Consider the following 72,089-nt stretch of genomic DNA (forward strand, 5'->3'; position numbering starts at 1 on the left):
CTGGTCGGCATTCTATTTTCCTCTAACTTGTTGTAACAGTATTTACAAATACGCTGATCTTCACCCAATTCAAAACAATTTTCAAGAAATATATATGTGGCAAAATCCTTCCACTTATAATTATCTTCATTTTCACTTTTTCTGTAGAGATCAACATTCCTGGTTTGTTTTCTATAATGAGTTCTGCGGCAACAAATACAAGTAATATTTGGTCTTTCATTAGAGATTATTGCAAATTTTGTTATGTGATCATTAAATGTCTTACTTACAGAGTGTTCTACATTCTCTTCCACTTCTTCCTCATTTACTGTGTCCTTTTCTGCACTGTCTTGTTCAGGACCAAAGTAACAAAACTGAATTTCATCAGTAACCTTCTCTACATCTGTTACCGATCCACGGAACAGAGCCCTATTCAATTCATCTAACTTTATTGCTGGACTTTTAGCAAAATACAACCGTCTCACAAACTTTCTCATTTCAGTATGATGAACAGCCAGCATCCTAAAATGATGAAAAACACTTTTACACACTTTTCTAGATAGACAAGCCAGAGAATGTCCCTGCAAACCAGTATTCTCTCTCACTCTGCATGGATCTAGACTTTGAAGCACCTTAATCTTCTGTTTAACACTTTTTTTACTATATTCTCTTAGAAACTCACGAAATTTATCAATAGATTCCTGACGCACAGTGCAAATACTACTACAATTCCAAGTGTACACTGGGGCTTTAGGACGTCTCCCCATAGCCTCATCCGCCATCACTTGTACCTCATCTCTTGGAACCATTTTCTCCTTCTCCATTATACAACCATTTTTCACTTCATAAGCACGACCTCTGGTGTCAACTGCATGCAGCAAACTATTACTTTGAAAATAACTCTCTTCATTAAAAAAAGGTTCACTACTTGAACTATGCATCCATTCTCCTAAAAATACTTTACAAAAGTTTGTTCTTTTCACTACTCTTTTCCTTTTGCTTTGTGATTTCAGTACATTAACCATTGTATCTAATGTACGCATCCTGTTCAAAATTAAAATGAATAAATTCCTTTTTAATTCTAATGCCTTTGCTGCAATGGCTTCAATTTCTTTTTTTCTCTTATAAAATTTTGCCTTTTTCTTATATTTCTTCACATCCTTTATCAAATTGGACATAACTCTTCTCTGAAACATTTTTCTACGTATCTCTTTAAACTCTGTTTTTCTTTTTAAGTTATTCTTTATTGTTTCTGAAGGTATATTTGCATTAACTAAATGCTCAATTTTTTCCTGTTGTTTTCTATTTAAAACATTCTTTCCAGTACAGACATTTTGTACATTTTTCCTTTTTTTGAAGATGTTCTTTAAAAATTCTTTTGTTTGCTTACCAGAAGACTTTCTCTTTTTCCCAACATGAGCATCTCCAACTAACTTAGGTCCTCCAGTTGTCTTCAAATATAGTTTTTTTGTGTGGTTTTTCCTTAGTCTGGATTTTGTAGGCATCTTAAATTTTGTTCACTGCTCTTCAGCAATACCTGAAAAAAACTAAAAAAAAATTCCTTTATTTTATTTAAATATATTACTACATTTTTTATGATCTTTTCAAATCTTAAAATACTATGTACCCCTTTCCTACAAGTGAAAATCACAATAACACCTTCACAAATTAAATATCTAAAAACAATTCCTGTGTGCACACAGAGTCATGGTTTGAAATTAGGCAGAAAACGAAATTTCTTTGCCAATTGGAAAGCACACTTCCTACTGCTTTTTTGGCAAGTGATAAGTACTTTTACAGTCTGACAAATTTTGAATCCACTTTTCAGATTCTGAAAAAAGCACATGTCCCAACAGCTTTTTGAGACCAGCAACATCTGTAACCTGGGTGACTGACTACACTCCAGCAAGGGCAACCAGCCTTAGTGATGCTGAATGTATTTGCATTACTGACTGCAACCTCAAACCCCACTCAGTTGTGAATACTATGCATGATTCCACAGGCTAAGCAGCTGGGTGTGTGCTAAGAGTCTGCTTCTGCAGAAAAATAGCTCCCCCTTTCCTACTAATGCAACTGTAAAATTACCAGAGTAATACGCAATAAATCTCTGTCTATAATTCCTCTTTGCACACAGAGTCATGGTTTCATATTAGTCAGAAAACGAAATTTCTTTGCCAATTTGAAAGCACACTTACTACTCTTTTTTTGCAAGTGATAAGTACTTTTACAGTCTGACACATTTCTAATCCACTTTTCAGATTCATAAAAAAGCACATGTCCAAACAGCTTTTTCAGACCAGAAACATGTGTAACCTGGGTGACTGACTACACTCCAGCAAGGGCAACCAGCCTTAGTGATGCTGAATGTATTTGCATTACTGACTGCAACCTCAAACCCCACTCGCTTGTAAATACTATGCATGATTCCACAGGATAAGCAGCTGGGTGTGTGCTAAGAGTCTGCTTCTGCAGAAAAAAATAGCTCCCCCTTTCCTACTGATGCAAATGTAAAATTACCAGAGTAATACGCAATAAATCTCTGTCTATAATTCCTCTTTGCACACAGAGTCATGGTTTCATATTAGTCAGAAAACGAAATTTCTTTGCCAATTTGAAAGCACACTTACTACTCTTTTTTTTTGCAAGTGATAAGTACTTTTACAGTCTGACACATTTTGAATCCACTTTTCAGATTCTTAAAAAAGCACATGTCCAAACAGCTTTTTCAGACCAGAAACACGTGTAACCTGGGTGACTGACTAAACTCCAGCAAGGGCAACCAGCCTTAGTGATGCTGAATGTATTTGCATTACTGACTGCAACCTCAAACCCCACTCGGTTGTGAATACTATGCATGATTCCACAGGATAAGCAGCTGGGTGTGTGCTAAGAGTCTGCTTCTGCAGAAAAAATTGCTCCCCCTTTCCATCTAATGCAAATGTAAAATTACCAGAGTAATACGCAATAAATCTCTGTCTATAATTCCTCTTTGCACACCGAGTCATGGTTTCATATTAGTCAGAAAACGAAATTTCTTTGGCAATTTGAAAGCACACTTACTACTCTTTTTTTTTGCAAGTGATAAGTACTTTTACAGTCTGACACATTTCTAATCCACTTTTCAGATTCTTAAAAAAGCACATGTCCAAACAGCTTTTTCAGACCAGAAACATGTGTAACCTGGGTGACTGACTACACTCCAGCAAGGGCAACCAGCCTTAGTGATGCTGAATGTATTTGCATTACTGACTGCAACCTCAAACCCCACTCGGTTGTGAATACTATGCATGATTCCACAGGATAAGCAGCTGGGTGTGTGCTAAGAGTCTGCTTCTGCAGAAAAATAGCTCCCCCTTTCCATCTAATGCAACTGTAAAATTACCAGAGTAATACGCAATAAATCTCTGTCTATAATTCCTCTTTGCACACAGAGACATGGTTTCATATTAGTCAGAAAACGAAATTTCTTTGCCAATTTGAAAGCACACTTACTACTCTTTTTTTTTGCAAGTGATAAGTACTTTTACAGTCTGACACATTTTTAATCCACTTTTCAGATTTAGAAAAAAGCACATGTCCAAACAGCTTTTTCAGACCAGAAAAACGTGTAACCTGGGTGACTGACTACACTCCAGCAAGGGCAACCAGCCTTAGTGATGCTGAATGTATTTGCATTACTGACTGCAACCTCAAACCCGACTCGGTTGTAAATACTATGCATGATTCCACAGGATAAGCAGCTGGGTGTGTGCTAAGAGTCTGCTTCTGCAGAAAAAATACCTCCCCCTTTCCTACTAATGCAACTGTAAAATTACCAAAGTAATATGCAATAAATATCTGTCTATAATTCCTCTTTGCACACAGAGTCATGGTTTCATATTAGTCAGAAAACGAAATTTCTTTGCCAATTTGAAAGCACACTTACTACTCTTTTTTTTGGCAAGTGATAAGTACTTTTACAGTCTGACACATTTTGAATCCTCTTTTCAGATTCTGAAAAAATTACATGTCCAAACAGCTTTTTGATCCCAGAAACATGTGTAACCTAGGTGACTGACTACACTCCAGCAAAGGCAACCAGCCTTAGTGATGCTGAATGCATTTGCATTACTGACTGGAACCTCAAACCCTAAAAGTATTCCTCATTTATAACAATACACCTTATTTTATGGTGAAAACATAGTCCATATTATTTTACATGTTCCTCACATTTAAATTTCTCCCAAAACACAAAACGATAAACACAACTTCAACAAAAGGAATTCCAATTCTATTATTCATTTCTTAATTTACCATATACATCCCCTCTCAAACTCATAACTCACCTTTAAAATTAGTTAGTTGTGAAAGAAATGTGGCACTCAAACAGCAGATTATCAGAGCCAGGATCTCTGTTCTGTACACCTCTCTCCTCTCAGCAGAACCAGATAATGGCAATGTTTCCCTCTCTTTTTCCACACATATACATGTTAATTTCAAATCTCAGTGCTTCCCCCTTTTTTCAAATGTAATCACACATTTCTATTGGTTGAAAACCAACCCTTTTCCAAAAGTACCCTTCCCCCAACTTGACTTCAGCCTAGTACCCTTCCCCCAACTTGACTTCTGCCTGCTACCATAGCAACAGCTCTTGAAACACTGCTGTGTAGAGTTAGGTCAGAAGTTCACCACACAATGTTTCATTTCCAATGAGCAGGAGTGCTTGACTTTTCAAACCTAACAGCAAATCCATAGTACTGTTCTTTGGTAACACATTTTTCTGTACCAATACAAAACATGCTTCTATAAATTTATACATACAGCCTAGTTTTTATTGTAGAATGGTATCAAACAGCCAATCAGTTCTTTTTATTTAAAAAAAATATGTATGCCTCCATTTCCAAACTGTCTTTCATTTCTTTTTCCCATTCTACTGAAAGACACCTCCTGAGTGCATCCAGATCTCCTTTGAAGATGTTCACAGTGTGGATTGTAGGGCACAGCTATGTCTTCTGGAGTGAAAAGTATGCGGAAAAAAGAGGTATGGTGAGAGACCTTGCTTTGCCAAATGTAGACATTAAATGGATTGGTCAGAGAGGGTTAAAGTGGCACCAATTGATGCCATTGGTGAAATCCTTCATGCAAATCCAACACCCTGACCTCATAATAGTGCACTGTGGTGGCAATGACCTAGGCACTTTGACTGGGGTAGGTCTGGAAATGCTTATGAAGGAGACCTTTGCACAACTGTTTTCACTTTTCCCTAAAACTGCCTTTGCGTATTCTAACATATGCCAAAGGCAAAAATGGAACTGGTCCAATCATTTTTGTCCGCAGATTGACAAAGCAAGAAAGCACGTCAACAAATCTGTTTCTGCTTTCCTCCGAGACTATGGTATGGGTTCCATTTACAACTTGCGTTACGACATGCAAGACATTTATAGAGGAGATGGTGTACACTTCATTGATGAAGGGAACAGAGTCTTCCTCTTGAACCTTAGACTCTGCATCGGTACTTACTTGTAGGTACCACTAAAAAATCAAATCACTTCATAAACACAACGGCTCTTTTTAGAGCCCCCTAATATTTAAACACTTAAATCTGAATTTTATTTCTCTTTTTTATTTTTTTTTCAACCGTACGCGTACGGTAAGCTTACCGTAAGCTTACCGTACGTGTACCCCGCGATTTTTTTTAAAAATTAATAAATGTTTTTTTTGTGTTTTTTTCTGTCCTTCTTTGACCCCCTTTCAAATGTTAGGGGGTCTGTAACTCTCTTCCTTGCCCCCTTTTCAAGTTATCACCCTTTTTTTTTCTGTGTGAAACACACAAAATGGCGGACGCCGCTTCCTGGTTTCGACCGATTCGAATGTTTACTAAGATCTAACAGCCAATCAGAATCACGCTCGCGCACGTCACCGTACGCGTACGGTAAGCTTACCGTAAGCGCACGGTAAGCTGGCTCAGATATATATATTGATTTAAATGCTATTTTCTCAGGAACTACTGAACAGATTTACACCAGACCTACAAAAGGCACTTCCTTGACCTGAGGACTACCTCTCTGCCAAATTTCAAGTAACTCTGTTCAGCCGTTCGGGCTATAGCTGTGTCTAAAGGTCCTATGGAAAAATGCATGGGAAAAACGCGTTTTGGGACCCCCCTTTTTTCTCAGCCCCCGCTTGACGAATCCCCCCGAGACTTTCTGGGTAGGAGCGGAGCGTAGCGCCCCACCTATTTTGAAAATTTCGCGAGGATTCGTCAACCGGCGCCAAAGTTATTCCAAATAGAATGTTGCGGATTTCCTATGGAAACAGGGTCCTAACTATAACTACCTACTGGCGACCGCCAGTAGGTAATATATATATATATATATATATATATATATATATATATATATATATATATTCACTGAAAAAACCATAGGTTTCACACACGTTATAGTTAGGAATTGGCATTTAAAAAACCTTGCAAATTCACTTAAAAAACCATAGGTTTCACACATGTTATAGTTAGGTGGACATTTCACTCATAACAAACCAATGAAATTCCCCCGTTATAGTTAGTTCAGATAACTATAACACGCGTGCCCGTAATCCACTGCTCATGACGTCACATATTACATCACTCATGACTTGGTCAGTGGCATCACTCATGACATCACTGATGACATCATCCTTGTGATAGAGTGGCGGTCGCGCGAGTTATAGTTATCTGAACTAACTATAACGGGGGAATTTCATTGGTTTTTTATGAGTGAAATGTCCACCTAACTATAACATGTGTGAAACCTATGGTTTTTTAAGTGAATTTGCAAGGTTTTTTAAATGCTAATTCCTAACTATAACGTGTGCGAAACCTATGGTTTTTTCAGTGAATTTGTACGGTTTTTTTAAATGCTAAGTTATGTATGTATTATTATATTTTTTATATATTTATTTTACAATAAACTACGTATTAAAAAGTTTATTTTTTTTTAGGGTTTTTCATGGTGTGCGCACTGTGCGCGCACCCTGCGAATTTTTGAAAAAAATTAAAATGTTTTTTTCTGCCTTCGGGGTCCTTAAGGGACCCCCTGACAAAGGCTAGGGGGTCTGGAACTCTCTACCCTGCCCCCTTTTCACGTTTGCCACCTTCCTTTTTCACTCTCGCACTCAAAACAAACAAAATGGCTGCCGACACTTCCTGATTTCGACCGATTCGAACGTTGGCTGACATTTAACCACCAATCAGAATTACGCTCGCGCACGTTAGGATGCGCGCACGGTGCGCAGCTGTAGATATTTATGTGCTTTTAACTCAATTTTCTCAGGAACTACTGAACAGATTGACTCCATATATGCAAAAGGCACTTCCCTGACCTGAGGACTACCTCTTTGCCAAATTTCAAGTAATTCTGTTCAGCCGTTCAGGCTGTACCTCCGACTAAAGGTCCTATGGGAAAATGCATGGGGAAAACGCGTTTTGGGACCCCCCTTTTTTCTCGGCCCCCGCTTGACGAATCCCCCCGAGACTTTCAGGGTAGAAGCTGAGCAGAGCGCCCCATTAGTTTTGAAAATTTCGCGATGATTCGTTAACCGGCGCCAAAGTTATTCAAAATAGAATTTTGAGATTTCCTATGGAAACACGGTCCTAACTATAACTATCTACTGGCGGCCGCCAGTAGATAATATATATATATATATATATATATATATATATATATATATATTATATATAGGGCATATTTACTATTCTAACTGGTGTTTAACAGGCAACTACATATATACATTTTAAATCCTCTAATAATACAACAAACAAAAGCTTTGAATGAACCCTGATAAAAGCTTTTAAATCTTACTGTCAAATGATACTTATTTAAGTAAATAGTTCTATACATTTTAAAAAATATGATATCATAAGTCACTTAAATTTTAAAATAATGAATTTGAGGAAGCAAAATACTATAAAATGTACTATACTTTATAAAAAATATTGGCCAATACAACACCAAAAAATTGAGCTCTACACAATTTAAATATATTAAATGATTTTAAAAAGCTATATTTTAATTTAATGTTGAATGTTTTAATAAATCCTTCAATTATGTAAAATGTACAATTATGATCAAAAGTAATAAAATCTATCATGATTGAAATATTTACACAATTCATAAAATTAATAAATTAAAGAAATTACGTATTTCAATGATTAATCAATAATGAATATGTTTTTAAAACTCCCTAATCAATCACCTAGTAAACCGTCAACCCATTTTGAAAAATACAAAGACATTTAGGAATTAATTATTCCGATATAAAACATGAAAAAGTGATGTTTTTTTAAATTTAATAAAAATATGTGATTGACAATTTATATATTTTCTAAAACACTAACCATCCATACTTCAATAAACCTAACATCTCAAAAAAATATAAATAACTTAAAAATAATTAACTATGTACACAAATAATTACCAATTACCAATGTATTGTTAATTAGTACATAATATTAACACCCTATCTGGTCAACCACCTACTAAAAGTCAAAAACTGGTAAAAAGAAATATGTATCCCAGATATTCTCAAAGGATGGATCAGCTGAAAAATATACATTATTTTAAGTGTTGTCATTTAAAAAGTAGAGTTTGATGGAAGGCATACTCTGTTACAAACATGGGGGATATCTTTTCCACCATATTACAAGTGCAAGATAGCCAATGGCACTTGTAATACGGCAGGCAGCATATCTGCCAGTTTTGATGGAGTATCCCATCCACCATACTCTATATAACGCACAATGTTCCTAGCATACAATGGGATGTGACTTATACTCCATACATGAGAACGTCATCTTATGATAAATGATTTTCAATACATCACAGGAGGTTCTAGAGGACCATTGATAAGATGAAGTAAAGGATCCACAGACCCACTGAAAAAAAAGTCTTCATGGACAACAAATTAGACGATCCAGTGGTGAGGTATTCATATATGTCTTCATCATGTAGTGGCCCAGCTGGATGAGGAGAAGATTTAAGGACTATATACAGAGATTGACTGAAATCTATTCCCTATTTCCATTGCTGCTTTAGGCATGACCGGGACCATGCCCTGCAAATACAGCATACTGGGGTGGGGCCTCATCAAAGCGCTTTAATGTGCTTTATGGTAATGCACTATGGTTACAGAAAAATATTACATTTTCCGCAAGTCTGATATCACTAATACTTATTGACTAGATGGAGATTTGTCTGTATACAGCTAGACAATGAAAAGTGCATTGGTTATTAATAGTCCATACATCACACCACAGTTGCAGACTTGTGTCTGCCAAATGTCAGAGTGGACACATGTTTACAAGAGCTGCAGTGGAAGTGAAGGGTGAACAACTTCAAAGTGAATGTATAGGGTACATATCATGTTCAGCAGGCATCGCTGCAGTACAATGCTGAGACAATTCCCTCTGCACATTATGATCTGTGTGACACAACAGTGTTTATATCTTTATTATGCATGAATATGAGAACCACTGTAACAATGTGAAAGAAATACATATTTTGACTGGACAGCTCTAGGCTGTGCAATGGAAAGCTGTAATTACTTAGTCATTGTCATGCACATTGTGGAGAAGTGTGGCTCAATGGTTAGAGTGGCAGACCCTGAGGCAGAGGTCTCGCCTGGGACCAGGGTTCAATTCCCACCTTGGCGGGTATTGGGCTCAATTTCCTCTGACCTATTAATTCTCACCTCTGTGCCTATTCCAATCATGGGTCCCACTCTGCAACTCTGGGCAATAGCTTGCTTAATCTCCACAACAGCCCCAACAGCGCTGGGATGCCTGGCTTCACCTTGGGGGTGCCCAGGAGTGGACATTTCACAGGGAAAAGCCAGGAAGGGTTCCACAGCGGTATGAGTACAGCGCCAGAACACCCTAGGGTAACAGTGCGCTATACAAGTACAATACATTTACATAAAAAACTAAATAAATTAAAAAACAAAATAAAAAGAAGTTTCTGTTCTTTTTATAATAATTGTAAACGACAGCAAATAGAAAATACCTCACAATTTTTTAGTGCTATAGCTGCTTCAGAGATACATCATTCCACTACAAACTCACTGTGGATTGTCACCAAGACAAAACATGACAGATCACAAAATAATGTTATTTTATAACCTTGTGTGTTATCTTTTTCAAAAAGCAAAGTCACTGTTGAATAGCAATATCTTTGAGATTTGTGCTCCAGTAAACAACCCGGTCTGTAACTATGAGGAAATAGCTGAGGCACAAATACCATTACTGGCAGGGCAGCCAATTCTCCAGTGTTTAGAACCATGTCTAGTTTTTAACAAAATAAACCATTGTACAAAGGCAAGGGAAAGGCAGTGTGGACCAGGGTGTGCAGTGTTTTACCACTATTTGTAGAGGGGGAATGTATCCTTTAGCTTTAGGCTGCCAAAGGAGGTTGAGAAGTGTTTTTTGTGTCACGTTGATACACACCACAGCACCTGCTCACATTTTTTAAAAGTGTAAGGCACATAGGGACCACATGTATCAAACAAGCATTGAAAATGCAATAGGTCTTGCCCTCGTTTAAGTTAAAGCAATTCTGTTTGTAATTAGGTGGCTTTTTAGCTTTGCTTTTATTAGTGTTTTTCAAAATTTCATGTACATGACATGCATATGTATGCATATATGTATATGTATGCATGCATTTATATTTGTATTTAAAATAGATATGCAGATTTGTATATATGTTTATATATGTATGTATATATATCCACATACATATATATAAATGCATAAGCATATATATACACATATACATATATATATATGTGCATATGTGTGCGCGTAGAGAGGTAGAGAGAGGTAGAGAGAGGTAGAAAGAGGTAGAGGTAGAGAGGTAGAGAGGTAGAGAGGTAGAGAGGTAGAGATGGAGAAGTAGAGGTGGAGAGGTAGAGGTAGAGAGGTAGAGGTAGGGAGGTAGAGAGGTAGCGAGGTAGAGAGAGAGGTAGAGAGTAGAGAGTGAGTAGTAGAGAGTGAGTAGTAGAGAGTAGTAGAGAGTGCGTAGTAGAGAGTGAGTAGTAGACAGTGAGTAGTAGAGAGTAAGAGTGAGTAGTACAGAGTGAGTAGAAGAGAGTAGTAGAGAGAGTAGTAGAGAGTAAGTAGTAGAGAGTAGTAGAGAGTAGTATGAGAGTGGTGATAGGATAGGTAAAATCTTGGCTTACAAAGTCGCTGATGACCGATCTAGAACCCTCATAAAAGAAATTAGGGGTCAAAATAATATGATATATAACCAGCCAGAACAGATTCTCGAGCAATTCGTAGTATTTTATAGTGCACTATATACCCCGGAAGATAATCCAGCTATAAATAAAATCCAAGAATATTTAGATTCTTACTTACCTGGTAATAAGAAAATGGAAGAAATTCAGTTGTTATCTGTAAATATCACTGAGGCAGAGATTAGACTGGCTGTTACTACGCTGCCAACAGGCAAAGCCGCTGGGGAGGACACCATCCCATTAGAAATCTATAAAGTATGTTTAGAAGAACTGTTACCACTATTATCTATGGTAATAGGTAATATAGGAACTACTGGCAAGACACCTAAATCCTGGAATACAACTAAGATGTTTTTTTTTCTTAAAAAAGACAAACCAGGAGATCAATGTGGATCATACAGACCCATCTCGCTTGTCAATGCCGACGCCAAAATCTTTGCCAAGATACTGGCTGCACGATTAGCTGCACTCCTGCCACATTTGGTTACCCCGCAACAACACGGCTTTATCATGGGGAGAGATACCACCGCCCACATTAATATGGCTATCTCTGCATTTGATTTGGCTAGGATAGGCTCCACCCCACTCGGTATGATACTTCTAGATGCTGAAAAGGCCTTCGACCGAGTGGGGTGGGACTATCTCTGGACTACATTGATTACTATGGGGTTCAGTGGCCAATATCTTAGATGGCTACAGGCTCTCTATGATCACCCAACTGCTAAACTCAGCTATGCCGGGATAACCTCAACTAGCTTCACTATTGCTCGCGGAACACGGCAAGGGTGTCCGCTATCACCTCTGTTATTCGCGCTATCTTTGGAACCCTTCCTACGAGCTCTTCAAGCTCATCCCAATATTACTCCACTCAGTCATGGTCCAAATTTGCTCAAAATCACGGCTTACACAGACGATATAGCGATTTACGCAACCAATATAACAGAGGCTATTTCGGGTATCATCGAGGAGGCAAATAAATTTGGGACTGTATCGGGCTACAAACTTAACACTCACAAAACACAAGTTATTACTAACTATAAACCACTAGTCCCGGTTCCAGGTCTGTGCAAAACAGTTAATTTTTTGGGCGTTAAAATCTCTCCCGATATTAATGAAATAATTACCCTCAACTATGAGGTACTTCTCAAAGAAACTGCCATTACCTTGAAAAAGTGCCATAAAGTCCCACTTAGCATTTCTGGACGGATAAATCTAATTAAAATGAGCATACTACCTACATTTTTGTATCTTTTTAGATCTATCCCACTCTTAGTTACTAATACTTATTTTAAACGATTAGATGGGATCTTTGGTAGCTATATTTGGGGATATAAGAAGGCACAAAGATCAATCACTTTGCTCAAACTACCGCTTAATCAAGGAGGGCTTCATTTTCCTGATTTTAGATTATATTTCTTTTCAGCTTTTCTTAGTCGCCTCCGCAGTTTGTTTATTCGGGACAGACAACAATATTTTTGCTATAAATTTATGTTAGGCGAGGACTCCAATATGTTCCTAGCTAAAACTAACGATCCTAATTATTTCAAACGAGTGAAATTTAAGACTATCAGAGACAGCGTTAAAATCTGGCAACTAATCTTAACTAAATGCAACACTACGCTCTACCATCCTCAATTATCCTTATGGGCGAATCCAGGCTTGCCAGAAATTTTTCATGACGCGACTTTTAAAGTTTGGAACAAGGCCGGAATAGAAACATTAGGTGATCTATATGGCAACGATGGCTTTATGACATTGGAGACATTAAAAACAATTTATAAATTACCTGAAACTTCATATTTCAAATATATCCAAATTTACGATTATCTTATACGCAAAATGAAGCTGGTAAATATTTTAGACTCTGACATCTGGAACTGCTTCTATGCTATCAAGGCTAGATCACTTATCAGTGTAGGATACCGAAGCTTAATTTCATATAAATTAGGTGATTGTGGGAAAATAGCGGCGAAATGGAGTGCAAGATTAGGTACAAACATTACTGCTAATCAGGTTTCTACCGTTATTTGCAACTTTAATCGTTCTATTCATTCTTCCAGCTTGAGAATTCAACAATACAAAACGATATGTCAGCTATATTACACTCCAGAAATAATCTCCAAGTGGTCCAATAACAATCTGAATAATGAACGGACAAGATGTCCTAAATGCGACTCTAGAGCCGCAGGTATAGAACATATGTTGTTTACATGCCCTGGACTAACTGAATTTTGGTCGAAAGTAAGGCAGGGTTTAGATCAGATACTGCTTGAGCCAATAACTCTCAATGTAACTAGTGTATTGTTTGGCACTCAGAACTTAAATAATCCACAAGCAGCCCTTATCAATATTCTAATTGGGTGTGCTAGATTGATAATAGCTAGAACTTGGATATCAAGTAATCCTCCCCATGTTATGGAATGGTGGATACTTGTCAAAGAAATATATACGATGGAATTATCTCTTGCCAAGATTAGAGGTATTAAATCTTTGCAGAAGATAGCAGGAATATGGGGACCATCTTGCATGTGAGGGCGCGGGGAGAGACTATCGCTTCTTTTTTTATTTTTTTTGATCTATAACAGGTACCTGCTATTCTGGAATAAGTATGATATTTACGATTTAAAAAGTCGATTTGTGCACTGCCGCCGTTCTTGATGTAATACTATATGATTTGGTATATTATTACTTTTTTCATGTATCTCAAATTGAATTGATGAAATGAATTCCTGTCCTGCCAACAATAAAAAAAATTTAAAAAATTTAAAAAAAAAAAAAGAAAATCTCAAAAAATAAAAGAGAGTAGTAGAGAGTGAGTAGTAGACAGTGAGTAGTAGAGAGTGAGTAGTAGAGAGTGAGTAGTAGAGAGTAGAGAGTAGCAGAGAGAGAGTAGTAGAGAGTGAGTAGTAGAGAGCAGTAGAGAGTGAGTAGTAGAGAGTGAGTAGTAGAGAGTATTAGAGAGTGAGTAGTAGAGAGCAGTAGAGAGTGAGTAGTAGAGAGTATAAAGTAGTAGAGAGTGAGTAGTAGAGAGTGAGTAGTAGAGAGAGAGTAGTAGAGAGTAGTAGAGAGTGAGTAGTAGAGAGCAGTAGAGAGTGAGTAGTAGAGAGCAGTAGAGAGTGAGTAGTAGAGAGTAGTAGGGAGCAGTAGAGAGTGAGTAGTAGAGAGTGATTAGTAGAGAGTAGTAGAGAGTGAGTAGTAGAGGGCAGTAGAGAGTGGGTAGTAGAGATTGAGTAGTAGAGAGTAGAAAGTAGTAGAGAGTGATTAGTAGAGAGTAGTAGAGAGTGAGTAGTAGAGGGCAGTAGAGAGTGGGTAGTAGAGATTGAGTAGTAGAGAGTAGAAAGTAGTAGAGAGTGAGTAGTAGAGAGTGAGTAGTAGAGAGTAGAAAGTAGTAGAGAGTGAGTAGTAGAGAGTGAATAGTAGAGAGAGAGTAGTAGAGAGTGAGTAGTAGAGAGTGAGTAGTAGAGTAGTAGAGAGTGAGTAGTAGAGAGTGAGTAGTAGAGAGTAGTAAAGAGTGAGGAGTAGAGAGTAGAGAGTGAGTAGTAGAGAGTGAGGGGTAGAGAGTAGTAGAGAGTAGTAGAGAGTGATTAGTAGAGAGGCGTCGCGCGCAGCAAACATGGCAGCCTGGGGTCATGCCACAGATAAAGAAAGCTTTCACGGTCTGATTCCACTTTGGTGAGTATTTTTGGGACGCTGGGTCACTGCATCGGATGTATATGAGGGCGCCAAGGCGCTAAAAGATGTTCCTTGAGTCATCAAAACATAAAAGACGACTCTGCAGCTATATCGTGCACTGTGAGATTTTCGCAATCTTTTATGAATGGGTGAGCTGCGTGGCCCTTGAAGTGGAAGAAAGCAAGCCACGTAAAAGTGAACCGTAAAAGTGTATAATATAACAGGATATAAGAACACAAGACATAACAGCACATGCCATATTACAGCAGTATAACGCGTACAAACTAAAATTACACATGTTAATAGTAAGACAACGTAGGGTCATGTGTCATAACGTAACAACTTCATATAGCAGTGTCAAATGGCATGTTAAAAATTATATAAGGTAGCAAAACATATTATGGCAACAGAAAAGAACCTGAATTTACATGCAATAGTATCACAATTTAGCAATAAGTAAACATAGTAGCATGTGACATAATAACGAGGTAACAACACACACATGCAAAATGACACTCCATAATAATAGATAATTAATTAAACAAGCCGTAATAATGCCCAACACAACATTGATCCCCATAGCCACACATATGCAGACAGTCATTTGAAATCAAATACAACTCGACTGAAATATGTATTTGCATCTATATATATCTTTAAATATCTACATATATATTTAAGTTAGCACTTTTATTATTGGATGTCTGGGAGTTCTTTTTCTGCGCGACTCTTTTGCCGTCTTTTGGATGTTTCCTCCTCCCCTACGCCTTTTTTGATCTAAAAAAGAAGTGCTTTTGTGCATTCTCCCATTCTGTTTTGCAACTTCCATTCTTCCCCTTCGCCCGAGATAACCGCGGCCTGGGAGTTGCCTTGAACCTTCTTGTCGGAAACCACAATAACAAGGGAATGGCTGGGGGAGGTGGAGCGAGTGGGAACTGCAGGGGGTTTTTGTGTGTTTTTTCAACATTAATTATCTCATTTAGTTGTAAGCGCCCTGAAAAACGGAGCGTCTCCTTCCAAATTTATGATCCTAAAATGATAGGGCACAGGAATTTATGGCTCTGATGGAATTTTATTTTGCTCATTTCTTCTGAGGAAGCAAAATATATTCCGGCTGTTATTGCTGCATGAATGGATCTGCTGAGTCGGAAAGAGTTTCACCTTCACTAGAACACGTGGGCACCTTGTGCCCCTCCGAAGCGCTCCACTGTTACTGCGCGCGCGAGGCACACCTCAGCATGTCAACTGCGTGTTTATTTTCGCATCGCGCTTTCACTTTAAGTGAAAGCGCGATGCGAAAATAAACACGTAGCTGACTTTGCTTAACCCCTTCGCTGCTGCGGACATTCCGCTGCAGCGCTGGGGGGGGCAGGGGGGCAGCGCGGCGGGCCTGTGCTCATGACGGAGCCGCTCCGTCATGAGCCACAGTTGAGCTGTGCTCATGACGGAACGGTTCCGTCATGACTCCGCGCATTTGCGTTGTCGCCCCGCACAGGCGGGGAAACAGCGCCGCGCAGGCGGAGCGGCCGCCGCCAGGATTGTCATGACGGAACCGTTCCGTCATGAGCACACGGCAACCGTGGCTCATGACGGAACGGTTCCGTCATGAGCAGGGAAGGGGTTAAGCTGAAAGCCAAATGCCAAGAAAAAAGTGTGTGGGAACGAATGCAGGGGAGAGTGTCACGCCGCCTGTAAAAGATCAAATCCCGGTGGGCATGGCCAAAAGGAGACAAGGCGGCAACAAGGAGGCAACAGCGTTTTGCATGGAAGCTGACACTAGCCAATTGAACAGATGGGCGGGGCTTCAACTCCGCCTCCGAGAGCTTCGGAATCTGTATTGATTCCAAGAAGCTCTCGAGTGCCAAGAGCAGCGCATGCGTGCTGCTGCTCTCCAGCCGAGACCTAAAAAGCATTTTGCGATTACCAAATAGCGATTTTTACCAAATCGCTATTTGGTAATCGCAAAATGCTATGCATGTAAGGAATCACCAAAGATTTTACGATTCCTTAATATTACCAAATAGTAATTCGGTAAATAGGTAATCGCCATTAGGTTATACTTCTCCATGCATTCCTATAGGCCTAAAGGCCAATAGGGGCGAATGGTTTTGCATTAGCTAATTTGCGTCATTGGTAATTATGCCCCCCTGAAGCATCCCCCCAAAAAAAGATGTGCACATGTAAAGCACACACGTGCTCTAGGGGCATGTGTGCGCTACATGGCACTTTGAAAAATGCATTTTTGTGTATTTTTTAAAATTTGCACATGGTTACCATCGCCTTGAAGTCTATGTTAATAGCATTTTCTGAAATGCACAGTTTGCATTTAGAAACTGCTTGGCACAGGTGCTAAGGGAATCAGAATTCGAGATTCCCTATTTACAGTCTCACTTTCAGATAATCTCAACTTTTGCGATTACCTAAAATTGCGACTACAAAGCCTTTCATACATCATGAAAGGCTATTTTGCATTCTCAAACGGGCGAATTTTCCGATTTTCACAGTTTGTGAACGCAAAATTGTTTCATACATGTGGCTCGTAAGCTTTTCGAACAACCAGAGGATGCCTTTAACTTCATACACCATCCCTGATATCTTATGCATTAGATTTAAACAAAGATGACAATATTAACCGATATATGCATTCATCAAGTTTTTATTAGTACATCAAGTATGTACTTCTGTCCACTAATTGGTACTATACAAACAATGAAATGTTTATAAATGCTTGGATTATGCTTTAGATGTTGACTCACTTATTGTCTAAAGCATTGACCGCTTTGTTTTCACAGAAATCAAGTTGAAGTAAGTGCATGACTGATTTAGATAGAAATACATACATGCATAGTATATATCTACTTATATTTTCATGTACAGCAAGGCTTGTGTCTGAGCTTTAATTGATAAATGGGCCAGTTTCTTTTTAAATCTATTACATGGGGAAGGAACATAATTGCATATGCACAGATAAAAGTGTAGTGGTCAATTCGACAAATCCATATGAAGGGGGTCATTACGATGGCGGACGGACTTCAGTCCGTCCGCCATCGTATCGGATTTGGGACTGGCTGCCCACGAGGTGGACTACCCACCATCCGAATTATGATGCGACCGCCACCGTGGCGGTTGCCTTACCTATATTTTGTATATTGGTGGGTATGCGGTCAGCAGCCCCCGCCGCAATACAAAAAATAGGGTGCAGATGTATCCCTGCACTATCTGGCAGGCACCATGCGTTGCCTGCCAAATGGTGCAGGGAAAAGTAGGGGGCGCCATAGGTGCCCCACAGGGTACATGTCCCTGCCCCAGGGATTAAGGGGGGCCGCTATGGGGCCCCAAATACGTTTCACTCAGCCGTTTTGTGGCGGGTTGACAACCGCAGAACGACAGATGAAAAGGAATATCATAATCCCTACGGCGGTGCCTGGCAGGCACTGCCGCAATGCAGGGATTAGCAGTTGGTCCGACGGGCGGTCGGATTTGATCAGCCCGTCTGGACTGTGGTGGTTGAGCTTTCCGACCGCCACGCTTCCCCCGCCATCATTATATGGCGGGGGTAAAACTGCATTGCGATGGCGGAGGGACCACCACCGACAGCATGTCGGTGGCAGTCCCTCCGCCATCGTAATGAGGCCCAAAATTTGGAAAACATTTAGCATGTTCGGTTTTCTGTAGGCATGTCACGCGTTATGCAGATTAATCATAGGGGAAGACATTTATTAAGGAGGAAGTCAAAATCATCTTAGATTTGCTAATAACTGGTGCATGTTCACAGATCTTCGTGAAATTTGACAGACCATTACGGGCTGATTACGTTGCCAGATGGACCCGAGTCCGTCTGGCATTGTTCTGAAACTGGAACCGAACGACCTCCTGTCGTCGGTTTCATTCCAGGAATTAGGATGCGACTGAACCCTGTTCGGTCGCAATTCTATACTTTGCTATTGAAGTATGTATTCCGAATGGATGCTCTCATACCACGATGCTAAGGTGCAGTTCATCCCTGCACCCTGAGGCAGGCACCTCAAGGTGTCTGCCACGGTGTGCAAGGGGATCAAAAGGCAGGCACCATAGGTGCCCCTAGGCTGCCATTCAGTGGCCTTGCACCCAATGCAGCCTTGCTGGGGGCCCCAAAAGCTGTTTCCCAATGCCTTTTTGTGCCGGAAAGGCCGGCACAAAAAGGCAGTGGGGAGCTGCCATCGTAATCCTGCGGCCGGAAATTGCCGGCCGTGGGATTTCTGCGGGCCTTCCAAATGGCGGACGGGCTCTCCGAGCCCATCGTAAACTATTCGGAAGACTGATCTGTATTCACTTCCGACCGAGCCCACCGAAATGGCTTGGTCAGAAGGGAATCTGAATCGGTGATTAAGATGCAGGCAGGAGGGCTCCAACTGACGGTCGGAGCACTTTCTGCCCTCTTTGTAATCATGCCCTTAGTATGTTTAGCTTACTATAGATAATTGAGTTTCATGCAAAGCCACCAATGAGGAGTACAGTTAAAACTGGGTGATTAAAAAAGTCTTCAGTTGCTAATAACTTTGGCGATAGTTAATCAATTGGATAATATTTGACAGGCTGCTAGCAATGTTAAGCCCAGTGCAAGAATCACTAATTTATGGCAGATCTGACAAGGCTAAACGGGGGTCAAAAATATAAATATTTGATTTGCAGATATCTTTGGTGGCATATTATGCACCTTTATGAAATTTGGCAGCCCTTTAGCATGTTTACCTTACTCTTAATGGTTTTTTGCAGATTTATATAATGCGTGCTATGCAAATCTGAGGGGTACAGTTACGGGAGGTGGGAAAGTGTTCATTTGCTACTACCTTTGGCACTGGTTAATGGCTCTGCATGGTATGTGACAAGCTATTGGCTAGTTAAGTCCAGTGCATGAGTCTCAGGCCCCAAGAAGATATAACAAGGGGAAAAAGGGGAAATGGGTGAGTGAAGATGAAGGTGCCATTTGTAGCCTGGGTTGGCCAGTCCATGTTGGGCACCTGTAGGGCTGATTGTTGTGCACAATAGGATTTGGCGATAGCGTCTGGCCATATGCCGGCCTTGCAGAAAAGCCTGCATGGACTGCCATCTCCTACTGTGCATGGCATGCTTAGTGGAAACTGGTTATTTGACATGGGCTATGATCTGATATTGGTTTTTATACATTTTACATTATACATTTTTAAGGGTTTGGTACCTTGGATCCAAAGCAGACTAAAGAAATAAAAAGCTTCCTTGTACAAATGATGGCATTTACTTTCAAATGTAGATTGGCTGACAGCTTGCGACCCTGTGATGACAGACTCATTAACTATCATTCCAGAAATCTCTAACTTTTAAACTTTTCAGGCCCACCTATAAATTGTTTAATTATTAATTTCTAAAAAGCTACTGGAGGCATCTAAACAAAAATAAGCACACACACACTGCACTAAGTTAGGGTTTCCTTTCTATTTCTTTTGAGCTGTGTGTGTCTTATAACTGTGCCTATTTGTTACAATAATTCAAAGCAAATTGTATTGTTTCTTCGTGCCAATAAGGATAACATGTTTCTCTGATGTGCATCAAAACTAAAAGTGGTTTCTACACCTGCTCTGTCTGTATGACCCAGTAGTTTTGAATTAAAAAGCTTTCACCCCCTTTCACCACCACTCTGCAAACACGCCTCCTGGTGCACTTCTAGTTGGGGGATGACGTCCTCTTGGCTCCTGAATAAAAAATATATGCAATGATGATTTTTTAAAAATATTAATACTTTATTGCATGCATATGCCCACCACATTTAGACAGTGGCAGATTTTCATTTTCATGTTGTTATTTTTTCTTATTTTTATGGCATATGCTTACAATATTTCTTAAATGTAACCTGCGCACATGCTGCATGTTTAGCAGCTCCCTCTGTGTCAAAGCAATGCTGGCTCCCGCAGGAGGCAGGGAGCAGGCAGGGTCCGTGGGGGCATGCAGGCTTCCCTCGCGGTCCTCAATGGAGGTGCTGGGCCACAGGGAATGGGGTTCCCAGGGCCAAAATAGGCCTGGGGAGGGGGGTTACGCAACTCCCCTCCTCTTTAAGAATTTTAAAAAGGAAAGGCTGAGCACTGGGGGATTGGTTCTCTGGGGCTGTAATTGTCCCGGGAAGGGGGGGGACAAAAAAATGGGCTGGCCTGGCCTTGGGGGATGGAGTCCCTGGGGCAAAATCCCCCATAAAACCAATAAATGTGACAAAAAAGAGACAGCTGGCAAGTTGCCGGAGGTCCCGCCCCCTTTCACCACCAATCTGCAAGTTCGCCTCCTGGTGCACTTCTAGTTGGGGGATGAACTTCTCTTGGCTCCTTATGGGCCTTGGAGGCCAACTACCCCTCCTGTTACCTCTAATAAGTCCCACACAGCAGGATTCCTGAAAGGTCATTGGAGGCCCCACTCCCTTTTTCCTCCACTCTGCAATTGTGCCTCCTGGCGCACTACTGGTTGGGGAATCAGGACCCCTTGGAGGGACCTTGGGGCCAACAAACCCTCCTGTTACCTCCAGTAAGTGACATCACTGAAGACATCATCCACAGAACCACTCACAACCCCATACATCCTCTGGTACACCCACTCACACACCCATTCACAGACCCATACTAGTACTCACACACCCACTCACTCCTCCATTGAGCTACTCACACACCCACTCACTTGTATAGCCACTCACCAAACCATTCACTCACCCTTACAGCCACTCATACCACCAGTCACTCACTCATATAGTCAGTCACATAGCCACACACTCTACCATACAGCTCATCACACACCCACTTATTTACCTATAGAGTCACTCACACATTCACTCACTTACCCATACAGCCTCTCAACACAGCCACTCACTCCCTATACAAGCACTCACACACTCACTTACACACCCACACTCTCCTGCCTTAGAATCCCTCCTCTATGTATCTCTAAGCCTTCAGAGTGTTTCTGTTCCTCCTGTGTACTTATGCCCCCCTTCCTGATCCGTCTCTCGTGTGCTCACATCTCCCCTCACGGACATCGAGTGACTCTTGTCTCCTCTTCTAACCACAGTGGACTTCTTGGTACAGGGTAAGTCTGAGTGTCACTACCTGCGCAGCTCTCAGCAGGTTTGGTACCTGTGGCGCTTGTCCTACAACTGGCAGCAGTTCATGCATTTCGATAGCCACCATGGCACTATGTCACCAACATGGAGTTCTGGGAACCAAACTCAAAGTATTGGAACAGCAATAAGGCATTCATAAAGCAGGATCAGGCTGCGGTGGGCAGGTTCTGCAGACACAACTACAGTGTGTTTGAAAACTTCATGGAACACAGGAGACATGAGTGACGGGGGAAGGGAGTGGGGCGCTGCTACTACAAACAATATACCATAGAATTTGGAAGGCTTCTGCTGCACCCCCAGCAAAGAGGATGTCACATCCTCTGGGCTCCAGGCCTCATAACCTCACAGTGAACAGCATCCATCCTAGAAATGAAGCATTATATTGTACAGTAGCAACTGCTTCAGTGTAGAGGAAAGGTGAGTGAGCCTGCAAGTTAACAGGGAGAGCTAAGCCACCGGCCTGTGCATGAGCCAAGTCACACAATCAACTTCATACATTAATATTAAGGTCTCTTAAAAATTCAAAAAAGGTTCATTCCTGAACATGTGCATTAGTTTCACCTTAATAACACTGTATTGAGACTTAATTATTAGACATGATAGTTTTAAAACATGAACTTAAAACATTCCTGCCCCCTCCCTGATGACAATGCCAGTGGGGAACCAATAGAAAAGTTAATTGTCATATATACCCTATATGTGACCTAGATTCATATAGGTGGAACAATATTAAATCAAACACAAGGTTTTTGAACAGCACACATCTTGAACCCGCATATTTCAAGCTGTTCGCATGTATGATAATGAAGAAAAAAATATTGTCCTAGGAACACACTTAGTCAAGCAGCAAAGCTGGTATCCTATCTCACCACTCAGTGTCATCCAAACTTAGAAACCTGCATTACCACCTCGCCCAGCATTCCTCGCCCCATTCCTTATTACTTGCAGTGGGAGGCACTGCCTCCCGATGACCATCCTTTAAAAGTGTCCTTTAATTTTAACTACACCTTGATTAATTAGTTATACATTACTACTAGAGTTAAGCGCAGCAAAGGATCGCTTTTTTATTTAATAGCGGTGCAGTGCTCCATGATTAGTGCAGGGACCTGCACATATTGCTACATGGATTTCAACTTGTGTTTTCTGGGCATTTTCTCTGATGCCAAATTAATGGAAACTTAGAGCATTGATCTGTGTGTGAACTTGGAATCAGTGGCCACTTGTTGCTTTGAAAGAGGTGATGTTGATTTTGTTCACTTAATATATATATATATATATATATATATATATATATATATATATATATATATATATATATATATATATATATATATATATATATATATAAAGTTTCACAAAAAACCAAAGTACCGATGCACTCCTTCCAAATAAATAGCACGATCACGGGGCTTCAACTCAGTTTATTTCAAATAACGAAGCCGCAAATACCCAACGCGTTTCGGCGGCAAGCGCCTTGGTCACGGGTAAATTACAATACAAACAATTTCGAAATTATACACAATGGCAATTATAACCCCTCTCTGAAAATCTCAAACTCATAGTGGCACACTCACGTTCAAAATCAATATCCGAGCTACAGTTCCTCCGAGCCCGGAGGAACTCTCCATAAGGGATGCTCTTGATTAAAGCTTTTGAGTGTCCTCTTTCCGCATGCAATAAAGTATTGCCTGCTGTTTTCTTTCGGTACAATCTGGTGGTCAATTTGTTTTCGATGACTTCAATTTGTAGATCTAGAAATTCAATGCACGAGCTGCTTATAGTGTTTTCAAATTTCAGATTAATATCATTCTTATTCAGTGCCCTGATAAAATCTTTGGCAAGTTCTTCACTACCTTCCCAGACAAAAAAGCACTTTGTAGGCACCTGACCTTAAGCCGGTCATACTGTGTATTGGAATGACATTCTCCCATGGGAGTTATATTTTCGTATAGGAGTGATGGTGTTATGATTATTTTTGCATAATGGCAGTGTATACAGGCATTGTGTGGCCCACTGGGGCATTATGATTTTCACAACCATGCTTTTGTTGGAATGTCTATGCTTATTTCTTGCATTTACAACATTTATCATTAATATTATTATATAGTATATATTTTATATTGGTGCATTATTCCCCTGTGTTTGCTAACGTGGATACGGGGATATTGTTATCTTTGTTGTTCCTTGACAACCAGCACTCACGGCGTAGAAAGAAATTAGTCCTTCCTTGATGATTATGATCTGGTTGGTAGCCGATGCTGAGTGCGTAGATATTCGACACACGAAGGAATCAATATTTGCATGCAATCTATGATATGCCATCCTTACGAAATTATTTTGGTTCATGTAACATGAAGTCGGGATGCAAAAATGTATACACACGTCTTTAAATGTAAAATATGGAGACAAGCTTAACTCATTGTTATTTCCATTTTTTGATGTACCAGGTGGCAACAACATTATTTTCTCACCTTTGTGATATAATATCGTATATTTTGACTAATCAAATGATTTATTGGTTACTAATCTTTGTTATTTTCACCATTGTGAAATGGCGGCACTACCAGGTTTGGAAGACAGGAGTATTCTTAGTCTTCTTTCTTTGTTGTTGAAATTTTCACGTGACGCACTGAGTGTATGTGTATAATTTCGAAATTGTTTGTATTGTAATTTACCCGTGACAAAGGCACTTGCCGCCGAAACGCGTTGGGTATTTGCGGCTTCGTTATTTGAAATAAACTGAGTTGAAGCCCCGTGATCGTGCTATTTATTTGGAAGGAGTGCATCGGTACTTTGGTACTTTGTGAAACTTTATTGAATTGACAGGGAGCCTTGGACCCTGGGATTGCACCGCTGACATGGTTCCGGCCACCTCTGAGGAAGAGTTCTCTCATATATATATATAGCGCGATTCTGATTGGTTGTTAGATCTTAGTAAACATTAGAATCGGTCGAAACCAGGAAGTGTCGGCCGCCATTTTGTCTTAGTGCAGGCAACTATAACTCACGCGACCGCAATCCTCTGCTGATGACGTCAGATATTACATCACTGATGACATATGTGTCTTTCTGAAAAAAAAATATTTGTAATATATGTATAGCTAAAAATGAATGGAAGAAGACATGGGTAAATAAGTGTCTAAATACAGTAGTAGCATCAGCAGAGGATTGCGGTCGCGTGAGTTATAGTTGCCTGCACTAACTATAACGGGGGAATTTCAATGGTTTTTCACGAGTGAAATGCCCAGCTAACTATAACATGTGTGAAACCTATGGTTTTTTAATATATATATATATATATATATTCAATGAAAAAAACCATAGGTTTCACACACGTTATAGTTAGCTGCACATTTTACTCATAAAAAACCAATGAAATTCCCCCGTTATAGTTAGTTCAGCTAACTATAACTCGCGCGCCCGCAATCCACTGCTGATGACATCACATATTACATCACTCATGACATGGTCAGTGACATCACTCATGACATCACTGATGACATCTGAAATGACATCACTGATGACATCACTGATGGCGTCATCTATTGAGTATGTGTTTGTGAACAATTTTAATATGTTCAATATATATAGAGAAAGGCCTGTTGAAGAATGACTGGGTGTACAAGTGTGTAAATGGATGATTTTCTGTGGTGCGTAACACGATTCTATAAGTGAGTCATTAAATGTATCTTACTGCATACTAGTGAATAAACTGTGTAAATGTCTGTATGTGTCTGTATAGTGGTGTAAAAGTGGCTGCATGGTTTTGTGAATAGCTATATGAGTGTCTATATGGGTTATTGATTAGTTGTCTGAGTATCTGTATGGGTGCCTGAGTGTTTGTGTGGGTAGGGTGTGTGTGACTCTATGCATAGATGTGTGAGTGGGTGATTCTATGAGTCCATGGTTTTAAGAGTGCATCTGTGATGGTTTGTATGGTTGGGTGACTGTATGTATGGGTGTGTTAGGGATTGAATGTATATCTCAGAGGTAAATTTGTGACTAACTACATATGTGAAAGGCAGTATATGTGCGTGTAAGAGTATATAAGTGAGTAGATGTGAGAGTGTGTGATTGTGAAAGTGACTGTATGGATGAGTGTGTGCTAAGAGTGTAAGAATGTGATATTATTTTTTGGAGTAAATGAACTTGAGTATGTTTTACTGCATAGGTGAGTACATTGGAGTGTGTTTATTTGCATGACTGAGTAGGTGTAAGAGTAGCTCCATGGATACTTGTTAGTGTGTGAGTGTCTATATAAGTGTATAAATGTATATGATAGTTTTGTACGGAGTGACTGTAAGTATGAGTGATTGTACAGGTGAGTGAGTGGAGGTATATGAAGACCTAAGAGTTAATAAGTGGGTATGTAATGATTGGTATTGCAGTATATATGGTTTTGAGAATGGAACTCTTAAATGTTTTGTCACTGTGTATCAAAGGTTATATTAGGGTGTAAGAAGATGTGGTAATTTTTTACATGGATGACGCCATCAGTGATGTCATCAGTGATGTCATTTCAGATGTCATCAGTGATGTCATGAGTGATGTCACTGACCATGTCATGAGTGATGTAATATGTGATGTCATCAGCAGTGGATTGCGGGCGCGCGAGTTATAGTTAGCTGAACTAACTATAACGGGGGAATTTCATTGGTTTTTTATGAGTAAAATGTGCAGCTAACTATAACGTGTGTGAAACCTATGGTTTTTTCATTGAATTTGCAAGGTTTTTTAAATGCTAATTCCTAACTATACCGTGTGTGAAACCTATGTTTTTTTCAGTGAATTTCAAAGGTTTTTTAAATGCTAATTCCTAACTATAACGTGTGTGAAACCTATGGTTTTTTCAGTGAATTTCAAAGGTTTTTTAAATGCTAATTTTATCATTTTTTTATATATTTTTTATATATTTTTTTGCAAAAATTTCCCTATGTATACATTTATAAATTATCTTTATCCTTTAATTTTGTGTGGGTTATTTTTTTTTACTTTGAATTTGAGTAAAGTTGAACAGTATAGTTAATATCTTCTATTAACTTATGTCCAATTTATTTATTTTTTTTTTCATTAAATTTATAGGGTACGCGCACTGAGCGCGAACCTAGTACGTTTGTGTACGTTTTTCATGTATGCCTGCGTACGTTATCTACGTACGCATACATACGTTTTAGTGTGCGCTCGAAGCGCGCACCTAGTACACATGCGTACGTACGTGGTGTGCATGCTACGTACTCTACGTACGCAAGCGTGCCTCGTACGTGCTTCGCGCAATATAGTCGCGCATACGCGCGTAATATGCGCGCTGACGTTTCGCGCATGCACGCGTGCCGCGTATGCACGCTACGTACGTGTATAATACTTATGCGCATGCGCGCGTACACGTTCACGCATGCGTAATTGCACCGTGCGCGCTCCGACCTTGCTCCGTGCGCGCACCTCGGGTTATGTGAATAATAAAACAACACTTTTAATTGGTTTTCATTACTTTCAGTTTCCGATTGTTTCAACATCACACCCAATCCCCTCATGGCAAGTCATGTGATCAAGAAACATCACTTTTCATTGGTTCAAAGTACTTTCAGTTCCAGATTCTTCCAAAACCACACCTACTCCCCTCATTATTAGTTCTGATTCCCTTGGAGAAGGAGCTACTCTGTTTTTGTGAGACAATGGCAGAGCACCAGTCACCTTCTGAGAGTGAGCAGGACACTCTTGAGAGACAGAGGCAGAGGAAGCAGAAAGACTCCTTTATATGGCAGTTTTTTACTTTTCCTGAGGGACAAAAGAAGGTGAATGCACCAAAGGTCACCTGCACACTGTGTCAGCGCACCTTGTCACGTGGGAATGCTAATAAGAAGTACTCTTTCAGTATTCACACTATGCTGAGGCACGTTGAGGCAATGCATCCTGTGACTTTTCGTCAAGCTTCTGGAGCCAACCCTCCACCTGCTCTGCCGACGACATCTGCAGCAGCTCAGCCGAGCACATCTTCGGCAGCTCAGGCGAGCACTTCTTCTGCAATGGTGCCTTCACCTTCTTCCACACCTCTGGATATTCGTCCTTGTTTTGGGAGGATGAGTACACGGTGCATGGATTGCGGTGTTCTTATTTCTATGGGTGAGAGCAGTATTGATCTCATTCAGAGGAAATTTGAGCAGCACCTTTGCACTAGGCCATAGAATTGTTATTTTTTTTTTTCGTTTTTCTCTTCCTCTGTCCCTACATTAACTCAAGGGCTCATTTTAGAGCCACCTAAAATCAAAACACAATAACTTGTTTTTAGAATCTATTTGCCATTTTTTTTTTTTGGGGTGCGCGCACCCAGCGCGCACCCAATGACATTTAAAAAAAAAAATATATATATTTTTTGTCACCTTTAGTAAACCTTCAGGGACTCCCTGACAAAGAGAGGGGAGTGGCAACGTAATTAAAAAAGAGATAGTGTACATTTCACAGATGAAGGAAAGAGAGTTTTCCTATTAAACTTTAAAGTTTGCATCACTACTTACCTATAGGTACCATAAACCTATCAAAAAAGATAATAGTTCATTTTAGTGCTGCTTTTGAATTGGCTGTATTTACAAAGAGAGGAAAAGATACACAGAGGGGCTTATCCTCTCCTTGTAAATATGGAGAAGCACCCTGCGCCACTAGTACATCAAGAAAACTGACATAGTGGTGGCGCAGGTGGCTTGTAAATCTCCCCAGAGATGTTAAGGAAATTAAGGGTAAAACAGACAAACAGAGAGTGACAGATGCAGAGACCGAGAGCAAACAACTGAGAAGGAGTAAGGCAGTTAAAAAGACTAAGACATATGGATACAGAAAAAAGAAACATGGATGAAAAATTACTGATAGAGGTAGTAAAGGCAGGGGAGTAGTAGAGAAGGAGTGAGGGAGTTAGAAAAGAGTAGTAAAGCAGGAAGAGTGAGTGAAAAGAGAAATGAGAAAAGCAGAGTAAGGAGAGGTGAAGAAAAGGAAGCATACGACGAAAGCAGTGACACATACAGATATTTCAAAAATACCTCACCATCAAAGTAACTTTTTTAGAAATAAATGTTTTTATGTAATTGCAAGGAAACTGAATTACATCTTCTAAATGTTCTTTCTACTTCTGAAAAAAAGGAAAAAAGTATTAATATTCAACAATACATTTTATTAAACAGTACATGTTTTTTCATATTTAGCAAAGCAATTTTTTGCCCTTTTTTTGCTGTTTTCAGAATGTTTTGATTTTCACTGAAAATAGTGAAATCAATTGTATTCATCATTTAACAGCGGGCAAAAAAAACAACAATCTGAAAGATTGTTTAAAAAAGCCCCAAATGTATCCTCACTAAAACATACCTTAATAGAAATGACAAAAATACCTTTTAAGAACAATAACAATTTACAGAAATAACGTCTGTAAACCTTGTTGCAAAAGAACATTTTCCCAAAAAATATCTGTCAAAGAAGTCCACAATTGTTTGTTTTACCATTCCTTGAGGCCAAATGGTAAGTTTAAAATCGATGGTCAGTGAAATATCCAATTTTAGTCCTTTTAAATTTAAATAATGCTTTCTTTTGATGCTGATTTTAGTATTTAAAATTTGGGTTTCAGAAAAATTAAGTAACAATTGGGTAAATCATAAGGCAAACGTTGCTTGAAAATCAATTTAGAATCATTACACAGTGTCCATCCTTTTTCACATTTAAGATAAACTGTGTAATGACCATAAGTTATAGAAGGGCCGTCATGAAAAATTATTGCAACTGCTACAAAAGTTTTTCCAGATATAGATAATTGATTGCCAACAAACTTCTTTAGTAAAGTTTCCATTTTTGTTCCATCAGCTCTACAACGTTGTACCATTAAAATTACATACTGTCCATATTTCCTTAAAAATAATGTTGACAACAATTCAGATTTACATTCAGAACATTCCATGTTGTGATTAGCATCTTTAACTAATTTACTAAAAGTCACTGTTTTACTTTCTGGTAATGGTAAATATATGAACTTTTCAGAATCTACATTACTACTGCTTGTGTTCATACAGTTATCACAACAATGTTCCCATTTATAAGAGACACCAAATAAATTTCCTACTTCTACTCCTTCATCTTCCAGTACCATCAGGATATACATCAAGAATTCCTGTGCATCTTGCTGGACATTTTGTGTAAACTGTGTACATCCAGAAGATACATCTAAAAGATTTCTAACATCAGAAGCACTTTCTATTTTAGTTTTATCATTACTCAGCTTCTCATAAAGCAGACTCAGCAAAGAACAGAATCTTTTTTCATGATTTAGTATGATCTGCTCTTGCAAACTTTCAAGATAAAATACAACATTGAGCACTACATTTGCGTAGCAGTTGACACCAGAGCTATTTTCAAAATGACAACCAACAACCTCTTCCACACTGTCCTTTTTCTTTTTGCTTGCAGTCACATCACTGTCTTTTTGTTTTCTGTTCTGTACATCCTCATTACAGATATTCTCAAATCTCCTTTTCCGACAAACAACACGTTTTTCCAACACTGGATACTGACCTAAATGAGGAGCATAGCTTCTTCTTAATCTATTATACTCCTTTACACAGTTTGCATCAGCACTTACTTTTGAGTCATCAAACTCTATCATGAATAAACCAGATAATTTTTTCACGCGTGACAAAGCAACATATGCCATACCTTCTTTAAACACAGTAGATCCAATGTTTACAAATGCACTATCAACAGTTAATCCTTGAGACTTGTAAATAGTTACAGCATATGCTAGAGAAATTGGAAACTGCTTCCTACGTACATATAAGTCTTTCACTAGCAAAAAACGAACTGAACAACGACAAATGACTTTAACCTCTTCAATCTGATCAAATTATATTTTTAAGAATTCAATTCCATCTTTTTTCTGGTACTTTACAAAATCCACAACTTTACCCATAGCTCCATTCACTAATCCTTTTTCTACATCCAAATTACGTCTTAAAATTACTCTACAGTTCATACACACATAAAGATTCTTTTCCAAACCAGCTGTTTTTGAAATGTTTTTCTCCAGAGATTCCAATTTAGTAGCCAATTTGCCTGTCAATATAATAGTTATTTGTTCATGTTGAATTTTATCCACAGCTTCCAGTTTTATGATCTCTTCATTTTCCAATTTTAAAAGTTCTTGATTGAATGCAGAGCATTCATGTAGTGTTGGCATTAAGCAGATTACAGTATTTTTTTCAGCAATTTTCTTGTATATTTTCTCTGAAACTATTTCTTCTGTTGTAAACAAATTAGTCAGCAATCGACTCTGTAATACTTTTCTGCCATGTTCTGTGAGTAGTCCAATTCTTATATCTTTCAGAATACTTGCATATTCCTCATCATTGGCTAGCCTCATATTGGTAATGAGTTCCTTATACTCAAAATATGTCCAAATATTTACATTGCCTATACTTCCTAACGACTTTTTCGTATCTTCATGTATAAGTGTATGGAATACCGGTTGTCCTTTAACTGGAGTAAGTTGCAAAAGATCCCCAAAAACTATGACGTGTTTTCCTCCAAATAACATGTCATAGTCTGTCTTCAGAATTTGCTGCATTCTTAAATGCACAAAGGCAAGCATTAAGTTTGATACCATGCTTACCTCATCAATAATGAGTACTTTCATTTTCTTCAATACTCTTGAAACCTCCAAGCATGCTTCTCCTGCTAGTTTGTGATACTGTATTTTGTTCTCATGCTCTACTGGTAACATTAGCAAACAATGTAAGGTAACTCCTTTTATGTTATACGCTGCTAACCCAGTTGGAGCAGAAACAACACAAGACAAAATGGAATCCATTTTCTTCTGTAGGTAGCTTCTAATTACATTAATTAAGAAACTTTTTCCAGTTCCTGCTTGTCCACTTACATACATTCTCATTGGTTCAAAAGATGTGCATGCGCACTCTTTATTTTAATGTAGTAATCAATTTTTTTCCTGAATTCTTCATAAAAAATGTTTTGTTCTTCATTCAGTTGCTGCTCCAAATATGTTAAGTCTACTAAATCTTCCTGAGCTTGATTCATAGCTGTTTCCACTTCATTCATGGCTATTGCTGCTTCATTTTCTACGATTGGTTGTCCTAGAGGATCTTGACTGAGCGTCCCAGAACTTTGACTGTCTTGAGAACTGTCATTAGCTACTTCAGCTGCAATTGTTGCTTCTTGTTCAATTTCTTCATTTAACATTTGAACATAAGTTGTGAAAGTACTGCATTCTATGCTGTCTTTGCTAGCATTGAAGGAATCTTCATAACTCTGGAATTCTCCAAGTAGTTCATCCTCTGAACGCCATGGTTTAAACAGCTGCAAAAGTGCCAAGTAGTAAAATTCCTTTTTGTCAGGAGTGTCGCAACTCAGCTTCCGGTGATTTATCAAACTTCCTTTTGTTTGCTTCACCAAACATCCCTCCTCACCACTGACTTTATATTTTCCATTGTTGATATCTTCTGTGGCATTCCGTTTAAAAATTAAGTTCTGCAGTACTTCATAGAGACACATGTTCTCAAGGTGATGACTTCTTTGTGGGTAATATGTGTCCAACATGTTTGTTCTTAAAATGTCTGTACTTTCTGGTTCAAACTCTGCTAAATATTCAATTTCTCGAATAGATTTCAGTACCCGATTTCGCATTCCTGCAAGGCCTAAACTTGCCCAAATTATTCTTCTGGATTTCGAGTACAGACTTGCAGATGATAACCTATCTAAGCATTCGTAGGAACCAATTTCTCGATGCGATAACATCTTTAAACTGAAACTGTATAGCTTCTTACTGACAGTCTTCTCATGAGAAATCTCTTCCCACATTTCCTTCAATTCCGTTTTCTCAGATTTAGTGATGTAAGATGTGACATACCGAGCAACAGCAATATAATTGTCAGCCACATACTGTATATCCATGTTAGCATTCCACATGGATAAAATAACTGGATTGTAGTCATTTATATATTTTGACTCTTCTTTTCTTCTTAGGTTGTAGGTATTCTTAGGCGATTTTCTTGTAATAGTATGTCGCACAGCTGACATAAAACTGTTGACTCTTCCTTTTGAAAGAACAGGTCGTGGAAATCCAAATCGACATTTTGTGTAGAATTTATCTTTACTCTTGTACTTTCGTCGACAGTATTTTCCACACCGATGACTTTGGAAACGTAAAACTTGCTCTTTTAATTGTTTCTCTTCTGTGCTTTTAGGTATAGCACATGTTGCATATTCTTCAATGAAAGATAAAACTGCTTCATCAGAATCTGTTCCAAATTTTGGGGCATCCTTGATCCACAACAGCATATGAATATGAGGAGCACCTCTTGCTTGGTACTCTTTTCTCCAAAAGAAATCCACAACTTCTCCAAGAGGTGAATTTTTTTTATTGCAGATGTAGGACATCATAGCCTCAAATCTATGATTAAAATATCTGCAAACATTAACCGGCTCCAATAAGCACAATTCTCCTGCTGTCTTGTATTGTATGTTTTTAATGTTTGAATTTGCCTCTCGTAGAAAATCCAGTAAATCATCCCAAGCATACTCAGCACAGCTCAGGGTAAGGAACCATGTAGGAGTTCCTAAATTCCGTAACATACACTTCAATTCACCATGACGTCGGTACCAATATTCAATTGTCCCACGCTGACAAGCCATCAAATTGATCAATTGAGATTCCAAATGATCATCTCACTGTTGCACTTTGTTGATAAAATTCTTTGCAGTCACATTACATAGATGTACTCCAGTTTTCAAAATGTGATTTACTGCATAAGATAGTGCTGTTAAGTCACTTTCAAATAAAAGATGGAACAAGTAAGGAATACTTTGACGAAATCTGGGATCTTCTGCATATAATCTTGTAGTCCGATACTCCGAAGCAGGAATCTGTACTGGACGTTCATCATATCGTCCACCTTCTCCTGTAGGAAACAGCTGGGGAAAACAACGAGCTTCCAAGCTCTCCTCCCATACACTCACAGGAGTTCCTTTTGCTTTTTTCATCTGAAACCGATCAATAGCGTTCCCCATAACTTCTTTAGAATGAAGAGGATGTATGCTGAAATGTTCATAAATTTCTTCTTCTTTTGACTTATCCACTTTTTCAATTTGCCCAGTTGGTATTCCTGTGTCTTCTAGTATTTCTTCTTCATCTTCATCCATATAAATGGCTTCATACCATTTATTATTTTTTTTCAAATACAAATTTGCTCTTTGTACTTTTCGTACATCCACCAGCTCCTGCCATATTTTCTTATTCTTTGTAGGTACACCATTAACCAGAATAACTAATGGTTCAGTTTCCAAAGTATCTGCATCAATTGTTTCCATATTTTTTTCAAATCCAATGGCAAATACACAACTCTTCCTTTTAAACCTCTTTGTAAATCCGAAGGAGGTAATTTACCTGTTTTTGGTTCCATACGCACTATGGTCTGAAACGGATGGACACATTGAATGAGTATAGACTCATACGTATTTAAATCAGAAAGTTCTGGTGGAATATCAACCAATTCTAACTTATTATGTACAGCTCTAGCTGGCATTCTATTTTCTTCTAACTTGTTATAACAGTATTTACAAATACGCTGATCTTCACCCAATTCAAAACAATTTTCCAGAAATATATATGTTGCAAAATCTTTCCACTTATAAATATCTTCATTCTCACTTTTTTTATAGAGATCAACATTCCTTGTTTGATTTTTATAATGGCTTCTCCGGCAACAAATACAAGTAATATTTGGCCTTTCGTTAGAGATGATAGTAAATTTTGTCATTTCATCTTCAACATTTTTACTAACAGTGGGTTCTACATTCTCTTCCACATTTTCATCAATAACTGTGTCATTTTCTGCACTTTCTTGTTCTGGACCAAAGTAACACAACTGAATCTCATCAGTAACCTTCACTACATCTGATACAGATCCACGGAACAGAGCATTATTCAACTCATTTAACTTTATTGCTGGACTTTTAGTAAAATACAATGTTCTCACAAACTTTCTCATTTCAGTATGATGAACTGCCAGCATCCTAAAATGGTGAAAAACTCTTTGGCAAACTTTCCTAGATAGACAAGCCAGAGAATGTCCTTGCAAACCAGTATTCTCTCTCACTCTGCATGGATCTAGTGTTTGAAGTACCTTAATTTTCTGTTTAACGCTCTTTTTACTATATTCTCTTAGAAAGTCACGTAATTTATCAATAGATTCCTGACGCACAGTACAAATACTACTACAATTCCAAGTGTACACTGGGGCTTTAGGACGTCTCCCCATAAGCTCATCAGCCATCACTTGTTACTCATTTCTTGGAACCATTTTCTCCTTTTCCATTACACAGCCATCCTTAACTTCATATGCTCGACCATTGGTCTTAACTGCATGCAACAAACTATTACTTTGAAGATAACTCTCTTCATTAAAAAATGGTTCAGTACTTGAACTATGCTTCCATTCTCCTAAGTACACTTTACAAAAGTTATTTTTTTTTACTTCTCTTTTCCTTTTGCTTTGTGACTTCATTGCATTGACTAATTCATCTAATCTACGCATCCTGTTCAAAATTAAAATGAATAGTTTTCTTTTTATTTCTAATGCCTTGCTAACAATCCTTTCAATTAATTTCTTTTTTTTTTAAAAATTGGTTTTCTTCTTATATTTTTTCACATCCTTTAGCAAATTTAACATCACTCTTCTCTGAAACATTTTTCAACTAATGTTTATAAAATCTATTTTCCGTGTTAAGTCACTCTTTCTTACTTCTGAGTCTACATTAGCATTTTGTTTTTGCTGTCGAGTCTGTTGTTGTTTTTTACTTGAAACATTGTTTGAATTTATCTTTCGATCATTTTTTTTTTTTTGGAAGATATTTTTTTAAAATTCTTTAGTTTGCTTACCAGAAGACTTTTTTCGTTTTCCAACACAAGCTTCTCCTCCTATTTTTTTTGGACCAGTTGTCTTCAAATATAGTTGTTTCTTTTCTTTTCTCTTTCTTGACTTTATAGGCATCTTTATATTTTTTCACTGTTGCTCAGCAATACCTGCAAAAAACTAAAAAAAAATACCTTTATATAATTTTAATTCATTACAATTTTTTTTTCAACTTTTCAAATCCTATCACATGAGCTGATCCTTTCCTACGAGTCCAAGTCTTACAAAACAAGAGAAACATAAATTAAATCTCTGACAACAATTCCTATGTGCACACAGACTCATGGTGTGATTCTAGGCAGAAATCGATATTTGCTTGGCAATTTGAAAGCACATTTACTACTGTTAAGCAGCAAATGATAAGTACTGTGACAGCCTGACACATTTTTCTTATATTTTAGAGAAGCAGAAAAGAGCACATGTCCTTACACCTATTTGAGACCATGACCATGTGTTACAGGATGAGTGATTAGACTACAGCAAATGTAATGAGCGTTGGTGACATTGAATGTGTTTGCATTACACACTGCTATCTAAAACACCACATACAGCTGTGTAGTATGCATGGGAGTGTAGAAGAAGCTGCTGCATGTGTGCAAAGAGTGTGTTTCTGAAGACTGTGTATTGTCAGTTGCAAGAGAGATCTGCATGAAAACTTGCACAACTGCATGAAGAGTGCAGACATGCGTATAAGAGTAGTTGTGTGGTAAGGGTTAATTTGAGTTTTGAACATGTAGGAACTACCTCTGCCATTGCAAGATTTGATGGTAAATCTACCTTGTTGATTTGAAATGTGTTAGCATTTGCCTCTCATTTTTGAGATAGTGATTTCTGCTAAGTGCTAACCAACACATTTGAACAAAACAAGCTGGCCCTTTCCTGAAAGTGCAAGTTTTACAGAACAACAGCAACACAAATTAAATCTCTGACAACAATTCCTGTGTGCACACAGACTCATGGTGTGATTCTACGCAGAAAGCAATATTTCCTTTGGCAAATTGTAAGCACATTTAGTACTGTGGATGGAGCAAGTGATAATTACTGAGACAGCCTCACACATTTCCCTTATTTTTTAGAGAGGCAAAAAAGAGCACATGTCCTAACAGCTACTTGAGACCATCAGCATGTGTTACCTGGGTGAGTGATTAGAGTAGAGCAAAGAAAATGAGCCTTGGTGACGTTGAATAAGTTTGCATTACACACTGCTATCTAAAACACCACATACAGCTGTGTAGTATGCATGGGAGTGTGTAGGAGAAGCTGCTGCATGTGTGCAAAGAGTGTGTTTCTGGAGACTGTGTATTGTCACTTGCAAGAGAGATCTCCACGGAGACTTTTTCATTTGCATGAAGACTGCAGATATGTGTGTAAGAGTACATGTTTGGTAAAGGTTAATTGCAGTTTTGAACATGTAGGATCTACCTCACCCATGGCAGGTGTGGAAGGAAAATATACCCTGTGGTTTTAAAATGTGTCAGCATTTGCATCTCTTGTGTGACATAGTGATTTCTGCTGGAAGCAAACCATCACAGATCAAGAAAACAAGCTGCCCTTTTCCTGCGAGTGAAAGTTTAACAGAACAACAGCAACACAAATTAAATCTCGGACAACAATTCCTGTGTGCACACTGTCTCCTGGTGTGATTCTAGGCACAAAACAGTATTCCTGGGTGATACCAGGCCCTTTCCTGAAAGTACAAGTTTTACCGAACAACAGGAACACAAATTAAATCTCTGACAACAATTCCTCTGTCCACACAGACTCATGGTGTACTTCTAGGCAGAAAACGATATTTCCTTTGGCAAATTGAAAGCACATTTAGTACTGTGGATGGAGTAAGTGATAATTACTGAGACAGCCTCACACATTTCCCTTATTTTTTAGAGAGACAAAAAAGAGCACATGTCCTAACAGCTATTTGAGACCATCAGCATGTGTTACCTGGGTGAGTGATTAGAGTAGAGCAAAGAAAATGAGCCTTGGTGACGTTGAATATGTTTGCATTACACACTGCTATCTAAAACACCACATACAGCTGTGTAGTATGCATGGGAATGTGTGGGAGAAGCTGCTGCATGTGTGCAAAGAGTGTGTTTCTGGAGACTGTGTATTGTCACTTGCAAGAGAGATCTCCACGGAGACTTTTTCATTTGCCTGAAGACTACAGATATGTGTGTAAGAGTACATGTTTGGTAAAGGTTAATTGCAGTTTTGAACATGTAGGATCTACCTCACCCATGGCAGGTGTGGAAGGAAAATATACCCTGTGGTTTTAAAATGTGTCAGCATTTGCCTCTCTTTTGTGAGATAGTGATTTCTGCTGAGTGCTATCCATCACAATTGAAGAAAACAAGCTGCCCTTTTCCTGCGAGTGCAAGTCTTACAGAACAACAGCAACACAAATTAAATCTCTGTCAACAATTCCTGTGTGCACACAGACTCATGGTGTGATTCTACCCAGAAAGCGATATTTCCTATGGCAAATTGAAAGCACATTTAGTACTGTGGATGGAGCAAGTGATAATTACTGAGACAGTCTCACACATTTCCCTTATTTTTTAGAGAGGCAAAAAAGAGCACATGTCCTAACAGCTATTTGTGACCATCAGCATGTGTTACCTGGGTGAGTGATTAGAGGAGAGCAAAGGAAATGAGCCTTGGTGACGTTGAATGTGTTTGCATTACACACTGCTATCTGAAACACAACACAGAGCTGAATATTATGCATGGGAGTGTAGGAGAAGCTGCTGCATGTGTGCAAAGAGTGTGTTTCTGGAGACTGTGTATTGTCACTTGCAAGAGAGATCTCCACGGAGACTTTTTCATTTGCCTGAAGACTACAGATATGTGTGTAAGAGTACATGTTTGGTAAAGGTTAATTGCAGTTTTGAACATGTACGATATACCTCACCCATGGCAGGTGTGGAAGGAAAATAATATACCCTGTGGTTTTAAAATGTGTCAGCATTTGCCTCTCTTTTGTGAGATAGTGATTTCTGCTGAGTGCTATCCATCACAATTGAAGAAAACAAGCTGCCCTTTTCCTGCGAGTGCAAGTTTTACAGAACAACAGCAACACAAATTAAATCTCTGACAACAATTCCTGTGTGCACACAGACTCATGGTGTGATTCTACGCAGAAAGCGATATTTCCTTTGGAAAATTGTAAGCACATTTAGTACTGTGGATGGAGCAAGTGATAATTACCGAGACAGCCTCACACATTTCCCTTATTTTTTAGAGAGGCAAAAAAGAGCACATGTCCTAACAGCTACTTGAGACCATCAGCATGTGTTACCTGGGTGAGTGATTAGAGTAGAGCAAAGAAAATGAGCCTTGGTGACGTTGAATATGTTTGCATTACACACTGCTATCTAAAACACCACATACAGCTGTGTAGTATGCATGGGAATGTGTGGGAGAAGCTGCTGCATGTGTGCAAAGAGTGTGTTTCTGGAGACTGTGTATTGTCACTTGCAAGAGAGATCTCCACGGAGACTTTTTCATTTGCCTGAAGACTACAGATATGTGTGTAAGAGTACATGTTTGGTAAAGGTTAATTGCAGTTTTGAACATGTAGGATCTACCTCACCCATGGCAGGTGTGGAAGGAAAATATACCCTGTGGTTTTAAAATGTGTCAGCATTTGCCTCTCTTTTGTGAGATAGTGATTTCTGCTGAGTGCTATCCATCACAATTGAAGAAAACAAGCTGCCCTTTTCCTGCGAGTGCAAGTCTTACAGAACAACAGCAACACAAATTAAATCTCTGTCAACAATTCCTGTGTGCACACAGACTCATGGTGTGATTCTACCCAGAAAGCGATATTTCCTATGGCAAATTGAAAGCACATTTAGTACAGTGGATGGAGCAAGTGATAATTACTGAGACAGTCTCACACATTTCCCTTATTTTTTAGAGAGGCAAAAAAGAGCACATGTCCTAACAGCTATTTGTGACCATCAGCATGTGTTACCTGGGTGAGTGATTAGAGGAGAGCAAAGGAAATGAGCCTTGGTGACGTTGAATGTGTTTGCATTACACACTGCTATCTGAAACACAACACAGAGCTGAATATTATGCATGGGAGTGTAGGAGAAGCTGCTGCATGTGTGCAAAGAGTGTGTTTCTGGAGACTGTGTATTGTCACTTGCAAGAGAGATCTCCACGGAGACTTTTTCATTTGCCTGAAGACTACAGATATGTGTGTAAGAGTACATGTTTGGTAAAGGTTAATTGCAGTTTTGAACATGTAAGATATACCTCACCCATGGCAGGTGTGGAAGGAAAATAATATACCCTGTGGTTTTAAAATGTGTCAGCATTTGCCTCTCTTTTGTGAGATAGTGATTTCTGCTGAGTGCTATCCATCACAATTGAAGAAAACAAGCTGCCCTTTTCCTGCGAGTGCAAGTTTTACAGAACAACAGCAACACAAATTAAATCTCTGACAACAATTCCTGTGTGCACACAGACTCATGGTGTGATTCTACGCAGAAAGCGATATTTCCTTTGGCAAATTGTAAGCACATTTAGTACTGTGGATGGAGCAAGTGATAATTACTGAGACAGCCTCACACATTTCCCTTATTTTTTAGAGCGGCAAAAAAGAGCACATGTCCTAACAGCTACTTGAGACCATCAGCATGTGTTACCTGGGTGAGTGATTAGAGTAGAGCAAAGGAAATGAGCCTTGGTGATGTTGAATATGTTTGCATTACACACTGCTATCTGATATACCACATACAGCTGTGTAGTATGCATGGGAGTGTGTAGGAGAAGCTGCTGCATGTGTGCAAAGAGTGTGTTTCTGGATACTGTGTATTGTCACTTGCAAGAAAGATCTCCACGGAGACTTTTTCATTTGCATGAAGACTGCAGATATGTGTGTAAGAGTACATGTTTGGTAAAGGTTAATTGCAGTTTTGAACATGTACGATCTACCTCACCCATGGCAGGTGTGGAAGGAAAATATACCCTGTGGTTTTAAAATGTGTCAGCATTTGCCTCTCTTTTGTGAGATAGTGATTTCTGCTGAGTGCTATCCATCACAATTGAAGAAAACAAGCTGCCCTTTTCCTGCGAGTACAAGTTTTACAGAACAACAGCAACACAAATTAAATCTCTGTCAACAATTCCTGTGTGCACACAGACTCATGGTGTGATTCTACGCAGAAAGCGATATTTCCTTTGGCAAATTGAAAGTACATTTAGTACTGTGTATGGAGCAAGTGATAATTACTGAGACAGCCTTACACATTTCCCTTATTTTTTAGAGAGGCAAAAAAGAGCGCATGTCCTAACAGCTACTTGAGACCATCAGCATGTGTTACCTGGGTGAGTGATTAGAGTAGAGCAAATGAAATGAGCCTTGGTGACATTGAATGTGTTTGCATTACACACTGCTATCTAAAACACCACATACAGCTGTGTAGTATGCATGGGAGTGTAGAAGAAGCTGCTGCATGTGTGCAAAGAGTGTGTTTCTGAAGACTGTGTATTGTCAGTTGCAAGAGAGATCTGCATGAAAACTTGCACAACTGCATGAAGAGTGCAGACATGCGTATAAGAGTAGTTGTGTGGTAAGGGTTAATTTGAGTTTTGAACATGTAGGAACTACCTCTGCCATTGCAAGATTTGATGGTAAATCTACCTTGTTGATTTGAAATGTGTTAGCATTTGCCTCTCATTTTTGAGATAGTGATTTCTGCTAAGTGCTAACCAACACATTTGAACAAAATAGGCTGGCCCTTTCCTGAAAGTGCAAGTTTTACAGAACAACAGCAACACAAATTAAATCTCTGACAACAATTCCTGTGTGCACACAGACTCATGGTGTGATTCTACGCAGAAAGCAATATTTCCTTTGGCAAATTGTAAGCACATTTAGTACTGTGGATGGAGCAAGTGATAATTACTGAGACAGCCCCACACATTTCCCTTATTTTTTAGAGAGGCAAAAAAGAGCACATGTCCTAACAGCTACTTGAGACCATCAGCATGTGTTACCTGGGTGAGTGATTAGAGTAGAGCAAAGAAAATGAGCCTTGGTGACGTTGAATATGTTTGCATTACACACTGCTATCTAAAACACCACATACAGCTGTGTAGTATGCATGGGAGTGTGTAGGAGAAGCTGCTGCATGTGTGCAAAGAGTGTGTTTCTGGAGACTGTGTATTGTCACTTGCAAGAGAGATCTCCACGGAGACTTTTTCATTTGCATGAAGACTGCAGATATGTGTGTAAGAGTACATGTTTGGTAAAGGTTAATTGCAGTTTTGAACATGTAGGATCTACCTCACCCATGGCAGGTGTGGAAGGAAAATATACCCTGTGGTTTTAAAATGTGTCAGCATTTGCATCTCTTGTGTGACATAGTGATTTCTGCTGGAAGCAAACCATCACAGATCAAGAAAACAAGCTGCCCTTTTCCTGCGAGTGAAAGTTTAACAGAACAACAGCAACACAAATTAAATCTCGGACAACAATTCCTGTGTGCACACTGTCTCCTGGTGTGATTCTAGGCACAAAACAGTATTCCTGGGTGATACCAGGCCCTTTCCTGAAAGTACAAGTTTTACCGAACAACAGGAACACAAATTAAATCTCTGACAACAATTCCTCTGTCCACACAGACTCATGGTGTACTTCTAGGCAGAAAACGATATTTCCTTTGGCAAATTGAAAGCACATTTAGTACTGTGGATGGAGTAAGTGATAATTACTGAGACAGCCTCACACATTTCCCTTATTTTTTAGAGAGACAAAAAAGAGCACATGTCCTAACAGCTATTTGAGACCATCAGCATGTGTTACCTGGGTGAGTGATTAGAGTAGAGCAAAGAAAATGAGCCTTGGTGACGTTGAATATGTTTGCATTACACACTGCTATCTAAAACACCACATACAGCTGTGTAGTATGCATGGGAATGTGTGGGAGAAGCTGCTGCATGTGTGCAAAGAGTGTGTTTCTGGAGACTGTGTATTGTCACTTGCAAGAGAGATCTCCACGGAGACTTTTTCATTTGCCTGAAGACTACAGATATGTGTGTAAGAGTACATGTTTGGTAAAGGTTAATTGCAGTTTTGAACATGTAGGATCTACCTCACCCATGGCAGGTGTGGAAGGAAAATATACCCTGTGGTTTTAAAATGTGTCAGCATTTGCCTCTCTTTTGTGAGATAGTGATTTCTGCTGAGTGCTATCCATCACAATTGAAGAAAACAAGCTGCCCTTTTCCTGCGAGTGCAAGTCTTACAGAACAACAGCAACACAAATTAAATCTCTGTCAACAATTCCTGTGTGCACACAGACTCATGGTGTGATTCTACCCAGAAAGCGATATTTCCTATGGCAAATTGAAAGCACATTTAGTACTGTGGATGGAGCAAGTGATAATTACTGAGACAGTCTCACACATTTCCCTTATTTTTTAGAGAGGCAAAAAAGAGCACATGTCCTAACAGCTATTTGTGACCATCAGCATGTGTTACCTGGGTGAGTGATTAGAGGAGAGCAAAGGAAATGAGCCTTGGTGACGTTGAATGTGTTTGCATTACACACTGCTATCTGAAACACAACACAGAGCTGAATATTATGCATGGGAGTGTAGGAGAAGCTGCTGCATGTGTGCAAAGAGTGTGTTTCTGGAGACTGTGTATTGTCACTTGCAAGAGAGATCTCCACGGAGACTTTTTCATTTGCCTGAAGACTACAGATATGTGTGTAAGAGTACATGTTTGGTAAAGGTTAATTGCAGTTTTGAACATGTACGATATACCTCACCCATGGCAGGTGTGGAAGGAAAATAATATACCCTGTGGTTTTAAAATGTGTCAGCATTTGCCTCTCTTTTGTGAGATAGTGATTTCTGCTGAGTGCTATCCATCACAATTGAAGAAAACAAGCTGCCCTTTTCCTGCGAGTGCAAGTTTTACAGAACAACAGCAACACAAATTAAATCTCTGACAACAATTCCTGTGTGCACACAGACTCATGGTGTGATTCTACGCAGAAAGCGATATTTCCTTTGGAAAATTGTAAGCACATTTAGTACTGTGGATGGAGCAAGTGATAATTACCGAGACAGCCTCACACATTTCCCTTATTTTTTAGAGAGGCAAAAAAGAGCACATGTCCTAACAGCTACTTGAGACCATCAGCATGTGTTACCTGGGTGAGTGATTAGAGTAGAGCAAAGAAAATGAGCCTTGGTGACGTTGAATATGTTTGCATTACACACTGCTATCTAAAACACCACATACAGCTGTGTAGTATGCATGGGAATGTGTGGGAGAAGCTGCTGCATGTGTGCAAAGAGTGTGTTTCTGGAGACTGTGTATTGTCACTTGCAAGAGAGATCTCCACGGAGACTTTTTCATTTGCCTGAAGACTACAGATATGTGTGTAAGAGTACATGTTTGGTAAAGGTTAATTGCAGTTTTGAACATGTAGGATCTACCTCACCCATGGCAGGTGTGGAAGGAAAATATACCCTGTGGTTTTAAAATGTGTCAGCATTTGCCTCTCTTTTGTGAGATAGTGATTTCTGCTGAGTGCTATCCATCACAATTGAAGAAAACAAGCTGCCCTTTTCCTGCGAGTGCAAGTCTTACAGAACAACAGCAACACAAATTAAATCTCTGTCAACAATTCCTGTGTGCACACAGACTCATGGTGTGATTCTACCCAGAAAGCGATATTTCCTATGGCAAATTGAAAGCACATTTAGTACAGTGGATGGAGCAAGTGATAATTACTGAGACAGTCTCACACATTTCCCTTATTTTTTAGAGAGGCAAAAAAGAGCACATGTCCTAACAGCTATTTGTGACCATCAGCATGTGTTACCTGGGTGAGTGATTAGAGGAGAGCAAAGGAAATGAGCCTTGGTGACGTTGAATGTGTTTGCATTACACACTGCTATCTGAAACACAACACAGAGCTGAATATTATGCATGGGAGTGTAGGAGAAGCTGCTGCATGTGTGCAAAGAGTGTGTTTCTGGAGACTGTGTATTGTCACTTGCAAGAGAGATCTCCACGGAGACTTTTTCATTTGCCTGAAGACTACAGATATGTGTGTAAGAGTACATGTTTGGTAAAGGTTAATTGCAGTTTTGAACATGTAAGATATACCTCACCCATGGCAGGTGTGGAAGGAAAATAATATACCCTGTGGTTTTAAAATGTGTCAGCATTTGCCTCTCTTTTGTGAGATAGTGATTTCTGCTGAGTGCTATCCATCACAATTGAAGAAAACAAGCTGCCCTTTTCCTGCGAGTGCAAGTTTTACAGAACAACAGCAACACAAATTAAATCTCTGACAACAATTCCTGTGTGCACACAGACTCATGGTGTGATTCTACGCAGAAAGCGATATTTCCTTTGGCAAATTGTAAGCACATTTAGTACTGTGGATGGAGCAAGTGATAATTACTGAGACAGCCTCACACATTTCCCTTATTTTTTAGAGCGGCAAAAAAGAGCACATGTCCTAACAGCTACTTGAGACCATCAGCATGTGTTACCTGGGTGAGTGATTAGAGTAGAGCAAAGGAAATGAGCCTTGGTGATGTTGAATATGTTTGCATTACACACTGCTATCTGATATACCACATACAGCTGTGTAGTATGCATGGGAGTGTGTAGGAGAAGCTGCTGCATGTGTGCAAAGAGTGTGTTTCTGGATACTGTGTATTGTCACTTGCAAGAAAGATCTCCACGGAGACTTTTTCATTTGCATGAAGACTGCAGATATGTGTGTAAGAGTACATGTTTGGTAAAGGTTAATTGCAGTTTTGAACATGTACGATCTACCTCACCCATGGCAGGTGTGGAAGGAAAATATACCCTGTGGTTTTAAAATGTGTCAGCATTTGCCTCTCTTTTGTGAGATAGTGATTTCTGCTGAGTGCTATCCATCACAATTGAAGAAAACAAGCTGCCCTTTTCCTGCGAGTACAAGTTTTACAGAACAACAGCAACACAAATTAAATCTCTGTCAACAATTCCTGTGTGCACACAGACTCATGGTGTGATTCTACGCAGAAAGCGATATTTCCTTTGGCAAATTGAAAGTACATTTAGTACTGTGTATGGAGCAAGTGATAATTACTGAGACAGCCTTACACATTTCCCTTATTTTTTAGAGAGGCAAAAAAGAGCGCATGTCCTAACAGCTACTTGAGACCATCAGCATGTGTTACCTGGGTGAGTGATTAGAGTAGAGCAAATGAAATGAGCCTTGGTGACATTGAATGTGTTTGCATTACACACTGCTATCTAAAACACCACATACAGCTGTGTAGTATGCATGGGAGTGTAGAAGAAGCTGCTGCATGTGTGCAAAGAGTGTGTTTCTGAAGACTGTGTATTGTCAGTTGCAAGAGAGATCTGCATGAAAACTTGCACAACTGCATGAAGAGTGCAGACATGCGTATAAGAGTAGTTGTGTGGTAAGGGTTAATTTGAGTTTTGAACATGTAGGAACTACCTCTGCCATTGCAAGATTTGATGGTAAATCTACCTTGTTGATTTGAAATGTGTTAGCATTTGCCTCTCATTTTTGAGATAGTGATTTCTGCTAAGTGCTAACCAACACATTTGAACAAAATAGGCTGGCCCTTTCCTGAAAGTGCAAGTTTTACAGAACAACAGCAACACAAATTAAATCTCTGACAACAATTCCTGTGTGCACACAGACTCATGGTGTGATTCTACGCAGAAAGCAATATTTCCTTTGGCAAATTGTAAGCACATTTAGTACTGTGGATGGAGCAAGTGATAATTACTGAGACAGCCCCACACATTTCCCTTATTTTTTAGAGAGGCAAAAAAGAGCACATGTCCTAACAGCTACTTGAGACCATCAGCATGTGTTACCTGGGTGAGTGATTAGAGTAGAGCAAAGAAAATGAGCCTTGGTGACGTTGAATATGTTTGCATTACACACTGCTATCTAAAACACCACATACAGCTGTGTAGTATGCATAGGACTGTGTAGGAGAAGCTGCTGCATGTGTGCAAAGAGTGTGTTTCTGGAGACTGTGTATTGTCACTTACAAGAGAGATCTCCACGGAGACTTTTTCATTTGCATGAAGACTGCAGATATGTGTGTAAGAGTACATGTTTGGTAAAGGTTAATTGCAGTTTTGAACATGTAGGATCTACCTCACCCATGGCAGGTGTGGAAGGAAAATATACCCTGTGGTTTTAAAATGTGTCAGCATTTGCATCTCTTTTGTGACATAGTGATTTCTGCTGAATGCAAACCATCACAGATCAAGAAAACAAGCTGCCCTTTTCCTGCGAGTGCAAGTTTAACAGAACAACAGCAACACAAATTAAATCTCGGACAACAATTCCTGTGTGCACACTGTCTCCTGGTGTGATTATAGGCACAAAACAGTATTCCTGGGTGATACCAGGCCCTTTCCTGAAAGTACAAGTTTTACCGAACAACAGGAACACAAATTAAATCTCTGACAACAATTCCTCTGTCCACACAGACTCATGGTGTAATTCTTGGCAGAAAACGATATTTCCTTTGGCAAATTGAAAGCACATTTAGTACTCTGGATGGAGCAAGTGATAATTACTGAGACAGCCTCACACATTTCCCTTATTTTTTAGAGAGGCAAAAAAGAGCACATGTCCTAACAGCTACTTGAGACCATCAGCATGTGTTACCTGGGTGAGTGATTAGAGTAGAGCAAAGAAAATGAGCCTTGGTGACGTTGAATATGTTTGCATTACACACTGCTATCTAAAACACCACATACAGCTGTGTAGTATGCATGGGAATGTGTGGGAGAAGCTGCTGCATGTGTGCAAAGAGTGTGTTTCTGGAGACTGTGTATTGTCACTTGCAAGAGAGATCTCCACGGAGACTTTTTCATTTGCCTGAAGACTACAGATATGTGTGTAAGAGTACATGTTTGGTAAAGGTTAATTGCAGTTTTGAACATGTAGGATCTACCTCACCCATGGCAGGTGTGGAAGGAAAATATACCCTGTGGTTTTAAAATGTGTCAGCATTTGCCTCTCTTTTGTGAGAAAGAGATTTCTGCTGAGTGCTATCCATCACAATTGAAGAAAACAAGCTGCCCTTTTCCTGCGAGTGCAAGTCTTACAGAACAACAGCAACACAAATTAAATCTCTGTCAACAATTCCTGTGTGCACACAGACTCATGGTGTGATTCTACCCAGAAAGCGATATTTCCTTTGGCAAATTGAAAGCACATTTAGTACTGTGGATGGAGCAAGTGATAATTACTGAGACAGCCTCACACATTTCCCTTATTTTTTAGAGAGGCAAAAAAGAGCACATGTTCTAACAGCTATTTGTGACCATCAGCATGTGTTACCTGGGTGAGTGATTAGAGGAGAGCAAATGAAATGAGCCTTGGTTACGTTGAATGTGTTTGCATTACACACTGCTATCTGAAACACAACACAGAGCTGAATATTATGCATGGGAGTGTAGGAGAAGCTGCTGCATGTGTGCAAAGAGTGTGTTTCTGGAGACTGTGTGTTGTCACTTGCAAGAGAGATCTCCAAGGAGACTTTTTCATTTGCCTGAAGACTACAGATATGTGTGTAAGAGTACATGTTTGGCAAAGGTTAATTGCAGTTTTGAACATGTACGATATACCTCACCCATGGCAGGTGTGGAAGGAAAATATTATACCCTGTGGTTTTAAAATGTGTCAGCATTTGCCTCTCTTTTGTGAGATAGTGATTTCTGCTGAGTGCTATCCATCACAATTGAAGAAAACAAGCTGCCCTTTTCCTGCGAGTGCAAGTTTTACAGAACAACAGCAACACAAATTAAATCTCTGACAACAATTCCTGTGTGCACACAGACTCATGGTGTGATTCTACGCAGAAAGCGATATTTCCTTTGGTAAATTGTAAGCACATTTAGTACTGTGGATGGAGCAAGTGATAATTACTGAGACAGCCTCACACATTTCCCTTATTTTTTAGCGAGGCAAAAAAGAGCACATGTCCTAACAGCTACTTGAGACCATCAGCATGTGTTACCTGGGTGAGTGATTAGAGTAGAGCAAAGGAAATGAGCCTTGGTGATGTTGAATATGTTTGCATTACACACTGCTATCTGATATACCACATACAGCTGTGTAGTATGCACGGGAGTGTGTAGGAGAAGCTGCTGCATGTGTGCAAAGAGTGTGTTTCTGGAGACTGTGTATTGTCACTTGCAAGAGAGATCTCCACGGAGACTTTTTCATTTGCATGAAGACTGCAGATATGCGTGTAAGAGTACATGTTTGGTAAAGGTTAATTGCAGTTTTGAACATGTAGGATCTACCTCACCCATGGCAGGTGTGGAAGGAAAATATACCCTGTGGTTTTAAAATGTGTCAGCATTTGCCTCTCTTTTGTGAGATAGTGATTTCTGCTGAGTGCTATCCATCACAATTGAAGAAAACAAGCTGCCCTTTTCCTGCGAGTGCAAGTTTTACAGAACAACAGCAACACAAATTAAATCTCTGTCAACAATTCCTGTGTGCACACAGACTCATGGTGTGATTCTACGCAGAAAGCAATATTTCCTTTGGCAAATTGAAAGTACATTTAGTACTGTGGATGGAGCAAGTGATAATTACTGAGACAGCCTTACACATTTCCCTTATTTTTTAGAGAGGCAAAAAAGAGCACATGTCCTAACAGCTACTTGAGACCATCAGCATGTGTTACCTGGGTGAGTGATTAGAGTAGAGGAAAGGAAATGAGCCTTGGTGACGTTGAATATGTTTGCATTACACACTGCTATCTAAAACACCACATAGAGCTGTGTAGTATGCATGGGAGTGTGTAGGACAAGCTGCAGCATGTGTGCAAAGAGTGTGTTTCTGGAGACTGTGTATTGTCACTTGCAAGAGAGATCTCCACGGAGACTTTTTCATTTGCCTGAAGACTACAGATATGTGTGTAAGAGTACATGTTTGGTAAAGGTTAATTGCAGTTTTGAACATGTAGGATCTACCTCACCCATGGCAGGTGTGGAAGGAAAATATACCCTGTGGTTTTAAAATGTGTCAGCATTTGCCTCTCTTTTGTGAGATAGTGATTTCTGCTGAGTGCTATCCATCACAATTGAAGAAAACAAGCTGCCCTTTTCCTGCGAGTGCAAGTTTTACAGAACAACAGCAACACAAATTAAATCTCTGTCAACAATTCCTGTGTGCACACAGACTCATGGTGTGATTCTACGCAGAAAGCGATATTTCCTTTGGCAAATTGAAAGCACATTGAGTACTGTGGATGGAGCAAGTGATAATTACTGAGACAGCCTCACACATTTCCCTTATTTTTTAGAGAGGCAAAAAAGAGCACATGTCCTAACAGCTATTTGTGACCATCAGCATGTGTTACCTGGGTGAGTGATTAGAGGAGAGCAAAGGAAATGAGCCTTGGTGACGTTGAATGTGTTTGCATTACACACTGCTATCTGAAACACAACACGGAGCTGAATATTATGCATGGGAGTGTAAGAGAAGCTGCTGCATGTGTGCAAAGAGTGTGTTTCTGGAGACTTTGTATTGTCACTTGCAAGAGAGATCTCCACGGAGACTTTTTCATTTGCATGAAGACTGCAGATATGTGTGTAAGAGTACATGTTTGGTAAAGGTTAATTGCAGTTTTGAACATGTACGATCTACCTCACCCATGGCAGGTGTGGAAGGAAAATATACCCTGTGGTTTTAAAATGTGTCAGCATTTGCCTCTCTTTTGTGAGATAGTGATTTCTGCTGAGTGCTATCCATCACAATTGAAGAAAACAAGCTGCCCTTTTCCTGCGAGTGCAAGTTTTACAGAACAACAGCAACACAAATTAAATCTCTGACAACAATTCCTGTGTGCACACAGACTCATGGTGTGATTCTACGCAGAAAGCGATATTTCCTTTGGCAAATTGTAAGCACATTTAGTAATGTGGATGGAGCAAGTGATAATTACTGAGACAGCCTCACACATTTCCCTTATTTTTTAGAGAGGCAAAAAAGAGCACATGTCCTAACAGCTACTTGAGACCATCAGCATGTGTTACCTGGGTGGGTGATTAGAGTAGAGCAAAGGAAATGAGCCTTGGTGACGTTGAATATGTTTGCATTACACACTGCTATCTGATATACCACATACAGCTGTGTAGTATGCATGGGAGTGTGTAGGAGAAGCTGCTGCATGTGTGCAAAGAGTGTGTTTCTGGAGACTGTGTATTGTCACTTGCAAGAAAGATCTCCACGGATACTTTTTCATTTGCATGAAGACTGCAGATATGTGTGTAAGAGTACATGTTTGGTAAAGGTTAATTGCAGTTTTGAACATGTACGATCTACCTCACCCATGGCAGGTGTGGAAGGAAAATATACCCTGTGGTTTTAAAATGTGTCAGCATTTGCCTCTCTTTTGTGAGATAGTGATTTCTGCTGAGTGCTATCCATCACAATTGAAGAAAACAAGCTGCCCTTTTCCTGCGAGTGCAAGTCTTACAGAACAACAGCAACACAAATTAAATCTCTGTCAACAATTCCTGTGTGCACACAGACTCATGGTGTGATTCTACCCAGAAAGCGATATTTCCTATGGCAAATTGAAAGCATATTTAGTACTGTGGATGGAGCAAGTGATAATTACTGAGACAGTCTCACACATTTCCCTTATTTTTCAGAGAGGCAAAAAAGAGCACATGTCCTAACAGCTATTTGTGACCATCAGCATGTGTTACCTGGGTGAGTGATTAGAGGAGAGCAAAGGAAATGAGCCTTGGTGACGTTGAATGTGTTTGCATTACACACTGCTATCTGAAACACAACACAGAGCTGAATATTATGCATGGGAGTGTAGGAGAAGCTGCTGCATGTGTGCAAAGAGTGTGTTTCTGGAGACTGTGTATTGTCACTTGCAAGAGAGATCTCCACGGAGACTTTTCATTTGCCTGAAGACTACAGATATGTGTGTAAGAGTACATGTTTGGTAAAGGTTAATTGCAGTTTTGAACATGTACGATATACCTCACCCATGGCAGGTGTGGAAGGAAAATAATATACCCTGTGGTTTTAAAATGTGTCAGCATTTGCCTCTCTTTTGTGAGATAGCGATTTCTGCTGAGTGCTATCCATCACAATTGAAGAAAACAAGCTGCCCTTTTCCTGCGAGTGCAAGTTTTACAGAACAACAGCAAAACAAATTAAATCTCTGACAACAATTCCTGTGTGCACACAGACTCATGGTGTGATTCTACGCAGAAAGCGATATTTCCTTTGGCAAATTGTAAGCACATTTAGTACTGTGGATGGAGCAAGTGATAATTACTGAGACAGCCTCACACATTTCCCTTATTTTTTAGAGAGGCAAAAAAGAGCACATGTCCTAACAGCTACTTGAGACCATCAGCATGTGTTACCTGGGTGAGTGATTAGAGTAGAGCAAAGGAAATGAGCCTTGGTGATGTTGAATATGTTTGCATTACACACTGCTATCTGATATACCACATACAGCTGTGTAGTATGCATGGGAGTGTGTAGGAGAAGCTGCTGCATGTGTGCAAAGAGTGTGTTTCTGGAGACTGTGTATTGTCACTTGCAAGAAAGATCTCCACGGAGACTTTTTCATTTGCATGAAGACTGCAGATATGTGTGTAAGAGTACATGTTTGGTAAAGGTTAATTGCAGTTTTGAACATGTACGATCTACCTCACCCATGGCAGGTGTGGAAGGAAAATATACCCTGTGGTTTTAAAATGTGTCAGCATTTGCCTCTCTTTTGTGAGATAGTGATTTCTGCTGAGTGCTATCCATCACAATTGAAGAAAACAAGCTGCCCTTTTCCTGCGAGTACAAGTTTTACAGAACAACAGCAACAAAAATTAAATCTCTGTCAACAATTTCTGTGTGCCCACAGACTCATGGTGTGATTCTACGCAGAAAGCGATATTTCCTTTGGCAAATTGAAAGTACATTTAGTACTGTGTATGGAGCAAGTGATAATTACTGAGACAGCCTTACACATTTCCCTTATTTTTTAGAGAGGCAAAAAAGAGCACATGTCCTAACAGCTACTTGAGACCATCAGCATGTGTTACCTGGGTGAGTGATTAGAGTAGAGCAAATGAAATGAGCCTTGGTGACATTGAATGTGTTTGCATTACACACTGCTATCTAAAACACCACATACAGCTGTGTAGTATGCATGGGAGTGTAGAAGAAGCTGCTGCATGTGTGCAAAGAGTGTGTTTCTGAAGACTGTGTATTGTCAGTTGCAAGAGAGATCTGCATGAAAACTTGCACAACTGCATGAAGAGTGCAGACATGCGTATAAGAGTAGTTGTGTGGTAAGGGTTAATTTGAGTTTTGAACATGTAGGAACTACCTCTGCCATTGCAAGATTTGATGGTAAATCTACCTTGTTGATTTGAAATGTGTTAGCATTTGCCTCTCATTTTTGAGATAGTGATTTCTGCTAAGTGCTAACCAACACATTTGAACAAAACAAGCTGGCCCTTTCCTGAAAGTGCAAGTTTTACAGAACAACAGCAACACAAATTAAATCTCTGACAACAATTCCTGTGTGCACACAGACTCATGGTGTGATTCTACGCAGAAAGCAATATTTCCTCTGGCAAATTGTAAGCACATTTAGTACTGTGGATGGAGCAAGTGATAATTACTGAGACAGCCTCACACATTTCCCTTATTTTTTAGAGAGGCAAAAAAGAGCACATGTCCTAACAGCTACTTGAGACCATCAGCATGTGTTACCTGGGTGAGTGATTAGAGTAGAGCAAAGAAAATGAGCCTTGGTGACGTTGAATATGTTTGCATTACACACTGCTATCTAAAACACCACATACAGCTGTGTAGTATGCATAGGAGTGTGTAGGAGAAGCTGCTGCATGTGTGCAAAGAGTGTGTTTCTGGAGTCTGTGTATTGTCACTTACAAGAGAGATCTCCACGGAGACTTTTTCATTTGCATGAAGACTGCAGATATGTGTGTAAGAGTACATGTTTGGTAAAGGTTAATTGCAGTTTTGAACATGTAGGATCTACCTCACCCATGGCAGGTGTGGAAGGAAAATATACCCTGTGGTTTTAAAATGTGTCAGCATTTGCATCTCTTTTGTGACATAGTGATTTCTGCTGAATGCAAACCATCACAGATCAAGAAAACAAGCTGCCCTTTTCCTGCGAGTGCAAGTTTAACAGAAAACAGCAACACAAATTAAATCTCGGACAACAATTCCTGTGTGCACACTGTCTCCTGGTGTGATTCTAGGCACAAAACAGTATTCCTGGGTGATACCAGGCCCTTTCCTGAAAGTACAAGTTTTACCGACAACAGGAACACAAATTAAATCTCTGACAACAATTCCTCTGTCCACACAGACTCATGGTGTAATTCTTGGCAGAAAACGATATTTCCTTTGGCAAATTGAAAGCACATTTAGTACTCTGGATGGAGCAAGTGATAATTACTGAGACAGCCTCACGCATTTCCCTTATTTTTTAGAGAGGCAAAAAAGAGCACATGTCCTAACAGCTACTTGAGACCATCAGCATGTGTTACCTGGGTGAGTGATTAGAGTAGAGCAAAGAAAATGAGCCTTGGTGACGTTGAATATGTTTGCATTACACACTGCTATCTAAAACACCACATACAGCTGTGTAGTATGCATGGGAATGTGTGGGAGAAGCTGCTGCATGTGTGCAAAGAGTGTGTTTCTGGAGACTGTGTATTGTCACTTGCAAGAGAGATCTCCACGGAGACTTTTTCATTTGCCTGAAGACTACAGATATGTGTGTAAGAGTACATGTTTGGTAAAGGTTAATTGCAGTTTTGAACATGTAGGATCTACCTCACCCATGCAGGTGTGGAAGGAAAATATACCCTGTGGTTTTAAAATGTGTCAGCATTTGCCTCTCTTTTGTGAGATAGTGATTTCTGCTGAGTGCTATCCATCACAATTGAAGAAAACAAGCTGCCCTTTTCCTGCGAGTGCAAGTCTTACAGAACAACAGCAACACAAATTAAATCTCTGTCAACAATTCCTGTGTGCACACAGACTCATGGTGTGATTCTACCCAGAAAGCGATATTTCCTTTGGCAAATTGAAAGCACATTTAGTACTGTGGATGGAGCAAGTGATAATTACTGAGACAGCCTCACACATTTCCCTTATTTTTTAGAGAGGCAAAAAAGAGCACATGTTCTAACAGCTATTTGTGACCATCAGCATGTGTTACCTGGGTGAGTGATTAGAGGAGAGCAAATGAAATGAGCCTTGGTGACGTTGAATGTGTTTGCATTACACACTGCTATCTGAAACACAACACAGAGCTGAATATTATGCATGGGAGTGTAGGAGAAGCTGCTGCATGTGTGCAAAGAGTGTGTTTCTGGAGACTGTGTGTTGTCACTTGCAAGAGAGATCTCCAAGGAGACTTTTTCATTTGCCTGAAGACTACAGATATGTGTGTAAGAGTACATGTTTGGTAAAGGTTAATTGCAGTTTTGAACATGTACGATATACCTCACCCATGGCAGGTGTGGAAGGAAAATAATATACCCTGTGGTTTTAAAATGTGTCAGCATTTGCCTCTCTTTTGTGAGATAGTGATTTCTGCTGAGTGCTATCCATCACAATTGAAGAAAACAAGCTGCCCTTTTCCTGCGAGTGCAAGTTTTACAGAACAACAGCAACACAAATTAAATCTCTGACAACAATTCCTGTGTGCACACAGACTCATGGTGTGATTCTACGCAGAAAGCGATATTTCTTTGGCAAATTGTAAGCACATTTAGTACTGTGGATGGAGCAAGTGATAATTACTGAGACAGCCTCACACATTTCCCTTATTTTTTAGCGAGGCAAAAAAGAGCACATGTCCTGACAGCTACTTGAGACCATCAGCATGTGTTACCTGGGTGAGTGATTAGAGTAGAGCAAAGGAAATGAGCCTTGGTGATGTTGAATATGTTTGCATTACACACTGCTATCTGATATACCACATACAGCTGTGTAGTATGCATGGGAGTGTGTAGGAGAAGCTGCTGCATGTGTGCAAAGAGTGTGTTTCTGGAGACTGTGTATTGTCACTTGCAAGAGAGATCTCCACGGAGACTTTTTCATTTGCATGAAGACTGCAGATATGCGTGTAAGAGTACATGTTTGGTAAAGGTTAATTGCAGTTTTGAACATGTAGGATCTACCTCACCCATGGCAGGTGTGGAAGGAAAATATACCCTGTGGTTTTAAAATGTGTCAGCATTTGCCTCTCTTTTGTGAGATAGTGATTTCTGCTGAGTGCTATCCATCACAATTGAAGAAAACAAGCTGCCCTTTTCCTGCGAGTGCAAGTTTTACAGAACAACAGCAACACAAATTAAATCTCTGTCAACAATTCCTGTGTGCACACAGACTCATGGTGTGATTCTACGCAGAAAGCAATATTTCCTTTGGCAAATTGAAAGTACATTTAGTACTGTGGATGGAGCAAGTGATAATTACTGAGACAGCCTTACACATTTCCCTTATTTTTTAGAGAGGCAAAAAAGAGCACATGTCCTAACAGCTACTTGAGACCATCAGCATGTGTTACCTGGGTGAGTGATTAGAGTAGAGGAAAGGAAATGAGCCTTGGTGACGTTGAATATGTTTGCATTACACACTGCTATCTAAAACACCACATAGAGCTGTGTAGTATGCATGGGAGTGTGTAGGAGAAGCTGCAGCATGTGTGCAAAGAGTGTGTTTCTGGAGACTGTGTATTGTCACTTGCAAGAGAGATCTCCACGGAGACTTTTTCATTTGCCTGAAGACTACAGATATGTGTGTAAGAGTACATGTTTGGTAAAGGTTAATTGCAGTTTTGAACATGTAGGATCTACCTCACCCATGGCAGGTGTGGAAGGAAAATATACCCTGTGGTTTTAAAATGTGTCAGCATTTGCCTCTCTTTTGTGAGATAGTGATTTCTGCTGAGTGCTATCCATCACAATTGAAGAAAACAAGCTGCCCTTTTCCTGCGAGTGCAAGTTTTACAGAACAACAGCAACACAAATTAAATCTCTGTCAACAATTCCTGTGTGCACACAGACTCATGGTGTGATTCTACGCAGAAAGCGATATTTCCTTTGGCAAATTGAAAGCACATTGAGTACTGTGGATGGAGCAAGTGATAATTACTGAGACAGCCTCACACATTTCCCTTATTTTTTAGAGAGGCAAAAAAGAGCACATGTCCTAACAGCTATTTGTGACCATCAGCATGTGTTACCTGGGTGAGTGATTAGAGGAGAGCAAAGGAAATGAGCCTTGGTGACGTTGAATGTGTTTGCATTACACACTGCTATCTGAAACACAACACAGAGCTGAATATTATGCATGGGAGTGTAGGAGAAGCTGCTGCATGTGTGCAAAGAGTGTGTTTCTGGAGACTTTGTATTGTCACTTGCAAGAGAGATCTCCACGGAGACTTTTTCATTTGCATTAAGACTGCAGATATGTGTGTAAGAGTACATGTTTGGTAAAGGTTAATTGCAGTTTTGAACATGTACGATCTACCTCACCCATGGCAGGTGTGGAAGGAAAATATACCCTGTGGTTTTAAAATGTGTCAGCATTTGCCTCTCTTTTGTGAGATAGTGATTTCTGCTGAGTGCTATCCATCACAATTGAAGAAAACAAGCTGCCCTTTTCCTGCGAGTGCAAGTTTTACAGAACAACAGCAACACAAATTAAATCTCTGACAACAATTCCTGTGTGCACACAGACTCATGGTGTGATTCTACGCAGAAAGCGATATTTCCTTTGGCAAATTGTAAGCACATTTAGTACTGTGGATGGAGCAAGTGATAATTACTGAGACAGCCTCACACATTTCCCTTATTTTTTAGAGAGGCAAAAAAGAGCACATGTCCTAACAGCTACTTGAGACCATCACCATGTGTTACCTGGGTGGGTGATTAGAGTAGAGCAAAGGAAATGAGCCTTGGTGACGTTGAATATGTTTGCATTACACACTGCTATCTGATATACCACATACAGCTGTGTAGTATGCATGGGAGTGTGTAGGAGAAGCTGCTGCATGTGTGCAAAGAGTGTGTTTCTGGAGACTGTGTATTGTCACTTGCAAGAAAGATCTCCACGGATACTTTTTCATTTGCATGAAAACTGCAGATATGTGTGTAAGAGTACATGTTTGGTAAAGGTTAATTGCAGTTTTGAACATGTACGATCTACCTCACCCATGGCAGGTGTGGAAGGAAAATATACCCTGTGGTTTTAAAATGTGTCAGCATTTGCCTCTCTTTTGTGAGATAGTGATTTCTGCTGAGTGCTATCCATCACAATTGAAGAAAACAAGCTGCCCTTTTCCTGCGAGTGCAAGTTTTACAGAACTACAGCAACACAAATTAAATCTCTGTCAACAATTCCTGTGTGCACACTGTCTCCTGGTGTGATTCTAGGCACAAAACAGTATTCCTGGGTGATACCAGGCCCTTTCCTGAAAGTACAACTTTTACAGAACAACAGGAACACAAATTAAATCTCTGACAACAATTCCTGTGTGCATCTTGTCTCATGGAGTGATTCTAGACAGAAAACAGTATTCGCAGGTCATACCAGTACACCTTAACTTATGGTGAAGACATACTCCATAATATCTTTCAAGTTCAAGGCACTTAAATATCTCCCTTAACATAAAATGTAAAACACAACTTTTAAATTGGTAGGAAAATGTACCATGCTATCTTCAAATGTGTTTGCATTTGCCTCTTATTTTTGAGTTAGTGATTTCTGCTGAGTGCTAACCAACACAGTTGAAGAAAAGAAACTGCCCTTTCTTAAAAGTGCAAGTTTTACAAAACCACAGCAACACAAATTAAATCTCTAACAACAATTCCTGTGTGCACACAGACTCATGGTGTGTTTCTAACCACAAAGCGATATTTTTTTTTTGGCAATTTGAAAGCACATTTAGTACTGTTGTGGAGTAAGTGATAATTACAGTGACAGCCTGACACTTTTTTCTTATATTTTAGACAAGCAGAAAAGAGCACATGTCCTAACAGCTCATTTCCACCATGACCATGTATTACAAAAAACAAGCTGTAAAACACAACTTTTAAATTGGTAGGAAAATGTACCATGCTATTTTCAAATGTGTTTGCATTTGCCTCTTATTTTTGAGTTAGTGATTTCTGCTGAGTGCTAACCAACACAGTTGAAGAAAAGAAACTGCCCTTTCTTAAAAGTGCAAGTTTTACAAAACCACAGCAACACAAATTAAATCTCTAACAACAATTCCTGTGTGCACACAGAGTCATGGTGTGTTTCTAACCACAAAGCGATATTTTTTTTGGCAATTTGAAAGCACATTTAGTACTGTTGTGGAGTAAGTGATAATTACTGTGACAGCCTGACACTTTTTTCTTATATTTTAGACAAGCAGAAAAGAGCACATGTCCTAACAGCTCCTTTCCACCATGACCATGTATTACAAAAAACAAGCTGCCCCTTTCATGTGAGTGCAAAGATAATAGAACCAGACCAGCATGAATTAAATCTCTGACAACAACAATTCCTTTGTGCACACTGTCTCATGGTGTGATTCTATGCAGAAAACAGTATTCCTGGGTGATACCAGTACACCTTAACTTATGGTGAAGACATATTCCATAATATTTAACATGTTCAAGGCACTTAAATATCTTCCAAAACATAAAATGTAAAACACAACTTTAAAAGAAGAAACTCAATTCTATTTTTTATATCAAAATTCACCACATACATCTCCTCTCAAACTCATATCTCACCTTTAAAATTAGTTAGTTGAGAAAGAAATGTGGCACTCAAACAGCAGATTATCAGAGTCAGAATCTCAGAGCTGTACACCTCTCTCCTCTCAGCAGAACCAGTTAATGGCAATGTTTCCCTCTCTTTTTTCACACATATACATGTTAACTACAAATCTCAGTGCTTCCCACATTTTTTCAAATGGAATCACACATTTCTATTGGTTGCAACTTTCAACCCCTTTCCAAATCATCCCTTCCCCCAACATGACTTCTGCCTGCTACCATAGCAACAGGTCATGGAACACTGGTGTGAGCAGAGAGGTCAGTAGTTCACCACACAATGTTTCTAATCCAAAGAGCAAGAGTGCTTGACTTTTCAAACCTAACAGCAAATCCAAAGTAATGTTCAGTGAGAACACATTTTTCTGTACCAATCCAAAACATGCCTTTAAAAATGTAAACATACAGCCTAGTTTTAACTGTAAAATGGTTTGAATCAGCCAATGAGTTATTTTTATTAAAAAAAAGTATGTATGCCTCCATTTTTCATCTGTCTTTCTTTTCATATTGCCATTCTACTGAAAGACACCTCCTGAGTGCTTCCTGAGCTCCTTGAAAGATGTTCACAGTGTGGATTGTAGGTCATAGCTATGTCTTCTGGAGTGAAAAATTTGCAGAAAAAAGAGGTATTGTAAAAGACCTTGCTTTGCCAAATGTAGACATTAAATGGATTGGTCAGAGAGGGTTAAAGTGGCACCAATTAATGCCTTTGGTGAAAACCTTTCTACATCTCCCACAGCCTAACCTTATTATTGTGCACTGTGGTGGAAATGACCTAGGCACTTTAACTGGAGTAGGTCTGGAAATGCTTATTAAGGACACCTTTGTGCAATTGATGTCACTTTTTCCACAAACTGCCTTTGTATATTCTAATATATGCCAAAGGCAAAAGTGGAACTGGTCCAACCAATTTTGTCTGCAGATTGACAAAGCAAGAAAGCACGTCAATAAGTCTGTTTCTGCTTTCCTCAGAGACTATGGTATGGGTTCCATATACCACAACAACTTGCGTTACAACATGCAAGGCATTTATAGAGGAGACAGTGTACATTTCACAGATGAAGGCAACAGAGTCTTCCTCTTGAACTTTAGACTCTGCATCGGTACTTACTTGTAGGTAGCTACTTGTAGCTACCAAAAAACACTAAATGAACACAAGGGCTCTTTTTAGAGCCACCTAATATCTAAACACTTAAACTTGATTTTTATTTCTATTTTTTTTATGGGTTTTTTCGGGTGCGCGTAGAGTGCGCGCACCTCGCGATGTTTTTTTAAAAAATTAAAAAAAAAATTTTGCCCTTCGTGGTCCAACTTTGACCCCCTGACAATGGCTAGGGGGTCAAGAACTCCCTACCCTGCCCTCTATTCACGTTCCCCACCTTTGTTTTTCAGTGCGACAGACAAAATGGCGGCCGACACTTCCTGATTTCGACCGATTCGAATGTTTACAGACATGTAACAACCAATCAGAATTACGCTCACGCACGTTAGGGTGCGCGCACAGGGCTTGCACAGTGCGCGCACGCTGCGCGCGTATAGATATTGATATGCTTTTAAATGTTATTTTCTCAGGAAATACTAAACAGATTTACACCAGACCTGCAAAAGGCACTTCCTTGACCTTATAGCTACCTCTCTACAAAATTTCAAATAATTCTGTTCAGCCGTTCGGGCTGTAGCTGTGTCTAAAGGTCCTATGGGAAAATGCATGGGGAAAACGCGTTTTGGGACCCCCCTTTTTCTCAGGCCCCCGCTTGACGAATCACCCCGAGACTTTCAGGGTAGGAGCTGAGCGGAACGCCCCATTAGTTTTGAAAATTTCACGAGGATTCGTCAACCGGCGCCAAAGTTATTCAAGATAGAATTTTGAGATTTCCTATGGAAACACGGTCCTAACTATAACTATCTACTGGCGACCGCCAGTAGATAATATATATATATATATATATATACATTATGCCAGCAATTTAAATCCTGCTGCAGAAAGAGCAACACCTTGATTCCTATTTTCAGAGGTGCAGTGGACACTATGGGGGAAACGAACACTCTATCCAAGAGAGCACAGCACAGATTTCTAACCAAGGAGTACTTTGACCTTGGTATTGGTGGTCTTTTGGCCCAAGGATATACTGCGTGGGAGCCATCTGCAGCCCTTCAGTTAGCATGGTGCTAACTCTGAAAAAGTGTTATACATTTTATGTCCTACATTTCCAGTAGAATTAGGCAGCAAGTCATGGTATGTTTGGTCTTTACATGTTTAGCAAGAGGGGGAGGGGAGAAGTAGTCGCCATCATTTTTAAGCTGAGGTGGCTTAATTAATCCTATTTTCGGTGACAATAAAAGTTGTGTCAGGAATTTTTATATATATATTAAGATTCATATATATATGTTCACTGAAAAAAACGAAGGATAGGGTCATGTTATAGTTAGTAAATAAAATTACAAAAACATTAGAAATTCACTACAATAATCAAAGGTTACAGGGACGTTATAGTTGGGAAATAAAAAAAGCTTTAAACCTTAGAAATCCACTAAAAAACTAAAGGTTAAAGGTACGTTATAATTGGGTTCAGATTTTACACACACAAAACCATCAAAATTCAGCATATATAGTTACCTGAGCTAACTATAGCTTTCGCCTCCGCAATGCACTGCTTATCACCTCACATATTACATCACTCATGAAAATGTCAGTGACATCACTCATGACAAAACTGATATAGGGTGAGGCAGCCACCCATTCGTGATCAAGGCGACTTGTTCGTTGAAACGCGTTGAGAGTTTTGTGCTGATCCTTGCACTTTTTTGTGGTTATTGACATTAAACTTCGGTGCAAGTATTTTTAGAGTGCATGTATGCCTTCTGGAAGCCGAGGAGAGTTGTGGTCCTGTGATGTATATACGGATGGCTGGATGGATGGATGGATGGATGGATGGATGGATGGTTGGATGGATTCGAGTGCAGTAGCCATAAGAATAACAATAGAGCAAATCTTCCAACCAGTGCCTCGACCTCACATTCGCTATGGTATTGTCAACAGATAAATAATCAGGCTCCTACCAGTGTTAGTCTGATCGACTGTGTAAAAGGCAATATACTAGCAATCTGTGGTGGAACTTGTTTCTTTATAGAAAAACTGCCCCTCCCCTCCCCCACCCCCAACAAAAAAAGGAAAAATCAGGATTTGGCTGCATACAATTATGGAGACGGCATCATTTTTTGGAACAAACTGTCCATAAATGTCAGAGAAAGGCCTGGTCTTCTTTTATTAAAACTGAAAAATGCATATAAATGTAAATAAAAAATGACTGACGCAGAAATAAGAACACTGGAGCTGCTGCTAGCATTTTTTTCCGCGTGTAATTTGCATTAATAAAGAGGCTGTTCCTTGTCGGAATGTGTTTTATCCGGTTTAAAATCCCAGGGCGAGCCGCTAGGAAGAGCTCTGGGAAAATCCGACTGTCAGAGCCGACAAGACAAATGAATCCCGGTGTCAGCGGCGGGTGGTTCAACGATGACAGATTGAGAAGAACTGTCCCCCTCTCGACAGGCCTGCTTCATTTTCAAATTAATAAATCTGAATAAAATATTTTTCCTTTCATTACGAGCGCTGCCTGTTTGACAGTCCCGCTGACAGGAGGGAGCAGCAGTGTTGATGAGAACAGCTTGCTCGAATTCCACCTGGGTTTTATCTGCTTTATTTTTACCTGCAGTTTCTGCGCCTCTTACGGTTTCAGTTTCAGTGTCTTCCCGTCTGTGTTTTCCGCTAAATTTTACCGTCCAACAGTGTGTCTCTGCTCCTGTTTCGCGCCCTCCCTGTCTCTCAGCACAGGTGTCACGTGCAGGGCTCTTCAAGGCGGAGGTTACTCATTCACGATGCGCGAGGGATGAATCCAGTCGGTTTTCTCAATGAATATTCATGAGATATATTTAAACCCAATAAGTCTGGATGAGGAGTTACGTGCATATTTATTAGTTATGCTGAAAACCTGGCCTGGTCCCTCCCTTAAAGATTGTCAGTCTGTGCCAATTAGATATGAGCATTCACTGCCAATCCCCCATGGTCAATCCAGGAATTCAAGATTTCTACAATTCGTATTTATGATGGGCATTTAAGTGCAATTGAATTGAGTAGAATCTCGCTAGATTTCACTAACACACTTCTCACTAGAGTCCTCAAATCATTCCTTGTGACCCCAATAACATATAGGCGAGATTGGGCTTTCCATACATATACAGATCATTTATATCAAGTGTGTTAATAAAATTTACTAAAGTGAAAGATGCACTACAACATTTGGGGCATATGTATGAAAGAATGCATTTGCAATTCTCAAATAGCGATTTTTAGAGAATTGCTATTTGAGAATCACACAGCGATATGCAAATAAAAATTCACAATTTTTTTTGCGATTCCCTCTCATTCCTTAATTGCGAGTCGCAATTAAGGAATAGCTTTCCATTCACACCTATGGACCAGGAGGCCCATAGGAATGAATGGGAATTGCGCGCTCAATTTGCGAGTACTCAGTAGGTACTCGCAGAATGCACACGCAATTTCAAGGGTGCAAGGGTTATGTACAGTAACTCCCGCCACCACGGCACATATCATAATTATGAGTTTTTTGGCAGACACAGAAAACTGCCAAATGTTGACAGGTCAAACCTGTTGATATTTACTCATTGTCAAGTAAATATCGGAACAATAATTTACCCCAATACTTTGGGCAAAATTCGGAACAGGGGATAACCATCCCACCCGGTAAATTGCGAACACCTCGTGTCTGATTTTATTTGGTGCGATAATTATTGCATAGGACACAAGAGCACTTGCATTCGAGGCAAAAGATTGCACCAATATTTTTACTGAAAGCCAAGAGAGTATCTTACCAGATTTTTTTGACCCTTATGCAAGCGGGGCTCTCAGGTTTTCAAGATCACTAAGGGGCAAATTACGAGACTGGCAGTCTGACAACTGTCAGACTTGTAAGGGTGCCGCAGTGGCGGTCCAGCTGTTCCCTAGTGGTGATGCAGCAGTCAAGGCCTCAGTAATATGCCGGTGGTGCCGCTGCAACACTGACATGCATATTACGAGTTTCAGGACTGCCAGCATTGCCATGGTTGTCTTTCCTCCATGAAAAGGCTGTCAGCCCAGAAAAAAGGGGGCCCTACAGATACTGAGTGGCAGACACTGTGGTGTCAGTATATTCTCATTATCTTCTCATTGAGGTATTGTGGGGACTGGTTTGGGAGTATTGGGGTACCAATTGGGACTTTTATCCTGATGTCCGAGAGCCTAAATTACTATTTGACCCAAAACCGAACATTAAGTACACTCCTTTAGCACTTAATCCTCAGTGTAACGATGCAGAGTTATCTAGGGCTTACTCAATAGATGATGTGAAGGTTAGGGACTTAGAACTAAAACTAGTGCTAATAGATTTCAGTAAATCAATGCCCCCCAGTGCTTTTTCCTAAACAAGAAAGTACTGAAAGTCTATTATTCTACCAGCAACACAATATTACACAATCAATGTCACAGACTTAGGCATTTACTCATATTTTTCAGGGGATTCAGAAGTGGCTCCTGACATTGGTTGAATCCCAGTGGTGAAGTAGGGTGCCTGCTTCTGTGTCAGAGGCCTACTGCCACTATATTATCAAGGCTCATATGTGGAGTTATCCTGAGTGCAGTCTGGGACTTGAAGACCAATGCTGTCCCCTTGTTTGTCAGAATCTAACTATGACCTATCCTGAAAAGTTGGATTTCTTCTGTTCCCTTTTAGTTCATTTAGTTCTGATGGTTATTAATCATAACTTTTTCTCACACTGTTGTCCTATGAGCATCTCATATGCTCGTACAACAGCTGCCTCCACCCTGTGTGCTCTTTCTATCCCTCTGGTGCACATGCTTAGACGTAGCACCTTAGCAACCTCTGGCAACTCACGTTGAAGAGCAGAAGCTGCAGCTCTGCTGCTCATATTGAAGCATAATGTTGGTTATGGTTTTCAAAGAACTTAGACAATGCTTACATCAGTAGCAGTCCCCAAATAGATTGCACAGTTCCAAAACAAAACTCATCAACACATGAGTAACTGTAGAGGCCGCCCACATACGACTGGAAACCAGTTTACTGAATAATAGATTTCACAAGAGTCAGAGGAAGACCGTCTCCTGTCAAATGGGGCCCATAAACCAGAGTACACAAGCAGTTACATTGAGGCTATGGTTCTAGACTGCGGCTCCGACTTAGCACAAGTAATGGGTAAGTTGAAAACTGAAAAATAAAAAGGTTTATCTAACTCAAAAATACATATTTCAAATATTTTTATATTAAATACTATACACTTGTATATATTTAATTTAAATGTAGAACAAAATACCAAATGCTATAGCACTATTAAATTAATTTTGAAATAAATCTTTAATTAAAGAAAATATATAAAATTAAAATTAAATTATTTTTCTGAAGTTTAAATGGCGAAAACACACACCTAAAGAAAAATAATTTGTTTATACAATAATCATTATAAAAAATGATGCACTAACTTATTTATAATTAAGTTAGTTATATGTTAATAAAAATTATTGATGCATGAATTTTTAAATTCGAAATATGGTATTAAATGTTTTATCATTAAATAATATAAAAAGGATTTAAAATAATTGTATTTAATTTAACATTATTTCCTATGTGGTTTTAAATTCTCTATGTCCATTACTTTTTTACGAGTAGATTATAGTATAAGTGGTTGGCAATATGTGGTGATGGACTTACTACTATTTGTTTACCATCACCTTACATGTGTTATTTGAGAATAGCCGTACTCAAAACTGTAAATTGATCAAAAAGTGTAAGTTAACTTTGTGAATCAATCTCCTTGTACACCAATCTGTCCACTCCATATTGGTAATCCCTCCGTAGCCACTTTCTAGAGATGGCATTGTCTTTTTAGAATGTATAACTCATGGTTGGACCAGCCACTGGATGCTTTTAGTCCCCATTTGTGTTTTGTTTAAGCCTGGGCGGAGATTGCGGAGTTCCGCGAAGTGCAAAAAAAAACTCCGCCGCACAGAGCTCCACGAGCAGCGAAGTGCGTTAGATAAATGCCGTTTGGCTTGATTTTCAGTGCCAGGTGCTTGCCCGCACTGTGCAATCATCGCGAACGGCACCATACACAACGCAAGCAGGCGCTGCTTCCTCTTTGCCACTCGTGTAGATTTTTACTCAAGCTGCAGCTTTCTCAACGCGAACGGACGGTTGCTCAACGTGAGCGGTCGCGAGCATATGCAACCGCTCGCACTGAGAAATCTGACCACCTGCATTGGGAAATCTCGCCGGGATGTTGATTTTCCACACTCGCGCTGACCAACTTGATGTTGGCGATCGGGTAAGAGGAAAAATCTTGCGGGGAGGTGGATTTTCCGCCCTCACATTCGCCAACTTGAGATTGGCGAACGCCTAGCTCAGAGTGCAGAAAACTCAGCAAACTCCGCGAGCGAAGCAGAGTTCACCGCCCAGACTTAGTTTTGTTATTTTTTGAGGTGTCAGCTTGTTCAGGATGGAGATGGTGTTTTGGAATATAGGGACTAATTGGGATGGTGGTCGGACTTTTGTCCGCCCGCCACACTATCGTAAACGGGACCGGTCAAACTGCTGTCGGCGGTCCAACAGAGTCATTACAGCGGTCGCAGCACACACTGCAATGCAAAAAGGAGAGACATTACATATCCCTGCACTACATGGCAGGCACCATGCGGTACCTGCCACATAGTGCAGGGATATATAGGGGGGCACACAACCCACAGCTCAGGGCAAGGGGGCAGGGGGGCCCACTACAGGCCCCAAAAGTCCATATCTGCCTGCTTTTTCATGGCAGGTTACCCACCATGAAAAGGCGGGCAGAAAGGGACATCATAATCCCTACGGCGGTGCCTGGCAGGAACTGCCACCATTGTAGAGATTGGATGTCCTTCGGATGTATCGGCGGGCTCAAGGAGCCCATCGGATGTGTGGTGATCGGTCTTTTTGACCGCCAACCATCCGCCTGCCATGGTAATATGGCGGGCGGATTTCATGGTTACGATGGCGATGGGACTGCCACCGACGGACTGTCAGTGGGGGTCCCACCGTCATCGTAATCAGCCTCATAATTCTTATTTGTGATTTCAACTCATTATAGTACCCAGATGTGGATCTGCCACTTTTTAGTTAGGTAATTCAGCTTTTTTATGTCTTTGAGAGCTCAAGTGAGGATTAGTCTTTGCTCTATATATATCATGTTTATGAGAATAATAACATGGGATCAGAGATTGAGGGTAATCAATTAACGATCTGATCAGATCTGTGGTTGAATTTGAATTTTGCACATGGGCTGTTGTGGGTGAAAATTAGGTGAAACTACCACTCACACAGAAGGGGGCCCCTGATCAGATAAGTAGGCAGGGGAAAACAGGGGAAAACAAGTTAAGACCAATAAGGCAAACCCCACTGCCTAATAATTATACTCAATATGCTAATCGTCACTGGTCTGTATATACACACTGCAAGAGCTTCACCCCCACAGAAGCTGGACACAGGAATAAATGATAAATTACATTACATTTAATATATTAAGTCCAAAAAGAGAAGTCTTTTGGATTTTCACACTCCAAACCAGGGAAAAAGGGCTCAACAAACTTTTTCCATGGGAGAACGCGATTCTCCAATTATCCCATGACTCCCTCGTCCTCTCTGTATCCGCAGACCCACTGTGTCAGATCTCCTTTTTGAGATTATTCTCTCTGTATTGTTCTTTAGACCCTCCTTTTTAATGGGACTCCATCCAGGGCTCTCTTTGCCTCCTCTCATCCCCATCCTTCCCTGTTTTCCCACCTGAGAGGCATTGCCCCTTCATCTTAGGGCCCTTTGTGGGCGAGTCTTTACTTGGTTTCTTCTCACGTGCAGCTCACTGGCGTTCCTTCTGTCCAGTAGTATGTTTGTTCCTTATTCATTCCTAGACTTAGATTGGACCACTACTGCATGTCTCGACATCTTCATCGAGAACATGCCCCTATGGTTCTTTATCGGCACCTTTGCTGTTAGAAGTGGGTGTGACTATATCTTTATCTCAATTGTCTCCCTGCACTTTTTCTGTCTTTGTTTATCGTTGGGCTCTTATCGTCTCTTTTTTGGGGGAATTCCCCCCCCTTTTTTTAAATTCCCATTTATACCCATACCCTTTGTGGCAAGCAGTTAACAAATGTATATAGTTAGTGTTTTCATTATTGTCACTCCTTTTTTGATTCCATTCTGGCGCCTATGGGTTATTGGGCATCATATGTGGCCACGGGTATGTTGTTTCCTTACCTGGGGGCTGCATTCTAGTTTCTAATTCCTCTTTGCCTTCCATCTCAATATGGCACTTACGCTGGGGTGCCGGTGTTATCGTTCGTGGCTGGCATGTGATCCACATGGCGCTTAATATCTGCGCTGCCTTTTCAATGAGGAAACCTATTTATTGCCCGTCTCGTCTTTGATGTTTCATCCTTTCTAAAAGGGAATGCTACCCCTCCCATTCGACCCCTGAATTTCGGAACCTGAAGGACGCTTCCAATGCGCATGGTGCATTCTTGTGGTAAGTCTGGGGGACCCTTAACTTTTTATTCATTTGCCCCCCTTGGTTCTCGCATCCTTTCCCCCCGGATATGCGGGAATGTCGGGTTTATCGTAACATCCCTTTCCTGGGTTTTTTGCATATTTTTCCTGCGGTCCCCTTGTACCCATGGTTCACTTAGTTTCATTTAGTTTCTTGTCCGATTTTCTCTAGGCGATTCCCTGTGCATACCTTACCAGCTTCTCATTTGGCTTGTGAGTTAGCTAATTATGGCTTTCTGACCACATTAGTCCTGCTTGCCTCTATCATTATTTCGAGAGCCTTTTTTCATTTCTTTTCAATTGATCGTTTAGACTTTTCTTATTGTGAAGCACTTTTGGAAGTAGTTGTGGATCAAATATTTGGCCCCCAGGCGGGCACCAGCCCAGGCTCTGATCCACCGCTTTATCAACCTCTAGCTGGCAGCCGACTACCACTCCCTATGATGTATATATAACCATGTCAGTACCTGCCTACTGTCCTCGTTCTTAAGCCAGGGTAAGAGATAACTTTCTTTTGTGGAAGTTTATCCCTTGTGCGATATTTTAATCCGGATCGCTATTCTTTCCATTAACATTTGAACTAATTGGAATTTTTGTATTCGTGTTTTTCCATTTAAGATTGGCTGTCCTGGCCCCCATTGGGATTTTTATCATTATTCCTTTTTGAGTTGGATGGGATCCCTTTGTTGTTCAGTCCAAGTAATACCTAGGACCCCGTTTATCTCTTGTTCATTTTCCACACTGGTGTCTGGTTGACGCATCTTAGCAGTGTCCTCACTTTTCACTTTCTCCTTTTCTTCCCTCTCTCATGTCACTAGGGATCTTATAGGTAGACACACCATATGTTATTTCTTCGCATATGGTTTTTCATTATCTGGGACCTGGCACCTACTGGTTCTTTTCTGATTTTGTGCACTTTCTCCACCTTTTACCTTTTTATCTTTGCCTTCCTTGGAATATTTTCTGCACCCAAAAACCTTCCCCCCCTTTTTTGCCTCATTTGTGTGTATGTTTATCAGACAGCCCTATTCTATGATCATATTTTGAAGGTATACATGAAATGTTATTTCTATGCTTTCCAGGCGCTTCTCCTGTTTCAAGTTATTGCACCCTGAAGAAGGTGAGACCCAGTATTGGGGTCATACACCGAAACACTCGTTGGCGCTGGAGTCCTTGTTCACTCTTGCTTCCGCCCGAGTTTGTTAACTTATGTCAATGAAATAACATCTTTGTACAAATGAATTGTTCAAACTTTTGTGTTCAACCTATAAAGTGATATTGTGTTGATATCATCATTCCTTTAATTAGTCATATGTAGGGGATCACTACCTGAATGTTTATCTTATAATAGTTCTGTTGGATTTGTATGTTTTTGTAGGATATGTGTGAATGAATGAGTATGTATGGGTTTGTAATTGAATGGGTGTGGAGTTGTGTGTGAGTTGTGCCTGGGGAATTTGTGCTTGTTCATCAATTTCCTTGATATGTTTATATTTATTTGGACTTAATATAATACATTTAATGTAATTCATCATTTATTCCTGTGTCCTGCTTCTGTGGGGGTGAGGCTCTTGCAGTGTGTATATATAGACCAGTGACGATTAGCTTATTGAGTATAACTATTAGGCAGTGGGGTTTGCCTTGTTGGTCTTACCCTGAAAATTAGCTGAAGCATACGGATGATAATTTGTGCCCAAGTGCACACGCTTTGAATTAAAGCTGACACAGGTTTAGAGTCTGTTTTATTTACCAATCTGTTTAAAACACCATTTATGCAGATTTCTGGTAGAAAGGTTTGCAGGATAAAGGTCAAATCAAGGATTTCTTATAAGAGTTTAGGATCTCAATCAGGAGGCCAGTATATCATTGCAATGATCAAGAAACTGTTGTGGTTAATTAAGATTTTCTGAACATTTAAGAATGTCTAGATTCTATTAAAGACACAGCCATGAATATTAGGGGCGTTGCAATCCTTACTACTTGTCAGCTACAACTTGAAATACAATAACACTTGAACAAATTCTATAACTCCCATCAATATTGTTGTATGTTGAAATAAACATAGGCAAAAAACACTAGAAATGTACAGTCCTCAGTCACAGTCCATAATCTCACAGAGGAGCTCCACTTCCTTCACTTTTCTTTGAAGAGAGACAACCAAAACAAATCTCCTAACGTACATCTGTAGCCTGAATACTATTATTGAGAAACTTGTTTTGACTCTTCTCTCTTTCAAACTTTTAATTTGTTCAGTTAATGCCACTTTCTGAGTTTCTCCCAATGAATAAAATCAAGCAGTCAATCATTTGGGACAACTAAACTGAAAAAAGCTGTTTCTTCTGTACTCCATATGCATCATAGAATTATATGACAAATAGCAGCTATCATACATACATTATATTCAAGCTCATATGGAAAGAGCAGCATTATTTTTCCATGTAATAGTGTCATGATGCTTGATTCCTTATCAGTGGGATAATATTAACCTCAGTGTCCTTAATAGAATCTAGACTTTCTTTAAAATGAAAAATCTGTTGGCTTTAAAATATCTTCCAAAAACATACCCACCTGAAATGCCTTCTAGGCCATAG

This window comes from Triturus cristatus, chromosome 4_2 (assembly GCF_964204655.1).
Source record: "Triturus cristatus chromosome 4_2, aTriCri1.1, whole genome shotgun sequence".
Classification (NCBI taxonomy): domain Eukaryota; kingdom Metazoa; phylum Chordata; class Amphibia; order Caudata; family Salamandridae; genus Triturus; species Triturus cristatus.